Below are 72089 nucleotides of genomic sequence, written 5' to 3'. Positions count from 1 at the left end.
AAGAAGAAACTTTACTTTGAAACTCTCTTCTTTACCTTTTTCACACAATGAAACAGCTTTGTATTCACCTTAAACACTGTTTCAGGGCAATAGATTGTGTTTTAGACCTAAAGATAATGCATTATAAGAAGAATCTTTACTTTGAAACTCTGTTCTTTACCTTTTTCACACTAGGAAACAGCTTTGTAGTCGCCTTAAACACTGTTGCAGGGCAAGAGATTGTGTTTTAGACTAAAACTTAATGCATTATAAGAAGAATCTTTACTTTGAAACTCTGTTCTTTACCTTTTTCACACAATGAAACAGCTTTGTATTCGCCTTAAACACTGTTTCAGGGCAAGAGATTTTGTTTTAGACTAAAACTTAATGCTTTATAAGAAGAATCTTTACTTTGAAACTGTTCTTTACCTTTTTCACACTACGAAACAGCTTTGTATTCACCTTAAACACTGTTTCAGGTCAAGAGATTGTGTTTTAGACTAAAACTTAATGCATTATAAGAAGAATCTTTACTTTGATACTCTGTTCTATACCTTTTTCATACTAGGAAACAGCTTTGTATTCGCCTTAAACACTGTTTCAGGGCAAGAGATTGTGTTTTAGACTAAAATTTAATGCTTTATAAGAAGAATCTTTACTTTGAAACTATTCTTTACCTTTTTCACGCAATGAAACAGCTTTCTATTCACCTTAAACACTGATTCAGGGCAAGAGATTGTGTTTTAGACTAAAAGGTAATGCATTATAATAAGAATCTTTACTTTGAAACTCTGTTCTTTACCTTTTTCACACTAGGAAACAGCTTTGTAGTCGCCTTAAACACTGTTTCAGGGCAAGAGATTGTGTTTTAGACTAAAACTTAACGCATTATAAGAAGAAACTTTACTTTGAAAGTCTGTTCTTTACCTTTTTCACACAATGAAACAGCTTTGTATTCGCCTTAAACACTGTTTCAGGGCAAGAGATTGTGTTTTAGACTAAAACTTAATCCTTTATAAGAAGAATCTTTACTTTGAAACTGTTCTTTACCTTTTTCACACTATGAAACAGCTTTGTAGTCACCTTAAACACTGTTTCAGGGCAAGAGATTGTGTTTTAGACTAAAAGGTAATGCATTATAAGAAGAAACTTTACTTTGAAAGTCTGTTCTTTACCTTTTTCACACAATGAAACAGCTTTGTATTCGCCTTAAACACTGTTTCAGGGCAAGAGATTGTGTTTTAGACTAAAACTTAATCCTTTATAAGAAGAATCTTTACTTTGAAACTGTTCTTTACCTTTTTCACACTATGAAACAGCTTTGTAGTCACCTTAAACACTGTTTCAGGGCAAGAGATTGTGTTTTAGACTAAAAGGTAATGCATTATAATAAGAATCTTTACTTTGAAACTCTGTTCTTTACCTTTTTCACACTAGGAAACAGCTTTGTAGTCGCCTTAAACACTGTTTCAGGGCAAGAGATTGTGTTTTAGACTAAAAGGTAATGCATTATAATAAGAATCTTTACTTTGAAACTCTGTTCTTTACCTTTTTCACACAATGAAACAGCTTTGTATTCACCTTAAACACTGTTTCAGGGCAAGAGATTGTGTTTTAGACTAAAAGTTAATCCTTTATAAGAAGAATCTTTACTTTGAAACTGTTCTTTACCTATTTCACACTATGAAACAGCTTTGTAGTCACCTTAAACACTGTTTCAGGGCAAGAGATTGTGTTTTAGACTAAAAGGTAATGCATTATAAGAAGAATCTTTACTTTGAAACTCTGTTCTTTACCTTTTTCACACAATGAAACAGCTTTGTATTCGCCTTAAACACTGTTTCAGGGCAAGAGATTTTGTTTTAGACTAAAACTTAATGCTTTATAAGAAGAATCTTTACTTTGAAACTGTTCTTTACCTTTTTCACACTACGAAACAGCTTTGTATTCGCCTTAAACACTGTTTCAGGTCAAGAGATTGTGTTTTAGACTAAAACTTAATGCTTTATAAGAAGAATCTTTACTTTGAAACTCTGTTCTTTACCTTTTTCACACAATGAAACAGCTTTCTATTCACCTTAAACACTGTTTCAGGGCAAGAGATTGTGTTTTAGACTTAAAGGTAATGCATTATAAGAAGAATCTTTACTTTGAAACTCTGTTCTTTATCTTTTTCACACTATGAAACAGCTTTATATTTAACTTAAACACTGTTTCAGGGCAAGAGATTGTGTTTTAGACTAAAAGGTAATGCATTATAAGAAGAATCTTTACTTTGAAACTCTGTTCTTTACCTTTTTCACACAATGAAACAGCTTTGTATTCACCTTAAACACTGTTTCAGGGCAAGAGATTGTGTTTTAGACTAAAACTTAATCCTTTAAAAGAAGAAACTTTACTTTGAAACTCTCTTCTTTACCTTTTTCACACAATGAAACAGCTTTGTATTCACCTTAAACACTGTTTCAGGGCAATAGATTGTGTTTTAGACCTAAAGATAATGCATTATAAGAAGAATCTTTACTTTGAAACTCTGTTCTTTACCTTTTTCACACTAGGAAACAGCTTTGTAGTCGCCTTAAACACTGTTTCAGGGCAAGAGATTGTGTTTTAGACTAAAAGGTAATGCATTATAATAAGAATCTTTACTTTGAAACTCTGTTCTTTACCTTTTTCACACTAGGAAACAGCTTTGTAGTCACCTTAAACAGTTTCAGGGCAAGAGATTGTGTTTTAGACTAAAACTTAATGGTTTATAAGAAGAATCTTTACTTTGAAACTCTGTTCTTTACCTTTTTCACACAATGAAACAGCTTTGTATTCGCCTTAAACACTGTTTCAGGGCAAGAGATTTTGTTTTAGACTAAAACTTAATGCTTTATAAGAAGAATCTTTACTTTGAAACTGTTCTTTACCTTTTTCACACTACGAAACAGCTTTGTATTCGCCTTAAACACTGTTTCAGGTCAAGAGATTGTGCTTTAGACTAAAACTTAATGCTTTATAAGAAGAATCTTTACTTTGAAACTCTGTTCTTTACCTTTTTCACACAATGAAACAGCTTTCTATTCACCTTAAACACTGTTTCAGGGCAAGAGATTGTGTTTTAGACTTAAAGGTAATGCATTATAAGAAGAATCTTTACTTTGAAACTCTGTTCTTTACCTTTTTCACACTATGAAACAGCTTTATATTTAACTTAAACACTGTTTCAGGGCAAGAGATTGTGTTTTAGACTAAAAGGTAATGCATTATAAGAAGAATCTTTACTTTGAAACTCTGTTCTTTACCTTTTTCACACAATGAAACAGCTTTGTATTCACCTTAAACACTGTTTCAGGGCAAGAGATTGTGTTTTAGACTAAAACTTAATCCTTTAAAAGAAGAAACTTTACTTTGAAACTCTGTTCTTTACCTTTTTCACACAATGAAACAGCTTTGTAGTCACCTTAAACAGTTTCAGGGCAAGAGATTGTGTTTTAGACTAAAACTTAATGGTTTATAAGAAGAATCTTTACTTTGAAACTCTGTTCTTTACCTTTTTCACACTACGAAACAGCTTTGTATTTGCCTTAAACACTGTTTCAGGGCAAGAGATTGTGTTTTAGACTTAAAGGTATTGCATTATAAGAAGAATCTTTACTTTGAAACTCTGTTCTTTACCTTTTTCACACTAGGAAACAGCTTTGTAGTCGCCTTAAACACTGTTTCAGGGCAAGAGATTGTGTTTTAGACTAAAACTTAACGCATTATAAGAAGAAACTTTACTTTGAAATTCTGTTCTTTACCTTTTTCACACAATGAAACAGCTTTGTATTCGTCTTAAACACTGTTTCAGGGCAAGAGATTGTGTTTTAGACTAAAACTTAATCCTTTAAAAGAAGAAACTTTACTTTGAAACTCTGTTCTTTACCTTTTTCACACAATGAAACAGCTTTGTAGTCACCTTAAACAGTTTCAGGGCAAGAGATTGTGTTTTAGACTTAAAGGTAATGCATTATAAGAAGAATCTTTACTTTGAAACTCTGTTCTTTACCTTTTTCACACTAGGAAACAGCTTTGTAGTCGCCTTAAACACTGTTTCAGGGCAAGAGATTGTGTTTTAGACTAAAACTTAACGCATTATAAGAAGAAACTTTACTTTGAAAGTCTGTTCTTTACCTTTTTCACACAATGAAACAGCTTTGTATTCGTCTTAAACACTGTTTCAGGGCAAGAGATTGTGTTTTAGACTAAAACTTAATCCTTTATAAGAAGAATCTTTACTTTGAAACTGTTCTTTACCTTTTTCACACTAGGAAACAGCTTTGTAGTCACCTTAAACGCTGTTTCAGGGCAAGAGATTGTGTTTTAGACTAAAACTTAATCCTTTATAAGAAGAATCTTTACTTTGAAACTGTTCTTTACCTTTTTCACACTATGAAACAGCTTTGTATTTGCCTTAAACACTGTTTCAGGGCAAGAGATTGTGTTTTAGACTTAAAGGTAATGCATTATAAGAAGAATCTTTACTTTGATACTCTGTTCTATACCTTTTTCATACTAGGAAACAGCTTTGTATTCGCCTTAAACACTGTTTCAGGGCAAGAGATTGTGTTTTAGACTAAAATTTAATGCTTTATAAGAAGAATCTTTACTTTGAAACTATTCTTTACCTTTTTCACGCAATGAAACAGCTTTCTATTCACCTTAAACACTGATTCAGGGCAAGAGATTGTGTTTTAGACTAAAAGGTAATGCATTATAATAAGAATCTTTACTTTGAAACTCTGTTCTTTACCTTTTTCACACTAGGAAACAGCTTTGTAGTCGCCTTAAACACTGTTTCAGGGCAAGAGATTGTGTTTTAGACTAAAACTTAACGCATTATAAGAAGAAACTTTACTTTGAAAGTCTGTTCTTTACCTTTTTCACACAATGAAACAGCTTTGTATTCGCCTTAAACACTGTTTCAGGGCAAGAGATTGTGTTTTAGACTAAAACTTAATCCTTTATAAGAAGAATCTTTACTTTGAAACTCTTCTTTACCTTTTTCACACTAGGAAACAGCTTTGTAGTCGCCTTAAACACTGTTTCAGGGCAAGAGATTGTGTTTTAGACTAAAACTTAACGCATTATAAGAAGAAACTTTACTTTGAAAGTCTGTTCTTTACCTTTTTCACACAATGAAACAGCTTTGTATTCGCCTTAAACACTGTTTCAGGGCAAGAGATTGTGTTTTAGACTAAAACTTAATCCTTTATAAGAAGAATCTTTACTTTGAAACTGTTCTTTACCTTTTTCACACTATGAAACAGCTTTGTAGTCACCTTAAACACTGTTTCAGGGCAAGAGATTGTGTTTTAGACTAAAAGGTAATGCATTATAAGAAGAAACTTTACTTTGAAAGTCTGTTCTTTACCTTTTTCACACAATGAAACAGCTTTGTATTCGCCTTAAACACTGTTTCAGGGCAAGAGATTGTGTTTTAGACTAAAACTTAATCCTTTATAAGAAGAATCTTTACTTTGAAACTGTTCTTTACCTTTTTCACACTATGAAACAGCTTTGTAGTCACCTTAAACACTGTTTCAGGGCAAGAGATTGTGTTTTAGACTAAAAGGTAATGCATTATAATAAGAATCTTTACTTTGAAACTCTGTTCTTTACCTTTTTCACACTAGGAAACAGCTTTGTAGTCGCCTTAAACACTGTTTCAGGGCAAGAGATTGTGTTTTAGACTAAAAGGTAATGCATTATAATAAGAATCTTTACTTTGAAACTCTGTTCTTTACCTTTTTCACACAATGAAACAGCTTTGTATTCACCTTAAACACTGTTTCAGGGCAAGAGATTGTGTTTTAGACTAAAAGTTAATCCTTTATAAGAAGAATCTTTACTTTGAAACTGTTCTTTACCTATTTCACACTATGAAACAGCTTTGTAGTCACCTTAAACACTGTTTCAGGGCAAGAGATTGTGTTTTAGACTAAAAGGTAATGCATTATAAGAAGAATCTTTACTTTGAAACTCTGTTCTTTACCTTTTTCACACAATGAAACAGCTTTGTATTCGCCTTAAACACTGTTTCAGGGCAAGAGATTTTGTTTTAGACTAAAACTTAATGCTTTATAAGAAGAATCTTTACTTTGAAACTGTTCTTTACCTTTTTCACACTACGAAACAGCTTTGTATTCGCCTTAAACACTGTTTCAGGTCAAGAGATTGTGTTTTAGACTAAAACTTAATGCTTTATAAGAAGAATCTTTACTTTGAAACTCTGTTCTTTACCTTTTTCACACAATGAAACAGCTTTCTATTCACCTTAAACACTGTTTCAGGGCAAGAGATTGTGTTTTAGACTTAAAGGTAATGCATTATAAGAAGAATCTTTACTTTGAAACTCTGTTCTTTATCTTTTTCACACTATGAAACAGCTTTATATTTAACTTAAACACTGTTTCAGGGCAAGAGATTGTGTTTTAGACTAAAAGGTAATGCATTATAAGAAGAATCTTTACTTTGAAACTCTGTTCTTTACCTTTTTCACACAATGAAACAGCTTTGTATTCACCTTAAACACTGTTTCAGGGCAAGAGATTGTGTTTTAGACTAAAACTTAATCCTTTAAAAGAAGAAACTTTACTTTGAAACTCTCTTCTTTACCTTTTTCACACAATGAAACAGCTTTGTATTCACCTTAAACACTGTTTCAGGGCAATAGATTGTGTTTTAGACCTAAAGATAATGCATTATAAGAAGAATCTTTACTTTGAAACTCTGTTCTTTACCTTTTTCACACTAGGAAACAGCTTTGTAGTCGCCTTAAACACTGTTTCAGGGCAAGAGATTGTGTTTTAGACTAAAAGGTAATGCATTATAATAAGAATCTTTACTTTGAAACTCTGTTCTTTACCTTTTTCACACTAGGAAACAGCTTTGTAGTCACCTTAAACAGTTTCAGGGCAAGAGATTGTGTTTTAGACTAAAACTTAATGGTTTATAAGAAGAATCTTTACTTTGAAACTCTGTTCTTTACCTTTTTCACACAATGAAACAGCTTTGTATTCGCCTTAAACACTGTTTCAGGGCAAGAGATTTTGTTTTAGACTAAAACTTAATGCTTTATAAGAAGAATCTTTACTTTGAAACTGTTCTTTACCTTTTTCACACTACGAAACAGCTTTGTATTCGCCTTAAACACTGTTTCAGGTCAAGAGATTGTGCTTTAGACTAAAACTTAATGCTTTATAAGAAGAATCTTTACTTTGAAACTCTGTTCTTTACCTTTTTCACACAATGAAACAGCTTTCTATTCACCTTAAACACTGTTTCAGGGCAAGAGATTGTGTTTTAGACTTAAAGGTAATGCATTATAAGAAGAATCTTTACTTTGAAACTCTGTTCTTTACCTTTTTCACACTATGAAACAGCTTTATATTTAACTTAAACACTGTTTCAGGGCAAGAGATTGTGTTTTAGACTAAAAGGTAATGCATTATAAGAAGAATCTTTACTTTGAAACTCTGTTCTTTACCTTTTTCACACAATGAAACAGCTTTGTATTCACCTTAAACACTGTTTCAGGGCAAGAGATTGTGTTTTAGACTAAAACTTAATCCTTTAAAAGAAGAAACTTTACTTTGAAACTCTGTTCTTTACCTTTTTCACACAATGAAACAGCTTTGTAGTCACCTTAAACAGTTTCAGGGCAAGAGATTGTGTTTTAGACTAAAACTTAATGGTTTATAAGAAGAATCTTTACTTTGAAACTCTGTTCTTTACCTTTTTCACACTACGAAACAGCTTTGTATTTGCCTTAAACACTGTTTCAGGGCAAGAGATTGTGTTTTAGACTTAAAGGTATTGCATTATAAGAAGAATCTTTACTTTGAAACTCTGTTCTTTACCTTTTTCACACTAGGAAACAGCTTTGTAGTCGCCTTAAACACTGTTTCAGGGCAAGAGATTGTGTTTTAGACTAAAACTTAACGCATTATAAGAAGAAACTTTACTTTGAAATTCTGTTCTTTACCTTTTTCACACAATGAAACAGCTTTGTATTCGTCTTAAACACTGTTTCAGGGCAAGAGATTGTGTTTTAGACTAAAACTTAATCCTTTAAAAGAAGAAACTTTACTTTGAAACTCTGTTCTTTACCTTTTTCACACAATGAAACAGCTTTGTAGTCACCTTAAACAGTTTCAGGGCAAGAGATTGTGTTTTAGACTTAAAGGTAATGCATTATAAGAAGAATCTTTACTTTGAAACTCTGTTCTTTACCTTTTTCACACTAGGAAACAGCTTTGTAGTCGCCTTAAACACTGTTTCAGGGCAAGAGATTGTGTTTTAGACTAAAACTTAACGCATTATAAGAAGAAACTTTACTTTGAAAGTCTGTTCTTTACCTTTTTCACACAATGAAACAGCTTTGTATTCGTCTTAAACACTGTTTCAGGGCAAGAGATTGTGTTTTAGACTAAAACTTAATCCTTTATAAGAAGAATCTTTACTTTGAAACTGTTCTTTACCTTTTTCACACTAGGAAACAGCTTTGTAGTCACCTTAAACGCTGTTTCAGGGCAAGAGATTGTGTTTTAGACTAAAACTTAATCCTTTATAAGAAGAATCTTTACTTTGAAACTGTTCTTTACCTTTTTCACACTATGAAACAGCTTTGTATTTGCCTTAAACACTGTTTCAGGGCAAGAGATTGTGTTTTAGACTTAAAGGTAATGCATTATAAGAAGAATCTTTACTTTGATACTCTGTTCTATACCTTTTTCATACTAGGAAACAGCTTTGTATTCGCCTTAAACACTGTTTCAGGGCAAGAGATTGTGTTTTAGACTAAAATTTAATGCTTTATAAGAAGAATCTTTACTTTGAAACTATTCTTTACCTTTTTCACGCAATGAAACAGCTTTCTATTCACCTTAAACACTGATTCAGGGCAAGAGATTGTGTTTTAGACTAAAAGGTAATGCATTATAATAAGAATCTTTACTTTGAAACTCTGTTCTTTACCTTTTTCACACTAGGAAACAGCTTTGTAGTCGCCTTAAACACTGTTTCAGGGCAAGAGATTGTGTTTTAGACTAAAACTTAACGCATTATAAGAAGAAACTTTACTTTGAAAGTCTGTTCTTTACCTTTTTCACACAATGAAACAGCTTTGTATTCGCCTTAAACACTGTTTCAGGGCAAGAGATTGTGTTTTAGACTAAAACTTAATCCTTTATAAGAAGAATCTTTACTTTGAAACTGTTCTTTACCTTTTTCACACTATGAAACAGCTTTGTAGTCACCTTAAACACTGTTTCAGGGCAAGAGATTGTGTTTTAGACTAAAAGGTAATGCATTATAATAAGAATCTTTACTTTGAAACTCTGTTCTTTACCTTTTTCACACTAGGAAACAGCTTTGTAGTCGCCTTAAACACTGTTTCAGGGCAAGAGATTGTGTTTTAGACTAAAACTTAATCCTTTATAAAAGAATCTTTACTTTGAAACTGTTCTTTACCTATTTCACACTATGAAACAGCTTTGTAGTCACCTTAAACACTGTTTCAGGGCAAGAGATTGTGTTTTAGACTAAAAGGTAATGCATTATAATAAGAATCTTTACTTTGAAACTCTGTTCTTTACCTTTTTCACACTAGAAAACAGCTTTGTAGTCGCCTTAATCACTGTTTCAGGGAAAGAAATTGTGTTTTAGACTAAAAGGGAATGCATTATAAGAAGAATCTTTACTTTGAAACTCTGTTCTTTACCTTTTTCACAGTAGGACACAGCTTTGTAGTCGCCTTAAACACTGTTGCAGGGCAAGAGATTGTGTTTTAGACTAAAACTTAATGCATTATAAGAAGAATCTTTACTTTGAAACTCTGTTCTTTACCTTTTTCACACAATGAAACAGCTTTGTATTCGCCTTAAACACTGTTTCAGGGCAAGAGATTTTGTTTTAGACTAAAACTTAATGCTTTATAAGAAGAATCTTTACTTTGAAACTGTTCTTTACCTTTTTCACACTACGAAACAGCTTTGTATTCACCTTAAACACTGTTTCAGGTCAAGAGATTGTGTTTTAGACTAAAACTTAATGCTTTATAAGAAGAATCTTTACTTTGAAACTCTGTTCTTTACCTTTTTCACACAATGAAACAGCTTTCTATTCACCTTAAACACTGTTTCAGGGCAAGAGATTGTGTTTTAGACTTAAAGGTAATGCATTATAAGAAGAATCTTTACTTTGAAACTGTTCTTTACCTATTTCACACTATGAAACAGCTTTGTAGTCACCTTAAGCACTGTTTCAGGGCAAGAGATTGTGTTTTAGACTAAAAGGTAATGCATTATAAGAAGAATCTTTACTTTGAAACTCTGTTCTTTACCTTTTTCACACAATGAAACAGCTTTGTATTCACCTTAAACACTGTTTCAGGGCAAGAGATTGTGTTTTAGACTAAAACTTAATCCTTTAAAAGAAGAAACTTTACTTTGAAACTCTGTTCTTTACCTTTTTCACACAATGAAACAGCTTTGTAGTCACCTTAAACAGTTTCAGGGCAAGAGATTGTGTTTTAGACTAAAACTTAATGGTTTATAAGAAGAATCTTTACTTTGAAACTCTGTTCTTTACCTTTTTCACACTACGAAACAGCTTTGTATTTGCCTTAAACACTGTTTCAGGGCAAGAGATTGTGTTTTAGACTTAAAGGTATTGCATTATAAGAAGAATCTTTACTTTGAAACTCTGTTCTTTACCTTTTTCACACTAGGAAACAGCTTTGTAGTCGCCTTAAACACTGTTTCAGGGCAAGAGATTGTGTTTTAGACTAAAACTTAACGCATTATAAGAAGAAACTTTACTTTGAAATTCTGTTCTTTACCTTTTTCACACAATGAAACAGCTTTGTATTCGTCTTAAACACTGTTTCAGGGCAAGAGATTGTGTTTTAGACTAAAACTTAATCCTTTAAAAGAAGAAACTTTACTTTGAAACTCTGTTCTTTACCTTTTTCACACAATGAAACAGCTTTGTAGTCACCTTAAACAGTTTCAGGGCAAGAGATTGTGTTTTAGACTAAAACTTAATGGTTTATAAGAAGAATCTTTACTTTGAAACTCTGTTCTTTACCTTTTTCACACTACGAAACAGCTTTGTATTTGCCTTAAACACTGTTTCAGGGCAAGAGATTGTGTTTTAGACTTAAAGGTAATGCATTATAAGAAGAATCTTTACTTTGAAACTCTGTTCTTTACCTTTTTCACACTAGGAAACAGCTTTGTAGTCGCCTTAAACACTGTTTCAGGGCAAGAGATTGTGTTTTAGACTAAAACTTAACGCATTATAAGAAGAAACTTTACTTTGAAAGTCTGTTCTTTACCTTTTTCACACAATGAAACAGCTTTGTATTCGTCTTAAACACTGTTTCAGGGCAAGAGATTGTGTTTTAGACTAAAACTTAATCCTTTATAAGAAGAATCTTTACTTTGAAACTGTTCTTTACCTTTTTCACACTATGAAACAGCTTTGTAGTCACCTTAAACACTGTTTCAGGGCAAGAGATTGTGTTTTAGACTAAAACTTAATCCTTTATAAGAAGAATCTTTACTTTGAAACTGTTCTTTACCTTTTTCACACTATGAAACAGCTTTGTATTTGCCTTAAACACTGTTTCAGGGCAAGAGATTGTGTTTTAGACTTAAAGGTAATGCATTATAAGAAGAATCTTTACTTTGATACTCTGTTCTATACCTTTTTCATACTAGGAAACAGCTTTGTATTCGCCTTAAACACTGTTTCAGGGCAAGAGATTGTGTTTTAGACTAAAATTTAATGCTTTATAAGAAGAATCTTTACTTTGAAACTATTCTTTACCTTTTTCACGCAATGAAACAGCTTTCTATTCACCTTAAACACTGATTCAGGGCAAGAGATTGTGTTTTAGACTAAAAGGTAATGCATTATAATAAGAATCTTTACTTTGAAACTCTGTTCTTTACCTTTTTCACACTAGGAAACAGCTTTGTAGTCGCCTTAAACACTGTTTCAGGGCAAGAGATTGTGTTTTAGACTAAAACTTAACGCATTAAAAGAAGAAACTTTACTTTGAAAGTCTGTTCTTTACCTTTTTCACACAATGAAACAGCTTTGTATTCGCCTTAAACACTGTTTCAGGGCAAGAGATTGTGTTTTAGACTAAAACTTAATCCTTTATAAGAAGAATCTTTACTTTGAAACTGTTCTTTACCTTTTTCACACTATGAAACAGCTTTGTAGTCACCTTAAACACTGTTTCAGGGCAAGAGATTGTGTTTTAGACTAAAAGGTAATGCATTATAATAAGAATCTTTACTTTGAAACTCTGTTCTTTACCTTTTTCACACTAGGAAACAGCTTTGTAGTCGCCTTAAACACTGTTTCAGGACAAGAGATTGTGTTTTACACTAAAACTTAATCCTTTATAAAAGAATCTTTACTTTGAAACTGTTCTTTACCTATTTCACACTATGAAACAGCTTTGTAGTCACCTTAAACACTGTTTCAGGGCAAGAGATTGTGTTTTAGACTAAAAGGTAATGCATTATAATAAGAATCTTTACTTTGAAACTCTGTTCTTTACCTTTTTCACACTAGAAAACAGCTTTGTAGTCGCCTTAATCACTGTTTCAGGGAAAGAAATTGTGTTTTAGACTAAAAGGGAATGCATTATAAGAAGAATCTTTACTTTGAAACTCTGTTCTTTACCTTTTTCACACTATGAAACAGCTTTGTATTCGCCTTAAACACTGTTTCAGGGCAAGAGATTGTGTTTTAGACTAAAAGGTAATGCATTATAAGAAGAATCTTTACTTTGAAACTCTGTTCTTTACCTTTTTCACAGTAGGACACAGCTTTGTAGTCGCCTTAAACACTGTTGCAGGGCAAGAGATTGTGTTTTAGACTAAAACTTAATGCATTATAAGAAGAATCTTTACTTTGAAACTCTGTTCTTTACCTTTTTCACACAATGAAACAGCTTTGTATTCGCCTTAAACACTGTTTCAGGGCAAGAGATTTTGTTTTAGACTAAAACTTAATGCTTTATAAGAAGAATCTTTACTTTGAAACTGTTCTTTACCTTTTTCACACTACGAAACAGCTTTGTATTCACCTTAAACACTGTTTCAGGTCAAGAGATTGTGTTTTAGACTAAAACTTAATGCTTTATAAGAAGAATCTTTACTTTGAAACTCTGTTCTTTACCTTTTTCACACAATGAAACAGCTTTCTATTCACCTTAAACACTGTTTCAGGGCAAGAGATTGTGTTTTAGACTTAAAGGTAATGCATTATAAGAAGAATCTTTACTTTGAAACTGTTCTTTACCTATTTCACACTATGAAACAGCTTTGTAGTCACCTTAAGCACTGTTTCAGGGCAAGAGATTGTGTTTTAGACTAAAAGGTAATGCATTATAATAAGAATCTTTACTTTGAAACTCTGTTCTTTACCTTTTTCACACTAGAAAACAGCTTTGTAGTCGCCTCAATCACTGTTTCAGGGAAAGAAATTGTGTTTTAGACTAAAACTTAATGCATTATAAGAAGAATCTTTACTTTGAAACTCTGTTCTTTACCTTTTTCACACTATGAAACAGCTTTGTATTCGCCTTAAACACTGTTTCAGGGCAAGAGATTGTGTTTTAGACTAAAAGGTAATGCATTATAAGAAGAATCTTTACTTTGAAACTCTGTTCTTTACCTTTTTCACAGTAGGACACATCTTTGTAGTCGCCTTAAACACTGTTGCAGGGCAAGAGATTGTGTTTTAGACTAAAACTTAATGCATTATAAGAAGAATCTTTACTTTGAAACTGTTCTTTACCTTTTTCACACTACGAAACAGCTTTGTATTCACCTTAAACACTGTTTCAGGTCAAGAGATTGTGTTTTAGACTAAAACTTAATGCTTTATAAGAAGAATCTTTACTTTGAAACTGTTCTTTACCTTTTTCACACTATGAAACAGCTTTGTAGTCACCTTAAACACTGTTTCAGGGCAAGAGATTGTGTTTTAGACTAAAAGGTAATGCATTATAAGAAGAAACTTTACTTTGAAAGTCTGTTCTTTACCTTTTTCACACAATGAAACAGCTTTGTATTCGCCTTAAACACTGTTTCAGGGCAAGAGATTGTGTTTTAGACTAAAACTTAATCCTTTATAAGAAGAATCTTTACTTTGAAACTGTTCTTTACCTTTTTCACACTATGAAACAGCTTTGTAGTCACCTTAAACACTGTTTCAGGGCAAGAGATTGTGTTTTAGACTAAAAGGTAATGCATTATAATAAGAATCTTTACTTTGAAACTCTGTTCTTTACCTTTTTCACACTAGGAAACAGCTTTGTAGTCGCCTTAAAAACTGTTTCAGGGCAAGAGATTGTGTTTTAGACTAAAAGGTAATGCATTATAATAAGAATCTTTACTTTGAAACTCTGTTCTTTACCTTTTTCACACAATGAAACAGCTTTGTATTCACCTTAAACACTGTTTCAGGGCAAGAGATTGTGTTTTAGACTAAAAGTTAATCCTTTATAAGAAGAATCTTTACTTTGAAACTGTTCTTTACCTATTTCACACTATGAAACAGCTTTGTAGTCACCTTAAACACTGTTTCAGGGCAAGAGATTGTGTTTTAGACTAAAAGGTAATGCATTATAAGAAGAATCTTTACTTTGAAACTCTGTTCTTTACCTTTTTCACACAATGAAACAGCTTTGTATTCGCCTTAAACACTGTTTCAGGGCAAGAGATTTTGTTTTAGACTAAAACTTAATGCTTTATAAGAAGAATCTTTACTTTGAAACTGTTCTTTACCTTTTTCACACTACGAAACAGCTTTGTATTCGCCTTAAACACTGTTTCAGGTCAAGAGATTGTGTTTTAGACTAAAACTTAATGCTTTATAAGAAGAATCTTTACTTTGAAACTCTGTTCTTTACCTTTTTCACACAATGAAACAGCTTTCTATTCACCTTAAACACTGTTTCAGGGCAAGAGATTGTGTTTTAGACTTAAAGGTAATGCATTATAAGAAGAATCTTTACTTTGAAACTCTGTTCTTTATCTTTTTCACACTATGAAACAGCTTTATATTTAACTTAAACACTGTTTCAGGGCAAGAGATTGTGTTTTAGACTAAAAGGTAATGCATTATAAGAAGAATCTTTACTTTGAAACTCTGTTCTTTACCTTTTTCACACAATGAAACAGCTTTGTATTCACCTTAAACACTGTTTCAGGGCAAGAGATTGTGTTTTAGACTAAAACTTAATCCTTTAAAAGAAGAAACTTTACTTTGAAACTCTCTTCTTTACCTTTTTCACACAATGAAACAGCTTTGTATTCACCTTAAACACTGTTTCAGGGCAATAGATTGTGTTTTAGACCTAAAGATAATGCATTATAAGAAGAATCTTTACTTTGAAACTCTGTTCTTTACCTTTTTCACACTAGGAAACAGCTTTGTAGTCGCCTTAAACACTGTTTCAGGGCAAGAGATTGTGTTTTAGACTAAAAGGTAATGCATTATAATAAGAATCTTTACTTTGAAACTCTGTTCTTTACCTTTTTCACACTAGGAAACAGCTTTGTAGTCACCTTAAACAGTTTCAGGGCAAGAGATTGTGTTTTAGACTAAAACTTAATGGTTTATAAGAAGAATCTTTACTTTGAAACTCTGTTCTTTACCTTTTCCACACAATGAAACAGCTTTGTATTCGCCTTAAACACTGTTTCAGGGCAAGAGATTTTGTTTTAGACTAAAACTTAATGCTTTATAAGAAGAATCTTTACTTTGAAACTGTTCTTTACCTTTTTCACACTACGAAACAGCTTTGTATTCGCCTTAAACACTGTTTCAGGTCAAGAGATTGTGCTTTAGACTAAAACTTAATGCTTTATAAGAAGAATCTTTACTTTGAAACTCTGTTCTTTACCTTTTTCACACAATGAAACAGCTTTCTATTCACCTTAAACACTGTTTCAGGGCAAGAGATTGTGTTTTAGACTTAAAGGTAATGCATTATAAGAAGAATCTTTACTTTGAAACTCTGTTCTTTACCTTTTTCACACTATGAAACAGCTTTATATTTAACTTAAACACTGTTTCAGGGCAAGAGATTGTGTTTTAGACTAAAAGGTAATGCATTATAAGAAGAATCTTTACTTTGAAACTCTGTTCTTTACCTTTTTCACACAATGAAACAGCTTTGTATTCACCTTAAACACTGTTTCAGGGCAAGAGATTGTGTTTTAGACTTAAAGGTAATGCATTATAAGAAGAATCTTTACTTTGAAACTCTGTTCTTTACCTTTTTCACACTAGGAAACAGCTTTGTAGTCGCCTTAAACACTGTTTCAGGGCAAGAGATTGTGTTTTAGACTAAAACTTAACGCATTATAAGAAGAAACTTTACTTTGAAATTCTGTTCTTTACCTTTTTCACACTAGGAAACAGCTTTGTATTCGTCTTAAACACTGTTTCAGGGCAAGAGATTGTGTTTTAGACTAAAACTTAATCCTTTAAAAGAAGAAACTTTACTTTGAAACTCTGTTCTTTACCTTTTTCACACAATGAAACAGCTTTGTAGTCACCTTAAACAGTTTCAGGGCAAGAGATTGTGTTTTAGACTAAAACTTAATGGTTTATAAGAAGAATCTTTACTTTGAAACTCTGTTCTTTACCTTTTTCACACTACGAAACAGCTTTGTATTTGCCTTAAACACTGTTTCAGGGCAAGAGATTGTGTTTTAGACTTAAAGGTAATGCATTATAAGAAGAATCTTTACTTTGAAACTCTGTTCTTTACCTTTTTCACACTAGGAAACAGCTTTGTAGTCGCCTTAATCACTGTTTCAGGGAAAGAAATTGTGTTTTAGACTAAAAGGGAATGCATTATAAGAAGAATCTTTACTTTGAAACTCTGTTCTTTACCTTTTTCACACTATGAAACAGCTTTGTATTCGCCTTAAACACTGTTTCAGGGCAAGAGATTGTGTTTTAGACTAAAAGGTAATGCATTATAAGAAGAATCTTTACTTTGAAACTCTGTTCTTTACCTTTTTCACAGTAGGACACAGCTTTGTAGTCGCCTTAAACACTGTTGCAGGGCAAGAGATTGTATTTTAGACTAAAACTTAACGCATTATAAGAAGAAACTTTACTTTGAAAGTCTGTTCTTTACCTTTTTCACACAATGAAACAGCTTTGTATTCGTCTTAAACACTGTTTCAGGGCAAGAGATTGTGTTTTAGACTTAAAGGTAATGCATTATAAGAAGAATCTTTACTTTGATACTCTGTTCTATACCTTTTTCATACTAGGAAACAGCTTTGTATTCGCCTTAAACACTGTTTCAGGGCAAGAGATTGTGTTTTAGACTAAAATTTAATGCTTTATAAGAAGAATCTTTACTTTGAAACTATTCTTTACCTTTTTCACGCAATGAAACAGCTTTCTATTCACCTTAAACACTGATTCAGGGCAAGAGATTGTGTTTTAGACTAAAAGGTAATGCATTATAATAAGAATCTTTACTTTGAAACTCTGTTCTTTACCTTTTTCACACTAGGAAACAGCTTTGTAGTCGCCTTAAACACTGTTTCAGGGCAAGAGATTGTGTTTTAGACTAAAACTTAACGCATTATAAGAAGAAACTTTACTTTGAAAGTCTGTTCTTTACCTTTTTCACACAATGAAACAGCTTTGTATTCGCCTTAAACACTGTTTCAGGGCAAGAGATTGTGTTTTAGACTAAAACTTAATGCTTTATAAGAAGAATCTTTACTTTGAAACTCTGTTCTTTACCTTTTTCACACTAGGAAACAGCTTTGTAGTCGCCTTAAACACTGTTTCAGGGCAAGAGATTGTGTTTTAGACTAAAACTTAATCCTTTATAAAAGAATCTTTACTTTGAAACTGTTCTTTACCTATTTCACACTATGAAACAGCTTTGTAGTCACCTTAAACACTGTTTCAGGGCAAGAGATTGTGTTTTAGACTAAAAGGTAATGCATTATAATAAGAATCTTTACTTTGAAACTCTGTTCTTTACCTTTTTCACACTAGAAAACAGCTTTGTAGTCGCCTTAATCACTGTTTCAGGGAAAGAAATTGTGTTTTAGACTAAAAGGGAATGCATTATAAGAAGAATCTTTACTTTGAAACTCTGTTCTTTACCTTTTTCACACTATGAAACAGCTTTGTATTCGCCTTAAACACTGTTTCAGGGCAAGAGATTGTGTTTTAGACTAAAAGGTAATGCATTATAAGAAGAATCTTTACTTTGAAACTCTGTTCTTTACCTTTTTCACAGTAGGACACAGCTTTGTAGTCGCCTTAAACACTGTTGCAGGGCAAGAGATTGTGTTTTAGACTAAAACTTAATGCATTATAAGAAGAATCTTTACTTTGAAACTGTTCTTTACCTTTTTCACACTACGAAACAGCTTTGTATTCACCTTAAACACTGTTTCAGGTCAAGAGATTGTGTTTTAGACTAAAACTTAATGCTTTATAAGAAGAATCTTTACTTTGAAACTGTTCTTTACCTTTTTCACACTATGAAACAGCTTTGTAGTCACCTTAAACACTGTTTCAGGGCAAGAGATTGTGTTTTAGACTAAAAGGTAATGCATTATAAGAAGAAACTTTACTTTGAAAGTCTGTTCTTTACCTTTTTCACACAATGAAACAGCTTTGTATTCGCCTTAAACACTGTTTCAGGGCAAGAGATTGTGTTTTAGACTAAAACTTAATCCTTTATAAGAAGAATCTTTACTTTGAAACTGTTCTTTACCTTTTTCACACTATGAAACAGCTTTGTAGTCACCTTAAACACTGTTTCAGGGCAAGAGATTGTGTTTTAGACTAAAAGGTAATGCATTATAATAAGAATCTTTACTTTGAAACTCTGTTCTTTACCTTTTTCACACTAGGAAACAGCTTTGTAGTCGCCTTAAACACTGTTTCAGGGCAAGAGATTGTGTTTTAGACTAAAAGGTAATGCATTATAATAAGAATCTTTACTTTGAAACTCTGTTCTTTACCTTTTTCACACAATGAAACAGCTTTGTATTCACCTTAAACACTGTTTCAGGGCAAGAGATTGTGTTTTAGACTAAAAGTTAATCCTTTATAAGAAGAATCTTTACTTTGAAACTGTTCTTTACCTATTTCACACTATGAAACAGCTTTGTAGTCACCTTAAACACTGTTTCAGGGCAAGAGATTGTGTTTTAGACTAAAAGGTAATGCATTATAAGAAGAATCTTTACTTTGAAACTCTGTTCTTTACCTTTTTCACACAATGAAACAGCTTTGTATTCGCCTTAAACACTGTTTCAGGGCAAGAGATTTTGTTTTAGACTAAAACTTAATGCTTTATAAGAAGAATCTTTACTTTGAAACTGTTCTTTACCTTTTTCACACTACGAAACAGCTTTGTATTCGCCTTAAACACTGTTTCAGGTCAAGAGATTGTGTTTTAGACTAAAACTTAATGCTTTATAAGAAGAATCTTTACTTTGAAACTCTGTTCTTTACCTTTTTCACACAATGAAACAGCTTTCTATTCACCTTAAACACTGTTTCAGGGCAAGAGATTGTGTTTTAGACTTAAAGGTAATGCATTATAAGAAGAATCTTTACTTTGAAACTCTGTTCTTTATCTTTTTCACACTATGAAACAGCTTTATATTTAACTTAAACACTGTTTCAGGGCAAGAGATTGTGTTTTAGACTAAAAGGTAATGCATTATAAGAAGAATCTTTACTTTGAAACTCTGTTCTTTACCTTTTTCACACAATGAAACAGCTTTGTATTCACCTTAAACACTGTTTCAGGGCAAGAGATTGTGTTTTAGACTAAAACTTAATCCTTTAAAAGAAGAAACTTTACTTTGAAACTCTCTTCTTTACCTTTTTCACACAATGAAACAGCTTTGTATTCACCTTAAACACTGTTTCAGGGCAATAGATTGTGTTTTAGACCTAAAGATAATGCATTATAAGAAGAATCTTTACTTTGAAACTCTGTTCTTTACCTTTTTCACACTAGGAAACAGCTTTGTAGTCGCCTTAAACACTGTTTCAGGGCAAGAGATTGTGTTTTAGACTAAAAGGTAATGCATTATAATAAGAATCTTTACTTTGAAACTCTGTTCTTTACCTTTTTCACACTAGGAAACAGCTTTGTAGTCACCTTAAACAGTTTCAGGGCAAGAGATTGTGTTTTAGACTAAAACTTAATGGTTTATAAGAAGAATCTTTACTTTGAAACTCTGTTCTTTACCTTTTCCACACAATGAAACAGCTTTGTATTCGCCTTAAACACTGTTTCAGGGCAAGAGATTTTGTTTTAGACTAAAACTTAATGCTTTATAAGAAGAATCTTTACTTTGAAACTGTTCTTTACCTTTTTCACACTACGAAACAGCTTTGTATTCGCCTTAAACACTGTTTCAGGTCAAGAGATTGTGCTTTAGACTAAAACTTAATGCTTTATAAGAAGAATCTTTACTTTGAAACTCTGTTCTTTACCTTTTTCACACAATGAAACAGCTTTCTATTCACCTTAAACACTGTTTCAGGGCAAGAGATTGTGTTTTAGACTTAAAGGTAATGCATTATAAGAAGAATCTTTACTTTGAAACTCTGTTCTTTACCTTTTTCACACTATGAAACAGCTTTATATTTAACTTAAACACTGTTTCAGGGCAAGAGATTGTGTTTTAGACTAAAAGGTAATGCATTATAAGAAGAATCTTTACTTTGAAACTCTGTTCTTTACCTTTTTCACACAATGAAACAGCTTTGTATTCACCTTAAACACTGTTTCAGGGCAAGAGATTGTGTTTTAGACTTAAAGGTAATGCATTATAAGAAGAATCTTTACTTTGAAACTCTGTTCTTTACCTTTTTCACACTAGGAAACAGCTTTGTAGTCGCCTTAAACACTGTTTCAGGGCAAGAGATTGTGTTTTAGACTAAAACTTAACGCATTATAAGAAGAAACTTTACTTTGAAATTCTGTTCTTTACCTTTTTCACACTAGGAAACAGCTTTGTATTCGTCTTAAACACTGTTTCAGGGCAAGAGATTGTGTTTTAGACTAAAACTTAATCCTTTAAAAGAAGAAACTTTACTTTGAAACTCTGTTCTTTACCTTTTTCACACAATGAAACAGCTTTGTAGTCACCTTAAACAGTTTCAGGGCAAGAGATTGTGTTTTAGACTAAAACTTAATGGTTTATAAGAAGAATCTTTACTTTGAAACTCTGTTCTTTACCTTTTTCACACTACGAAACAGCTTTGTATTTGCCTTAAACACTGTTTCAGGGCAAGAGATTGTGTTTTAGACTTAAAGGTAATGCATTATAAGAAGAATCTTTACTTTGAAACTCTGTTCTTTACCTTTTTCACACTAGGAAACAGCTTTGTAGTCGCCTTAAACACTGTTTCAGGGCAAGAGATTGTGTTTTAGACTAAAACTTAACGCATTATAAGAAGAAACTTTACTTTGAAAGTCTGTTCTTTACCTTTTTCACACAATGAAACAGCTTTGTATTCGTCTTAAACACTGTTTCAGGGCAAGAGATTGTGTTTTAGACTTAAAGGTAATGCATTATAAGAAGAATCTTTACTTTGATACTCTGTTCTATACCTTTTTCATACTAGGAAACAGCTTTGTATTCGCCTTAAACACTGTTTCAGGGCAAGAGATTGTGTTTTAGACTAAAATTTAATGCTTTATAAGAAGAATCTTTACTTTGAAACTATTCTTTACCTTTTTCACGCAATGAAACAGCTTTCTATTCACCTTAAACACTGATTCAGGGCAAGAGATTGTGTTTTAGACTAAAAGGTAATGCATTATAATAAGAATCTTTACTTTGAAACTCTGTTCTTTACCTTTTTCACACTAGGAAACAGCTTTGTAGTCGCCTTAAACACTGTTTCAGGGCAAGAGATTGTGTTTTAGACCTAAAGATAATGCATTATAAGAAGAATCTTTACTTTGAAACTCTGTTCTTTACCTTTTTCACACTAGGAAACAGCTTTGTAGTCGCCTTAAACACTGTTTCAGGGCAAGAGATTGTGTTTTAGACTAAAAGGTAATGCATTATAATAAGAATCTTTACTTTGAAACTCTGTTCTTTACCTTTTTCACACTAGGAAACAGCTTTGTAGTCACCTTAAACAGTTTCAGGGCAAGAGATTGTGTTTTAGACTAAAACTTAATGGTTTATAAGAAGAATCTTTACTTTGAAACTCTGTTCTTTACCTTTTCCACACAATGAAACAGCTTTGTATTCGCCTTAAACACTGTTTCAGGGCAAGAGATTTTGTTTTAGACTAAAACTTAATGCTTTATAAGAAGAATCTTTACTTTGAAACTGTTCTTTACCTTTTTCACACTACGAAACAGCTTTGTATTCGCCTTAAACACTGTTTCAGGTCAAGAGATTGTGCTTTAGACTAAAACTTAATGCTTTATAAGAAGAATCTTTACTTTGAAACTCTGTTCTTTACCTTTTTCACACAATGAAACAGCTTTCTATTCACCTTAAACACTGTTTCAGGGCAAGAGATTGTGTTTTAGACTTAAAGGTAATGCATTATAAGAAGAATCTTTACTTTGAAACTCTGTTCTTTACCTTTTTCACACTATGAAACAGCTTTATATTTAACTTAAACACTGTTTCAGGGCAAGAGATTGTGTTTTAGACTAAAAGGTAATGCATTATAAGAAGAATCTTTACTTTGAAACTCTGTTCTTTACCTTTTTCACACTATGAAACAGCTTTATATTTAACTTAAACACTGTTTCAGGGCAAGAGATTGTGTTTTAGACTAAAAGGTAATGCATTATAAGAAGAATCTTTACTTTGAAACTCTGTTCTTTACCTTTTTCACACAATGAAACAGCTTTGTATTCACCTTAAACACTGTTTCAGGGCAAGAGATTGTGTTTTAGACTTAAAGGTAATGCATTATAAGAAGAATCTTTACTTTGAAACTCTGTTCTTTACCTTTTTCACACTAGGAAACAGCTTTGTAGTCGCCTTAAACACTGTTTCAGGGCAAGAGATTGTGTTTTAGACTAAAACTTAACGCATTATAAGAAGAAACTTTACTTTGAAATTCTGTTCTTTACCTTTTTCACACTAGGAAACAGCTTTGTATTCGTCTTAAACACTGTTTCAGGGCAAGAGATTGTGTTTTAGACTAAAACTTAATCCTTTAAAAGAAGAAACTTTACTTTGAAACTCTGTTCTTTACCTTTTTCACACAATGAAACAGCTTTGTAGTCACCTTAAACAGTTTCAGGGCAAGAGATTGTGTTTTAGACTAAAACTTAATGGTTTATAAGAAGAATCTTTACTTTGAAACTCTGTTCTTTACCTTTTTCACACTACGAAACAGCTTTGTATTTGCCTTAAACACTGTTTCAGGGCAAGAGATTGTGTTTTAGACTTAAAGGTAATGCATTATAAGAAGAATCTTTACTTTGAAACTCTGTTCTTTACCTTTTTCACACTAGGAAACAGCTTTGTAGTCGCCTTAAACACTGTTTCAGGGCAAGAGATTGTGTTTTAGACTAAAACTTAACGCATTATAAGAAGAAACTTTACTTTGAAAGTCTGTTCTTTACCTTTTTCACACAATGAAACAGCTTTGTATTCGTCTTAAACACTGTTTCAGGGCAAGAGATTGTGTTTTAGACTTAAAGGTAATGCATTATAAGAAGAATCTTTACTTTGATACTCTGTTCTATACCTTTTTCATACTAGGAAACAGCTTTGTATTCGCCTTAAACACTGTTTCAGGGCAAGAGATTGTGTTTTAGACTAAAATTTAATGCTTTATAAGAAGAATCTTTACTTTGAAACTATTCTTTACCTTTTTCACGCAATGAAACAGCTTTCTATTCACCTTAAACACTGATTCAGGGCAAGAGATTGTGTTTTAGACTAAAAGGTAATGCATTATAATAAGAATCTTTACTTTGAAACTCTGTTCTTTACCTTTTTCACACTAGGAAACAGCTTTGTAGTCGCCTTAAACACTGTTTCAGGGCAAGAGATTGTGTTTTAGACCTAAAGATAATGCATTATAAGAAGAATCTTTACTTTGAAACTCTGTTCTTTACCTTTTTCACACTAGGAAACAGCTTTGTAGTCGCCTTAAACACTGTTTCAGGGCAAGAGATTGTGTTTTAGACTAAAAGGTAATGCATTATAATAAGAATCTTTACTTTGAAACTCTGTTCTTTACCTTTTTCACACTAGGAAACAGCTTTGTAGTCACCTTAAACAGTTTCAGGGCAAGAGATTGTGTTTTAGACTAAAACTTAATGGTTTATAAGAAGAATCTTTACTTTGAAACTCTGTTCTTTACCTTTTCCACACAATGAAACAGCTTTGTATTCGCCTTAAACACTGTTTCAGGGCAAGAGATTTTGTTTTAGACTAAAACTTAATGCTTTATAAGAAGAATCTTTACTTTGAAACTGTTCTTTACCTTTTTCACACTACGAAACAGCTTTGTATTCGCCTTAAACACTGTTTCAGGTCAAGAGATTGTGCTTTAGACTAAAACTTAATGCTTTATAAGAAGAATCTTTACTTTGAAACTCTGTTCTTTACCTTTTTCACACAATGAAACAGCTTTCTATTCACCTTAAACACTGTTTCAGGGCAAGAGATTGTGTTTTAGACTTAAAGGTAATGCATTATAAGAAGAATCTTTACTTTGAAACTCTGTTCTTTACCTTTTTCACACTATGAAACAGCTTTATATTTAACTTAAACACTGTTTCAGGGCAAGAGATTGTGTTTTAGACTAAAAGGTAATGCATTATAAGAAGAATCTTTACTTTGAAACTCTGTTCTTTACCTTTTTCACACAATGAAACAGCTTTGTATTCACCTTAAACACTGTTTCAGGGCAAGAGATTGTGTTTTAGACTTAAAGGTAATGCATTATAAGAAGAATCTTTACTTTGAAACTCTGTTCTTTACCTTTTTCACACTAGGAAACAGCTTTGTAGTCGCCTTAAACACTGTTTCAGGGCAAGAGATTGTGTTTTAGACTAAAACTTAACGCATTATAAGAAGAAACTTTACTTTGAAATTCTGTTCTTTACCTTTTTCACACTAGGAAACAGCTTTGTATTCGTCTTAAACACTGTTTCAGGGCAAGAGATTGTGTTTTAGACTAAAACTTAATCCTTTAAAAGAAGAAACTTTACTTTGAAACTCTGTTCTTTACCTTTTTCACACAATGAAACAGCTTTGTAGTCACCTTAAACAGTTTCAGGGCAAGAGATTGTGTTTTAGACTAAAACTTAATGGTTTATAAGAAGAATCTTTACTTTGAAACTCTGTTCTTTACCTTTTTCACACTACGAAACAGCTTTGTATTTGCCTTAAACACTGTTTCAGGGCAAGAGATTGTGTTTTAGACTTAAAGGTAATGCATTATAAGAAGAATCTTTACTTTGAAACTCTGTTCTTTACCTTTTTCACACTAGGAAACAGCTTTGTAGTCGCCTTAAACACTGTTTCAGGGCAAGAGATTGTGTTTTAGACTAAAACTTAACGCATTATAAGAAGAAACTTTACTTTGAAAGTCTGTTCTTTACCTTTTTCACACAATGAAACAGCTTTGTATTCGTCTTAAACACTGTTTCAGGGCAAGAGATTGTGTTTTAGACTTAAAGGTAATGCATTATAAGAAGAATCTTTACTTTGATACTCTGTTCTATACCTTTTTCATACTAGGAAACAGCTTTGTATTCGCCTTAAACACTGTTTCAGGGCAAGAGATTGTGTTTTAGACTAAAATTTAATGCTTTATAAGAAGAATCTTTACTTTGAAACTATTCTTTACCTTTTTCACGCAATGAAACAGCTTTCTATTCACCTTAAACACTGATTCAGGGCAAGAGATTGTGTTTTAGACTAAAAGGTAATGCATTATAATAAGAATCTTTACTTTGAAACTCTGTTCTTTACCTTTTTCACACTAGGAAACAGCTTTGTAGTCGCCTTAAACACTGTTTCAGGGCAAGAGATTGTGTTTTAGACTAAAACTTAACGCATTATAAGAAGAAACTTTACTTTGAAAGTCTGTTCTTTACCTTTTTCACACAATGAAACAGCTTTGTATTCGCCTTAAACACTGTTTCAGGGCAAGAGATTGTGTTTTAGACTAAAACTTAATGCTTTATAAGAAGAATCTTTACTTTGAAACTCTGTTCTTTACCTTTTTCACACTAGGAAACAGCTTTGTAGTCGCCTTAAACACTGTTTCAGGGCAAGAGATTGTGTTTTAGACTAAAACTTAATCCTTTATAAAAGAATCTTTACTTTGAAACTGTTCTTTACCTATTTCACACTATGAAACAGCTTTGTAGTCACCTTAAACACTGTTTCAGGGCAAGAGATTGTGTTTTAGACTAAAAGGTAATGCATTATAATAAGAATCTTTACTTTGAAACTCTGTTCTTTACCTTTTTCACACTAGAAAACAGCTTTGTAGTCGCCTTAATCACTGTTTCAGGGAAAGAAATTGTGTTTTAGACTAAAAGGGAATGCATTATAAGAAGAATCTTTACTTTGAAACTCTGTTCTTTACCTTTTTCACACTATGAAACAGCTTTGTATTCGCCTTAAACACTGTTTCAGGGCAAGAGATTGTGTTTTAGACTAAAAGGTAATGCATTATAAGAAGAATCTTTACTTTGAAACTCTGTTCTTTACCTTTTTCACAGTAGGACACAGCTTTGTAGTCGCCTTAAACACTGTTGCAGGGCAAGAGATTGTATTTTAGACTAAAACTTAACGCATTATAAGAAGAAACTTTACTTTGAAAGTCTGTTCTTTACCTTTTTCACACAATGAAACAGCTTTGTATTCGTCTTAAACACTGTTTCAGGGCAAGAGATTGTGTTTTAGACTTAAAGGTAATGCATTATAAGAAGAATCTTTACTTTGATACTCTGTTCTATACCTTTTTCATACTAGGAAACAGCTTTGTATTCGCCTTAAACACTGTTTCAGGGCAAGAGATTGTGTTTTAGACTAAAATTTAATGCTTTATAAGAAGAATCTTTACTTTGAAACTATTCTTTACCTTTTTCACGCAATGAAACAGCTTTCTATTCACCTTAAACACTGATTCAGGGCAAGAGATTGTGTTTTAGACTAAAAGGTAATGCATTATAATAAGAATCTTTACTTTGAAACTCTGTTCTTTACCTTTTTCACACTAGGAAACAGCTTTGTAGTCGCCTTAAACACTGTTTCAGGGCAAGAGATTGTGTTTTAGACTAAAACTTAACGCATTATAAGAAGAAACTTTACTTTGAAAGTCTGTTCTTTACCTTTTTCACACAATGAAACAGCTTTGTATTCGCCTTAAACACTGTTTCAGGGCAAGAGATTGTGTTTTAGACTAAAACTTAATGCTTTATAAGAAGAATCTTTACTTTGAAACTCTGTTCTTTACCTTTTTCACACTAGGAAACAGCTTTGTAGTCGCCTTAAACACTGTTTCAGGGCAAGAGATTGTGTTTTAGACTAAAACTTAATCCTTTATAAAAGAATCTTTACTTTGAAACTGTTCTTTACCTATTTCACACTATGAAACAGCTTTGTAGTCACCTTAAACACTGTTTCAGGGCAAGAGATTGTGTTTTAGACTAAAAGGTAATGCATTATAATAAGAATCTTTACTTTGAAACTCTGTTCTTTACCTTTTTCACACTAGAAAACAGCTTTGTAGTCGCCTTAATCACTGTTTCAGGGAAAGAAATTGTGTTTTAGACTAAAAGGGAATGCATTATAAGAAGAATCTTTACTTTGAAACTCTGTTCTTTACCTTTTTCACACTATGAAACAGCTTTGTATTCGCCTTAAACACTGTTTCAGGGCAAGAGATTGTGTTTTAGACTAAAAGGTAATGCATTATAAGAAGAATCTTTACTTTGAAACTCTGTTCTTTACCTTTTTCACAGTAGGACACAGCTTTGTAGTCGCCTTAAACACTGTTGCAGGGCAAGAGATTGTGTTTTAGAATAAAACTTAATGCATTATAAGAAGAATCTTTACTTTGAAACTCTGTTCTTTACCTTTTTCACACAATGAAACAGCTTTGTATTCGCCTTAAACACTGTTTCAGGGCAAGAGATTTTGTTTTAGACTAAAACTTAATGCTTTATAAGAAGAATCTTTACTTTGAAACTGTTCTTTACCTTTTTCACACTACGAAACAGCTTTGTATTCACCTTAAACACTGTTTCAGGTCAAGAGATTGTGTTTTAGACTAAAACTTAATGCTTTATAAGAAGAATCTTTACTTTGAAACTCTGTTCTTTACCTTTTTCACACAATGAAACAGCTTTCTATTCACCTTAAACACTGTTTCAGGGCAAGAGATTGTGTTTTAGACTTAAAGGTAATGCATTATAAGAAGAATCTTTACTTTGAAACTGTTCTTTACCTATTTCACACTATGAAACAGCTTTGTAGTCACCTTAAGCACTGTTTCAGGGCAAGAGATTGTGTTTTAGACTAAAAGGTAATGCATTATAATAAGAATCTTTACTTTGAAACTCTGTTCTTTACCTTTTTCACACTAGAAAACAGCTTTGTAGTCGCCTCAATCACTGTTTCAGGGAAAGAAATTGTGTTTTAGACTAAAACTTAATGCATTATAAGAAGAATCTTTACTTTGAAACTCTGTTCTTTACCTTTTTCACACTATGAAACAGCTTTGTATTCGCCTTAAACACTGTTTCAGGGCAAGAGATTGTGTTTTAGACTAAAAGGTAATGCATTATAAGAAGAATCTTTACTTTGAAACTCTGTTCTTTACCTTTTTCACAGTAGGACACATCTTTGTAGTCGCCTTAAACACTGTTGCAGGGCAAGAGATTGTGTTTTAGACGAAAACTTAATGCATTATAAGAAGAATCTTTACTTTGAAACTGTTCTTTACCTTTTTCACACTACGAAACAGCTTTGTATTCACCTTAAACACTGTTTCAGGTCAAGAGATTGTGTTTTAGACTAAAACTTAATGCTTTATAAGAAGAATCTTTACTTTGAAACTCTGTTCTTTACCTTTTTCACACAATGAAACAGCTTTCTATTCACCTTAAACACTGTTTCAGGGCAAGAGATTGTGTTTTAGACTTAAAGGTAATGCATTATAAGAAGAATCTTTACTTTGAAACTCTGTTCTTTACCTTTTTCACACTATGAAACAGCTTTATATTTAACATAAACACTGTTTCAGGGCAAGAGATTGTGTTTTAGACTAAAAGGTAATGCATTATAAGAAGAATCTTTACTTTGAAACTCTGTTCTTTACCTTTTTCACACAATGAAACAGCTTTGTATTCACCTTAAACACTGTTTCAGGGCAAGAGATTGTGTTTTAGACTAAAAGGTAATGCATTATAATAAGAATCTTTACTTTGAAACTCTGTTCTTTACCTTTTTCACACTAGGAAACAGCTTTGTATTCACCTTAAACACTGTTTCAGGGCAAGAGATTGTGTTTTAGACTAAAACTTAATCCTTTATAAGAAGAATCTTTACTTTGAAACTGTTCTTTACCTATTTCACACTATAAAACAGCTTTGTAGTCACCTTAAACACTGTTTCAGGGCAAGAGATTGTGTTTTAGACTAAAAGGTAATGCATTATAATAAGAATCTTTACTTTGAAACTCTGTTCTTTACCTTTTTCACACTAGGAAACAGCTTTGTAGTCGCCTTAATCACTGTTTCAGGGAAAGAAATTGTGTTTTAGACTAAAACGGAATGCATTATAAGAAGAATCTTTACTTTGAAACTCTGTTCTTTACCTTTTTCACACAATGAAACAGCTTTGTATTCGCCTTAAACAGTGTTTCAGGGCAAGAGATTGTGTTTTAGACTAAAAGGTAATGCATTATAAGAAGAATCTTTTCTTTGAAACTCTGTTCTTTACCTTTTTCACACAATGAAACAGCTTTGTATTCGTCTTAAACACTGTTTCAGGGCAAGAGATTGTGTTTTAGACTAAAACTTAATCCTTTATAAGAAGAATCTTTACTTTGAAACTGTTCTTTACCTTTTTCACACTATGAAACAGCTTTGTAGTCACCTTAAACACTGTTTCAGGGCAAGAGATTGTGTTTTAGACTAAAACTTAATCCTTTATAAGAAGAATCTTTACTTTGAAACTGTTCTTTACCTTTTTCACACTATGAAACAGCTTTGTATTTGCCTTAAACACTGTTTCAGGGCAAGAGATTGTGTTTTAGACTTAAAGGTAATGCATTATAAGAAGAATCTTTACTTTGATACTCTGTTCTATACCTTTTTCATACTAGGAAACAGCTTTGTATTCGCCTTAAACACTGTTTCAGGGCAAGAGATTGTGTTTTAGACTAAAATTTAATGCTTTATAAGAAGAATCTTTACTTTGAAACTATTCTTTACCTTTTTCACGCAATGAAACAGCTTTCTATTCACCTTAAACACTGATTCAGGGCAAGAGATTGTGTTTTAGACTAAAAGGTAATGCATTATAATAAGAATCTTTACTTTGAAACTCTGTTCTTTACCTTTTTCACACTAGGAAACAGCTTTGTAGTCGCCTTAAACACTGTTTCAGGGCAAGAGATTGTGTTTTAGACTAAAACTTAACGCATTATAAGAAGAAACTTTACTTTGAAAGTCTGTTCTTTACCTTTTTCACACAATGAAACAGCTTTGTATTCGCCTTAAACACTGTTTCAGGGCAAGAGATTGTGTTTTAGACTAAAACTTAATCCTTTATAAGAAGAATCTTTACTTTGAAACTGTTCTTTACCTTTTTCATACTATGAAACAGCTTTGTAGTCACCTTAAACACTGTTTCAGGGCAAGAGATTGTGTTTTAGACTAAAAGGTAATGCATTATAATAAGAATCTTTACTTTGAAACTCTGTTCTTTACCTTTTTCACACTAGGAAACAGCTTTGTAGTCGCCTTAAACACTGTTTCAGGGCAAGAGATTGTGTTTTAGACTAAAACTTAATCCTTTATAAGAAGAATCTTTACTTTGAAACTGTTCTTTACCTATTTCACACTATGAAACAGCTTTGTAGTCACCTTAAACACTGTTTCAGGGCAAGAGATTGTGTTTTAGACTAAAAGGTAATGCATTATAATAAGAATCTTTACTTTGAAACTCTGTTCTTTACCTTTTTCACACTAGAAAACAGCATTGTAGTCGCCTTAATCACTGTTTCAGGGAAAGAAATTGTGTTTTAGACTAAAAGGGAATGCATTATAAGAAGAATCTTTACTTTGAAACTCTGTTCTTTACCTTTTTCACACTATGAAACAGCTTTGTATTCGCCTTAAACACTGTTTCAGGGCAAGAGATTGTGTTTTAGACTAAAAGGTAATGCATTATAAGAAGAATCTTTACTTTGAAACTCTGTTCTTTACCTTTTTCACAGTAGGACACAGCTTTTTAGTCGCCTTAAACACTGTTGCAGGGCAAGAGATTGTGTTTTAGACTAAAACTTAATGCATTATAAGAAGAATCTTTACTTTGAAACTCTGTTCTTTACCTTTTTCACACAATGAAACAGCTTTGTATTCGCCTTAAACACTGTTTCAGGGCAAGAGATTTAATTTTAGACTAAAACTTAATGCTTTATAAGAAGAATCTTTACTTTGAAACTGTTCTTTACCTTTTTCACACTACGAAACAGCTTTGTATTCACCTTAAGCACTGTTTCAGGTCAAGAGATTGTGTTTTAGACTAAAACTTAATGCTTTATAAGAAGAATCTTTACTTTGAAACTCTGTTCTTTACCTTTTTCACACAATGAAACAGCTTTCTATTCACCTTAAACACTGTTTCAGGGCAAGAGATTGTGTTTTAGACTTAAAGGTAATGCATTATAAGAAGAATCTTTACTTTGAAACTGTTCTTTACCTATTTCACACTATGAAACAGCTTTGTAGTCACCTTAAACACTGTTTCAGGGCAAGAGATTGTGTTTTAGACTAAAAGGTAATGCATTATAATAAGAATCTTTACTTTGAAACTCTGTTCTTTACCTTTTTCACACTAGAAAACAGCTTTGTAGTCGCCTCAATCACTGTTTCAGGGAAAGAAATTGTGTTTTAGACTAAAACTTAATGCATTATAAGAAGAATCTTTACTTTGAAACTCTGTTCTTTACCTTTTTCACACTATGAAACAGCTTTGTATTCGCCTTAAACACTGTTTCAGGGCAAGAGATTGTGTTTTAGACTAAAAGGTAATGCATTATAAGAAGAATCTTTACTTTGAAACTCTGTTCTTTACCTTTTTCACAGTAGGACACATCTTTGTAGTCGCCTTAAACACTGTTGCAGGGCAAGAGATTGTGTTTTAGACTAAAACTTAATGCATTATAAGAAGAATCTTTACTTTGAAACTCTGTTCTTTACCTTTTTCACACAATGAAACAGCTTTGTATTCGCCTTAAACACTGTTTCAGGGCAAGAGATTTTGTTTTAGACTAAAACTTAATGCTTTATAAGAAGAATCTTTACTTTGAAACTGTTCTTTACCTTTTTCACACTACGAAACAGCTTTGTATTCACCTTAAACACTGTTTCAGTTCAAGAGATTGTGTTTTAGACTAAAACTTAATGCTTTATAAGAAGAATCTTTACTTTGAAACTCTGTTCTTTACCTTTTTCACACAATGAAACAGCTTTCTATTCACCTTAAACACTGTTTCAGGGCAAGAGATTGTGTTTTAGACTTAAAGGTAATGCATTATAAGAAGAATCTTTACTTTGAAACTCTTTTCTTTACCTTTTTCACACTATGAAACAGCTTTATATTTAACATAAACACTGTTTCAGGGCAAGAGATTGTGTTTTAGACTAAAACTTAATCCTTTATAAGAAGAATCTTTACTTTGAAACTGTTCTTTACCTTTTTCACACTATGAAACAGCTTTGTATTTGCCTTAAACACTGTTTCAGGGCAAGAGATTGTGTTTTAGACTTAAAGGTAATGCATTATAAGAAGAATCTTTACTTTGATACTCTGTTCTATACCTTTTTCATACTAGGAAACAGCTTTGTATTCGCCTTAAACACTGTTTCAGGGCAAGAGATTGTGTTTTAGACTAAAATTTAATGCTTTATAAGAAGAATCTTTACTTTGAAACTATTCTTTACCTTTTTCACGCAATGAAACAGCTTTCTATTCACCTTAAACACTGATTCAGGGCAAGAGATTGTGTTTTAGACTAAAAGGTAATGCATTATAATAAGAATCTTTACTTTGAAACTCTGTTCTTTACCTTTTTCACACTAGGAAACAGCTTTGTAGTCGCCTTAAACACTGTTTCAGGGCAAGAGATTGTGTTTTAGACTAAAACTTAACGCATTATAAGAAGAAACTTTACTTTGAAAGTCTGTTCTTTACCTTTTTCACACAATGAAACAGCTTTGTATTCGCCTTAAACACTGTTTCAGGGCAAGAGATTGTGTTTTAGACTAAAACTTAATCCTTTATAAGAAGAATCTTTACTTTGAAACTGTTCTTTACCTTTTTCACACTATGAAACAGCTTTGTAGTCACCTTAAACACTGTTTCAGGGCAAGAGATTGTGTTTTAGACTAAAAGGTAATGCATTATAATAAGAATCTTTACTTTGAAACTCTGTTCTTTACCTTTTTCACACTAGGAAACAGCTTTGTAGTCGCCTTAAACACTGTTTCAGGGCAAGAGATTGTGTTTTAGACTAAAACTTAATCCTTTATAAGAAGAATCTTTACTTTGAAACTGTTCTTTACCTATTTCACACTATGAAACAGCTTTGTAGTCACCTTAAACACTGTTTCAGGGCAAGAGATTGTGTTTTAGACTAAAAGGTAATGCATTATAATAAGAATCTTTACTTTGAAACTCTGTTCTTTACCTTTTTCACACTAGAAAACAGCTTTGTAGTCGCCTTAATCACTGTTTCAGGGAAAGAAATTGTGTTTTAGACTAAAAGGGAATGCATTATAAGAAGAATCTTTACTTTGAAACTCTGTTCTTTACCTTTTTCACACTATGAAACAGCTTTGTATTCGCCTTAAACACTGTTTCAGGGCAAGAGATTGTGTTTTAGACTAAAAGGTAATGCATTATAAGAAGAATCTTTACTTTGAAACTCTGTTCTTTACCTTTTTCACAGTAGGACACAGCTTTGTAGTCGCCTTAAACACTGTTGCAGGGCAAGAGATTGTGTTTTAGAATAAAACTTAATGCATTATAAGAAGAATCTTTACTTTGAAACTCTGTTCTTTACCTTTTTCACACAATGAAACAGCTTTGTATTCGCCTTAAACACTGTTTCAGGGCAAGAGATTTTGTTTTAGACTAAAACTTAATGCTTTATAAGAAGAATCTTTACTTTGAAACTGTTCTTTACCTTTTTCACACTACGAAACAGCTTTGTATTCACCTTAAACACTGTTTCAGGTCAAGAGATTGTGTTTTAGACTAAAACTTAATGCTTTATAAGAAGAATCTTTACTTTGAAACTCTGTTCTTTACCTTTTTCACACAATGAAACAGCTTTCTATTCACCTTAAACACTGTTTCAGGGCAAGAGATTGTGTTTTAGACTTAAAGGTAATGCATTATAAGAAGAATCTTTACTTTGAAACTGTTCTTTACCTATTTCACACTATGAAACAGCTTTGTAGTCACCTTAAGCACTGTTTCAGGGCAAGAGATTGTGTTTTAGACTAAAAGGTAATGCATTATAATAAGAATCTTTACTTTGAAACTCTGTTCTTTACCTTTTTCACACTAGAAAACAGCTTTGTAGTCGCCTCAATCACTGTTTCAGGGAAAGAAATTGTGTTTTAGACTAAAACTTAATGCATTATAAGAAGAATCTTTACTTTGAAACTCTGTTCTTTACCTTTTTCACACTATGAAACAGCTTTGTATTCGCCTTAAACACTGTTTCAGGGCAAGAGATTGTGTTTTAGACTAAAAGGTAATGCATTATAAGAAGAATCTTTACTTTGAAACTCTGTTCTTTACCTTTTTCACAGTAGGACACATCTTTGTAGTCGCCTTAAACACTGTTGCAGGGCAAGAGATTGTGTTTTAGACGAAAACTTAATGCATTATAAGAAGAATCTTTACTTTGAAACTGTTCTTTACCTTTTTCACACTACGAAACAGCTTTGTATTCACCTTAAACACTGTTTCAGGTCAAGAGATTGTGTTTTAGACTAAAACTTAATGCTTTATAAGAAGAATCTTTACTTTGAAACTCTGTTCTTTACCTTTTTCACACAATGAAACAGCTTTCTATTCACCTTAAACACTGTTTCAGGGCAAGAGATTGTGTTTTAGACTTAAAGGTAATGCATTATAAGAAGAATCTTTACTTTGAAACTCTGTTCTTTACCTTTTTCACACTATGAAACAGCTTTATATTTAACATAAACACTGTTTCAGGGCAAGAGATTGTGTTTTAGACTAAAAGGTAATGCATTATAAGAAGAATCTTTACTTTGAAACTCTGTTCTTTACCTTTTTCACACAATGAAACAGCTTTGTATTCACCTTAAACACTGTTTCAGGGCAAGAGATTGTGTTTTAGACTAAAAGGTAATGCATTATAATAAGAATCTTTACTTTGAAACTCTGTTCTTTACCTTTTTCACACTAGGAAACAGCTTTGTATTCACCTTAAACACTGTTTCAGGGCAAGAGATTGTGTTTTAGACTAAAACTTAATCCTTTATAAGAAGAATCTTTACTTTGAAACTGTTCTTTACCTATTTCACACTATAAAACAGCTTTGTAGTCACCTTAAACACTGTTTCAGGGCAAGAGATTGTGTTTTAGACTAAAAGGTAATGCATTATAATAAGAATCTTTACTTTGAAACTCTGTTCTTTACCTTTTTCACACTAGGAAACAGCTTTGTAGTCGCCTTAATCACTGTTTCAGGGAAAGAAATTGTGTTTTAGACTAAAACGGAATGCATTATAAGAAGAATCTTTACTTTGAAACTCTGTTCTTTACCTTTTTCACACAATGAAACAGCTTTGTATTCGCCTTAAACAGTGTTTCAGGGCAAGAGATTGTGTTTTAGACTAAAAGGTAATGCATTATAAGAAGAATCTTTTCTTTGAAACTCTGTTCTTTACCTTTTTCACACAATGAAACAGCTTTGTATTCGTCTTAAACACTGTTTCAGGGCAAGAGATTGTGTTTTAGACTAAAACTTAATCCTTTATAAGAAGAATCTTTACTTTGAAACTGTTCTTTACCTTTTTCACACTATGAAACAGCTTTGTAGTCACCTTAAACACTGTTTCAGGGCAAGAGATTGTGTTTTAGACTAAAACTTAATCCTTTATAAGAAGAATCTTTACTTTGAAACTGTTCTTTACCTTTTTCACACTATGAAACAGCTTTGTATTTGCCTTAAACACTGTTTCAGGGCAAGAGATTGTGTTTTAGACTTAAAGGTAATGCATTATAAGAAGAATCTTTACTTTGATACTCTGTTCTATACCTTTTTCATACTAGGAAACAGCTTTGTATTCGCCTTAAACACTGTTTCAGGGCAAGAGATTGTGTTTTAGACTAAAATTTAATGCTTTATAAGAAGAATCTTTACTTTGAAACTATTCTTTACCTTTTTCACGCAATGAAACAGCTTTCTATTCACCTTAAACACTGATTCAGGGCAAGAGATTGTGTTTTAGACTAAAAGGTAATGCATTATAATAAGAATCTTTACTTTGAAACTCTGTTCTTTACCTTTTTCACACTAGGAAACAGCTTTGTAGTCGCCTTAAACACTGTTTCAGGGCAAGAGATTGTGTTTTAGACTAAAACTTAACGCATTATAAGAAGAAACTTTACTTTGAAAGTCTGTTCTTTACCTTTTTCACACAATGAAACAGCTTTGTATTCGCCTTAAACACTGTTTCAGGGCAAGAGATTGTGTTTTAGACTAAAACTTAATCCTTTATAAGAAGAATCTTTACTTTGAAACTGTTCTTTACCTTTTTCATACTATGAAACAGCTTTGTAGTCACCTTAAACACTGTTTCAGGGCAAGAGATTGTGTTTTAGACTAAAAGGTAATGCATTATAATAAGAATCTTTACTTTGAAACTCTGTTCTTTACCTTTTTCACACTAGGAAACAGCTTTGTAGTCGCCTTAAACACTGTTTCAGGGCAAGAGATTGTGTTTTAGACTAAAACTTAATCCTTTATAAGAAGAATCTTTACTTTGAAACTGTTCTTTACCTATTTCACACTATGAAACAGCTTTGTAGTCACCTTAAACACTGTTTCAGGGCAAGAGATTGTGTTTTAGACTAAAAGGTAATGCATTATAATAAGAATCTTTACTTTGAAACTCTGTTCTTTACCTTTTTCACACTAGAAAACAGCATTGTAGTCGCCTTAATCACTGTTTCAGGGAAAGAAATTGTGTTTTAGACTAAAAGGGAATGCATTATAAGAAGAATCTTTACTTTGAAACTCTGTTCTTTACCTTTTTCACACTATGAAACAGCTTTGTATTCGCCTTAAACACTGTTTCAGGGCAAGAGATTGTGTTTTAGACTAAAAGGTAATGCATTATAAGAAGAATCTTTACTTTGAAACTCTGTTCTTTACCTTTTTCACAGTAGGACACAGCTTTTTAGTCGCCTTAAACACTGTTGCAGGGCAAGAGATTGTGTTTTAGACTAAAACTTAATGCATTATAAGAAGAATCTTTACTTTGAAACTCTGTTCTTTACCTTTTTCACACAATGAAACAGCTTTGTATTCGCCTTAAACACTGTTTCAGGGCAAGAGATTTAATTTTAGACTAAAACTTAATGCTTTATAAGAAGAATCTTTACTTTGAAACTGTTCTTTACCTTTTTCACACTACGAAACAGCTTTGTATTCACCTTAAACACTGTTTCAGGTCAAGAGATTGTGTTTTAGACTAAAACTTAATGCTTTATAAGAAGAATCTTTACTTTGAAACTCTGTTCTTTACCTTTTTCACACAATGAAACAGCTTTCTATTCACCTTAAACACTGTTTCAGGGCAAGAGATTGTGTTTTAGACTTAAAGGTAATGCATTATAAGAAGAATCTTTACTTTGAAACTGTTCTTTACCTATTTCACACTATGAAACAGCTTTGTAGTCACCTTAAACACTGTTTCAGGGCAAGAGATTGTGTTTTAGACTAAAAGGTAATGCATTATAATAAGAATCTTTACTTTGAAACTCTGTTCTTTACCTTTTTCACACTAGAAAACAGCTTTGTAGTCGCCTCAATCACTGTTTCAGGGAAAGAAATTGTGTTTTAGACTAAAACTTAATGCATTATAAGAAGAATCTTTACTTTGAAACTCTGTTCTTTACCTTTTTCACACTATGAAACAGCTTTGTATTCGCCTTAAACACTGTTTCAGGGCAAGAGATTGTGTTTTAGACTAAAAGGTAATGCATTATAAGAAGAATCTTTACTTTGAAACTCTGTTCTTTACCTTTTTCACAGTAGGACACATCTTTGTAGTCGCCTTAAACACTGTTGCAGGGCAAGAGATTGTGTTTTAGACTAAAACTTAATGCATTATAAGAAGAATCTTTACTTTGAAACTCTGTTCTTTACCTTTTTCACACAATGAAACAGCTTTGTATTCGCCTTAAACACTGTTTCAGGGCAAGAGATTTTGTTTTAGACTAAAACTTAATGCTTTATAAGAAGAATCTTTACTTTGAAACTGTTCTTTACCTTTTTCACACTACGAAACAGCTTTGTATTCACCTTAAACACTGTTTCAGGTCAAGAGATTGTGTTTTAGACTAAAACTTAATGCTTTATAAGAAGAATCTTTACTTTGAAACTCTGTTCTTTACCTTTTTCACACAATGAAACAGCTTTCTATTCACCTTAAACACTGTTTCAGGGCAAGAGATTGTGTTTTAGACTTAAAGGTAATGCATTATAAGAAGAATCTTTACTTTGAAACTCTTTTCTTTACCTTTTTCACACTATGAAACAGCTTTATATTTAACATAAACACTGTTTCAGGGCAAGAGATTGTGTTTTAGACTAAAACTTAATCCTTTATAAGAAGAATCTTTACTTTGAAACTGTTCTTTACCTTTTTCACACTATGAAACAGCTTTGTATTTGCCTTAAACACTGTTTCAGGGCAAGAGATTGTGTTTTAGACTTAAAGGTAATGCATTATAAGAAGAATCTTTACTTTGATACTCTGTTCTATACCTTTTTCATACTAGGAAACAGCTTTGTATTCGCCTTAAACACTGTTTCAGGGCAAGAGATTGTGTTTTAGACTAAAATTTAATGCTTTATAAGAAGAATCTTTACTTTGAAACTATTCTTTACCTTTTTCACGCAATGAAACAGCTTTCTATTCACCTTAAACACTGATTCAGGGCAAGAGATTGTGTTTTAGACTAAAAGGTAATGCATTATAATAAGAATCTTTACTTTGAAACTCTGTTCTTTACCTTTTTCACACTAGGAAACAGCTTTGTAGTCGCCTTAAACACTGTTTCAGGGCAAGAGATTGTGTTTTAGACTAAAACTTAACGCATTATAAGAAGAAACTTTACTTTGAAAGTCTGTTCTTTACCTTTTTCACACAATGAAACAGCTTTGTATTCGCCTTAAACACTGTTTCAGGGCAAGAGATTGTGTTTTAGACTAAAACTTAATCCTTTATAAGAAGAATCTTTACTTTGAAACTGTTCTTTACCTTTTTCACACTATGAAACAGCTTTGTAGTCACCTTAAACACTGTTTCAGGGCAAGAGATTGTGTTTTAGACTAAAAGGTAATGCATTATAATAAGAATCTTTACTTTGAAACTCTGTTCTTTACCTTTTTCACACTAGGAAACAGCTTTGTAGTCGCCTTAAACACTGTTTCAGGGCAAGAGATTGTGTTTTAGACTAAAACTTAATCCTTTATAAGAAGAATCTTTACTTTGAAACTGTTCTTTACCTATTTCACACTATGAAACAGCTTTGTAGTCACCTTAAACACTGTTTCAGGGCAAGAGATTGTGTTTTAGACTAAAAGGTAATGCATTATAATAAGAATCTTTACTTTGAAACTCTGTTCTTTACCTTTTTCACACTAGAAAACAGCTTTGTAGTCGCCTTAATCACTGTTTCAGGGAAAGAAATTGTGTTTTAGACTAAAAGGGAATGCATTATAAGAAGAATCTTTACTTTGAAACTCTGTTCTTTACCTTTTTCACACTATGAAACAGCTTTGTATTCGCCTTAAACACTGTTTCAGGGCAAGAGATTGTGTTTTAGACTAAAAGGTAATGCATTATAAGAAGAATCTTTACTTTGAAACTCTGTTCTTTACCTTTTTCACAGTAGGACACAGCTTTGTAGTCGCCTTAAACACTGTTGCAGGGCAAGAGATTGTGTTTTAGACTAAAACTTAATGCATTATAAGAAGAATCTTTACTTTGAAACTCTGTTCTTTACCTTTTTCACACAATGAAACAGCTTTGTATTCGCCTTAAACACTGTTTCAGGGCAAGAGATTTAGTTTTAGACTAAAACTTAATGCTTTATAAGAAGAATCTTTACTTTGAAACTGTTCTTTACCTTTTTCACACTACGAAACAGCTTTGTATTCACCTTAAACACTGTTTCAGGTCAAGAGATTGTGTTTTAGTCTAAAACTTAATGCTTTATAAGAAGAATCTTTACTTTGAAACTCTGTTCTTTACCTTTTTCACACAATGAAACAGCTTTCTATTCACCTTAAACACTGTTTCAGGGCAAGAGATTGTGTTTTAGACTTAAAGGTAATGCATTATAAGAAGAATCTTTACTTTGAAACTGTTCTTTACCTATTTCACACTATGAAACAGCTTTGTAGTCACCTTAAACACTGTTTCAGGGCAAGAGATTGTGTTTTAGACTAAAAGGTAATGCATTATAATAAGAATCTTTACTTTGAAACTCTGTTCTTTACCTTTTTCACACTAGAAAACAGCTTTGTAGTCGCCTCAATCACTGTTTCAGGGAAAGAAATTGTGTTTTAGACTAAAACTTAATGCATTATAAGAAGAATCTTTACTTTGAAACTCTGTTCTTTACCTTTTTCACACTATGAAACAGCTTTGTATTCGCCTTAAACACTGTTTCAGGGCAAGAGATTGTGTTTTAGACTAAAAGGTAATGCATTATAAGAAGAATCTTTACTTTGAAACTCTGTTCTTTACCTTTTTCACAGTAGGACACATCTTTGTAGTCGCCTTAAACACTGTTGCAGGGCAAGAGATTGTGTTTTAGACTAAAACTTAATGCATTATAAGAAGAATCTTTACTTTGAAACTCTGTTCTTTACCTTTTTCACACAATGAAACAGCTTTGTATTCGCCTTAAACACTGTTTCAGGGCAAGAGATTTTGTTTTAGACTAAAACTTAATGCTTTATAAGAAGAATCTTTACTTTGAAACTGTTCTTTACCTTTTTCACACTACGAAACAGCTTTGTATTCACCTTAAACACTGTTTCAGGTCAAGAGATTGTGTTTTAGACTAAAACTTAATGCTTTATAAGAAGAATCTTTACTTTGAAACTCTGTTCTTTACCTTTTTCACACAATGAAACAGCTTTCTATTCACCTTAAACACTGTTTCAGGGCAAGAGATTGTGTTTTAGACTTAAAGGTAATGCATTATAAGAAGAATCTTTACTTTGAAACTCTGTTCTTTACCTTTTTCACACTATGAAACAGCTTTATATTTAACATAAACACTGTTTCAGGGCAAGAGATTGTGTTTTAGACTAAAAGGTAATGCATTATAAGAAGAATCTTTACTTTGAAACTCTGTTCTTTACCTTTTTCACTCAATGAAACAGCTTTGTATTCACCTTAAACACTGTTTCAGGGCAAGAGATTGTGTTTTAGACTAAAAGGTAATGCATTATAATAAGAATCTTTACTTTGAAACTCTGTTCTTTACCTTTTTCACACTAGGAAACAGCTTTGTATTCACCTTAAACACTGTTTCAGGGCAAGAGATTGTGTTTTAGACTAAAACTTAATCCTTTATAAGAAGAATCTTTACTTTGAAACTGTTCTTTACCTATTTCACACTATAAAACAGCTTTGTAGTCACCTTAAACACTGTTTCAGGGCAAGAGATTATGTTTTAGACTAAAAGGTAATGCATTATAATAAGAATCTTTACTTTGAAACTCTGTTCTTTACCTTTTTCACACTAGGAAACAGCTTTGTAGTCGCCTTAATCACTGTTTCAGGGAAAGAAATTGTGTTTTAGACTAAAACGGAATGCATTATAAGAAGAATCTTTACTTTGAAACTCTGTTCTTTACCTTTTTCACACAATGAAACAGCTTTGTATTCGCCTTAAACAGTGTTTCAGGGCAAGAGATTGTGTTTTAGACTAAAAGGTAATGCATTATAAGAAGAATCTTTACTTTGAAACTCTGTTCTTTACCTTTTTCACAGTAGGACACAGCTTTGTAGTCGCCTTAAACACTGTTTCAGGGCAAGAGATTGTGTTTTAGACTAAAACTTAATGCATTATAAGAAGAATCTTTACTTTGAAACTCTGTTCTTTACCTTTTTCACACAATGAAACAGCTTAGTATTCACCTTAAACACTGTTTCAGGGCAAGAGATTGTGTTTTAGACTTAAAGGTAATGCATTATAAGAAGAATCTTTACTTTGATACTCTGTTCTTTACCTTTTTCCAACTAGGAAACAGCTTTGTATTCACCTTAAACACTGTTTCAGGGCAAGAGATTGTGTTTTAGACTAAAACTTAATGCTTTATAAGAAGAATCTTTACTTTGAAACTATTCTTTACCTTTTTCACACTAGGAAACAGCTTTGTAGTCGCCTTAAACACTGTTTCAGGGCAAGAGATTGTGTTTTAGACCTAAAGGTAATGCATTATAAGAAGAATCTTTACTTTGAAACTCTGTTCTTTACCTTTGTGACACTATGAAACAGCTTTGTATTCAACTTAAACACTGTTTCAGGGCAAGAGATTGTGTTTTAGACTAAAACTTAATGCTTTATAAGAAGAATCTTTACTTTGAAACTCTGTTCTTTACCTTTTTCACACTACGAAACAGCTTTGTATTTGCCTTAAACACTGTTTCAGGGCAAGAGATTGTGTTTTAGACTTAAAGGTAATGCATTATAAGAAGAATCTTTACTTTGATACTCTGTTCTATACCTTTTTCATACTAGGAAACAGCTTTGTATTCGCCTTAAACACTGTTTCAGGGCAAGAGATTGTGTTTTAGACTAAAACTTAATGCTTTATAAGAAGAATCTTTACTTTGAAACTATTCTTTACCTTTTTCACACAATGAAACAGCTTTCTATTCACCTTAAACACTGATTCAGGGCAAGAGATTGTGTTTTAGACTTAAAGGTAATGCATTATAAGAAGAATCTTTACTTTGATACTCTGTTCTTTACCTTTTTCATACTAGGAAACAGCTTTGTATTCGCCTTAAACACTGTTTCAGGGCAAGAGATTGTGTTTTAGACTAAAACTTAATGCTTTATAAGAAGAATCTTTACTTTGAAACTATTATTTACCTTTTTCACAATATGAAACAGCTTTGTAGTCACCTTAAACACTGTTTCAGGGGAAGAGATTGTGTTTTAGACTAAAAGGTAATGCATTATAATAAGAATCTTTACTTTGAAACTCTGTTCTTTACCTTTTTCACACTAGGAAACAGCTTTGTAGTCGCCTTAAACACTGTTTCAGGGCAAGAGATTGTGTTTTAGACTAAAACTTAACGCATTATAAGAAGAAACTTTACTTTGAAAGTCTGTTCTTTACCTTTTTCACACAATGAAACAGCTTTGTATTCGCCTTAAACACTGTTTCAGGGCAAGAGATTGTGTTTTAGACTAAAACTTAATCCTTTATAAGAAGAATCTTTACTTTGAAACTGTTCTTTACCTTTTTCACACTATGAAACAGCTTTGTAGTCACCTTAAACACTGTTTCAGGGCAAGAGATTGTGTTTTAGACTAAAAGGTAATGCATTATAATAAGAATCTTTACTTTGAAACTCTGTTCTTTACCTTTTTCACACTAGGAAACAGCTTTGTAGTCGCCTTAAACACTGTTTCAGGGCAAAAGATTGTGTTTTAGACTAAAACTTAATCCTTTATAAGAAGAATCTTTACTTTGAAACTGTTCTTTACCTTTTTCACACTATGAAACAGCTTTGTATTTGCCTTAAACACTGTTTCAGGGCAAGAGATTGTGTTTTAGACTTAAAGGTAATGCATTATAAGAAGAATCTTTACTTTGATACTCTGTTCTATACCTTTTTCATACTAGGAAACAGCTTTGTTTTCGCCTTAAACAGTGTTTCAGGGCAAGAGATTGTGTTTTAGACTAAAACTTAATGCTTTATAAGAAGAATCTTTACTTTGAAACTATTCTTTACCTTTTTCACGCAATGAAACAGCTTTCTATTCACCTTAAACACTGATTCAGGGCAAGAGATTGTGTTTTAGACTAAAAGGTAATGCATTATAAGAAGAATCTTTACTTTGAAACTCTGTTCTTTACCTTTTTGACACTATGAAACAGCTTTTTATTCACCTTAAACACTGTTTCAGGACAAGAGATTGTGTTTTAGACTAAAACTTAATGCTTTATAAGAAGAATCTTTACTTTGAAACTGTTCTTTACCTTTTTCACACTATGAAACAGCTTTGTAGTCACCTTAAACACTGTTTCAGGGCAAGAGATTGTGTTTTAGACTAAAAGGTAATGCATTAAAATAAGAATTTTTACTTTGAAACTCTGTTCTTTACCTTTTTCATACTAGGAAACAGCTTTGTATTCACCTTAAACACTGTTTCAGGGCAAGAGATTGTGTTTTAGACTAAAACTTAATGCTTTATAAGAAGAATCTTTACTTTGAAACTATTCTTTACCTTTTTCACACTAGGAAACAGCTTTGTAGTCGCCTTAATCACTGTTTCAGGGCAAGAGATTGTGTTTTAGACCTAAAGGTAATGCATTATAAGAAGAATCTTTACTTTGAAACTCTGTTCTTTACCTTTGTGACACTATGAAACAGCTTTGTATTCAACTTAAACACTGTTTCAGGGCAAGAGATTGTGTTTTAGACTAAAACTTAATGCTTTATAAGAAGAATCTTTACTTTGAAACTGTTCTTTACCTTTTTCACACTAGGAAACAGCTTTGTAGTCGCCTTAAACACTGTTGCAGGGCAAGAGATTGTGTTTTAGACTAAAACTTAATGCATTATAAGAAGAATCTTTACTTTGAAACTCTGTTCTTTACCTTTTTCACACAATGAAACAGCTTTGTATTGGCCTTAAACACTGTTTCAGGGCAAGAGATTTTGTTTTAGACTAAAACTTAATGCTTTATAAGAAGAATCTTTACTTTGAAACTGTTCTTTACCTTTTTCACACTACGAAACAGCTTTGTAGTCACCTTAAACACTGTTTCAGGGCAAGAGATTGTGTTTTAGACTAAAAGGTAATGCATTATAATAAGAATCTTTACTTTGAAACTCTGTTCTTTACCTTTTTCACACTAGGAAACAGCTTTGTAGTCGCCTTAAACACTGTTTCAGGGCAAGAGATTGTGTTTTAGACTAAAACTTAATCCTTTATAAGAAGAATCTTTACTTTGAAACTGTTCTTTACCTATTTCACACTATGAAACAGCTTTGTAGTCACCTTAAACACTGTTTCAGGGCAAGAGATTGTGTTTTAGACTAAAAGGTAATGCATTATAATAAGAATCTTTACTTTGAAACTCTGTTCTTTACCTTTTTCACACTAGAAAACAGCTTTGTAGTCGCCTTAATCACTGTTTCAGGGAAAGAAATTGTGTTTTAGACTAAAAGGGAATGCATTATAAGAAGAATCTTTACTTTGAAACTCTGTTCTTTACCTTTTTCACACTATGAAACAGCTTTGTATTCGCCTTAAACACTGTTTCAGGGCAAGAGATTGTGTTTTAGACTAAAAGGTAATGCATTATAAGAAGAATCTTTACTTTGAAACTCTGTTCTTTACCTTTTTCACAGTAGGACACAGCTTTGTAGTCGCCTTAAACACTGTTGCAGGGCAAGAGATTGTGTTTTAGACTAAAACTTAATGCATTATAAGAAGAATCTTTACTTTGAAACTCTGTTCTTTACCTTTTTCACACAATGAAACAGCTTTGTATTCGCCTTAAACACTGTTTCAGGGCAAGAGATTTAGTTTTAGACTAAAACTTAATGCTTTATAAGAAGAATCTTTACTTTGAAACTGTTCTTTACCTTTTTCACACTACGAAACAGCTTTGTATTCACCTTAAACACTGTTTCAGGTCAAGAGATTGTGTTTTAGACTAAAACTTAATGCTTTATAAGAAGAATCTTTACTTTGAAACTCTGTTCTTTACCTTTTTCACACAATGAAACAGCTTTCTATTCACCTTAAACACTGTTTCAGGGCAAGAGATTGTGTTTTAGACTTAAAGGTAATGCATTATAAGAAGAATCTTTACTTTGAAACTGTTCTTTACCTATTTCACACTATGAAACAGCTTTGTAGTCACCTTAAACACTGTTTCAGGGCAAGAGATTGTGTTTTAGACTAAAAGGTAATGCATTATAATAAGAATCTTTACTTTGAAACTCTGTTCTTTACCTTTTTCACACTAGAAAACAGCTTTGTAGTCGCCTCAATCACTGTTTCAGGGAAAGAAATTATGTTTTAGACTAAAACTTAATGCATTATAAGAAGAATCTTTACTTTGAAACTCTGTTCTTTACCTTTTTCACACAATGAAACAGCTTTGTATTCGCCTTAAACACTGTTTCAGGGCAAGAGATTTTGTTTTAGACTAAAACTTAATGCTTTATAAGAAGAATCTTTACTTTGAAACTGTTCTTTACCTTTTTCACACTACGAAACAGCTTTGTATTCACCTTAAACACTGTTTCAGGTCAAGAGATTGTGTTTTAGACTAAAACTTAATGCTTTATAAGAAGAATCTTTACTTTGAAACTCTGTTCTTTACCTTTTTCACACAATGAAACAGCTTTCTATTCACCTTAAACACTGTTTCAGGGCAAGAGATTGTGTTTTAGACTTAAAGGTAATGCATTATAAGAAGAATCTTTACTTTGAAACTCTGTTCTTTACCTTTTTCACACTATGAAACAGCTTTATATTTAACATAAACACTGTTTCAGGGCAAGAGATTGTGTTTTAGACTAAAAGGTAATGCATTATAAGAAGAATCTTTACTTTGAAACTGTTCTTTACCTTTTTCACACTATGAAACAGCTTTGTAGTCACCTTAAACACTGTTTCAGGGCAAGAGATTGTGTTTTAGACTAAAAGGTAATGCATTAAAATAAGAATTTTTACTTTGAAACTCTGTTCTTTACCTTTTTCATACTAGGAAACAGCTTTGTATTCACCTTAAACACTGTTTCAGGGCAAGAGATTGTGTTTTAGACTAAAACTTAATGCTTTATAAGAAGAATCTTTACTTTGAAACTATTCTTTACCTTTTTCACACTAGGAAACAGCTTTGTAGTCGCCTTAATCACTGTTTCAGGGCAAGAGATTGTGTTTTAGACCTAAAGGTAATGCATTATAAGAAGAATCTTTACTTTGAAACTCTGTTCTTTACCTTTGTGACACTATGAAACAGCTTTGTATTCAACTTAAACACTGTTTCAGGGCAAGAGATTGTGTTTTAGACTAAAACTTAATGCTTTATAAGAAGAATCTTTACTTTGAAACTGTTCTTTACCTTTTTCACACTAGGAAACAGCTTTGTAGTCGCCTTAAACACTGTTGCAGGGCAAGAGATTGTGTTTTAGACTAAAACTTAATGCATTATAAGAAGAATCTTTACTTTGAAACTCTGTTCTTTACCTTTTTCACACAATGAAACAGCTTTGTATTGGCCTTAAACACTGTTTCAGGGCAAGAGATTTTGTTTTAGACTAAAACTTAATGCTTTATAAGAAGAATCTTTACTTTGAAACTGTTCTTTACCTTTTTCACACTACGAAACAGCTTTGTAGTCACCTTAAACACTGTTTCAGGGCAAGAGATTGTGTTTTAGACTAAAAGGTAATGCATTATAATAAGAATCTTTACTTTGAAACTCTGTTCTTTACCTTTTTCACACTAGGAAACAGCTTTGTAGTCGCCTTAAACACTGTTTCAGGGCAAGAGATTGTGTTTTAGACTAAAACTTAATCCTTTATAAGAAGAATCTTTACTTTGAAACTGTTCTTTACCTATTTCACACTATGAAACAGCTTTGTAGTCACCTTAAACACTGTTTCAGGGCAAGAGATTGTGTTTTAGACTAAAAGGTAATGCATTATAATAAGAATCTTTACTTTGAAACTCTGTTCTTTACCTTTTTCACACTAGAAAACAGCTTTGTAGTCGCCGTAATCACTGTTTCAGGGAAAGAAATTGTGTTTTAGACTAAAAGGGAATGCATTATAAGAAGAATCTTTACTTTGAAACTCTGTTCTTTACCTTTTTCACACTATGAAACAGCTTTGTATTCGCCTTAAACACTGTTTCAGGGCAAGAGATTGTGTTTTAGACTAAAAGGTAATGCATTATAAGAAGAATCTTTACTTTGAAACTCTGTTCTTTACCTTTTTCACAGTAGGACACAGCTTTGTAGTCGCCTTAAACACTGTTGCAGGGCAAGAGATTGTGTTTTAGACTAAAACTTAATGCATTATAAGAAGAATCTTTACTTTGAAACTCTGTTCTTTACCTTTTTCACACAATGAAACAGCTTTGTATTCGCCTTAAACACTGTTTCAGGGCAAGAGATTTAGTTTTAGACTAAAACTTAATGCTTTATAAGAAGAATCTTTACTTTGAAACTGTTCTTTACCTTTTTCACACTACGAAACAGCTTTGTATTCACCTTAAACACTGTTTCAGGTCAAGAGATTGTGTTTTAGACTAAAACTTAATGCTTTATAAGAAGAATCTTTACTTTGAAACTCTGTTCTTTACCTTTTTCACACAATGAAACAGCTTTCTATTCACCTTAAACACTGTTTCAGGGCAAGAGATTGTGTTTTAGACTTAAAGGTAATGCATTATAAGAAGAATCTTTACTTTGAAACTGTTCTTTACCTATTTCACACTATGAAACAGCTTTGTAGTCACCTTAAACACTGTTTCAGGGCAAGAGATTGTGTTTTAGACTAAAAGGTAATGCATTATAATAAGAATCTTTACTTTGAAACTCTGTTCTTTACCTTTTTCACACTAGAAAACAGCTTTGTAGTCGCCTCAATCACTGTTTCAGGGAAAGAAATTATGTTTTAGACTAAAACTTAATGCATTATAAGAAGAATCTTTACTTTGAAACTCTGTTCTTTACCTTTTTCACACTATGAAACAGCTTTGTATTCGCCTTAAACACTGTTTCAGGGCAAGAGATTGTGTTTTAGACTAAAAGGTAATGCATTATAAGAAGAATCTTTACTTTGAAACTCTGTTCTTTACCTTTTTCACAGTAGGACACATCTTTGTAGTCGCCTTAAACACTGTTGCAGGGCAAGAGATTGTGTTTTAGACTAAAACTTAATGCATTATAAGAAGAATCTTTACTTTGAAACTCTGTTCTTTACCTTTTTCACACAATGAAACAGCTTTGTATTCGCCTTAAACACTGTTTCAGGGCAAGAGATTTTGTTTTAGACTAAAACTTAATGCTTTATAAGAAGAATCTTTACTTTGAAACTGTTCTTTACCTTTTTCACACTACGAAACAGCTTTGTATTCACCTTAAACACTGTTTCAGGTCAAGAGATTGTGTTTTAGACTAAAACTTAATGCTTTATAAGAAGAATCTTTACTTTGAAACTCTGTTCTTTACCTTTTTCACACAATGAAACAGCTTTCTATTCACCTTAAACACTGTTTCAGGGCAAGAGATTGTGTTTTAGACTTAAAGGTAATGCATTATAAGAAGAATCTTTACTTTGAAACTCTGTTCTTTACCTTTTTCACACTATGAAACAGCTTTATATTTAACATAAACACTGTTTCAGGGCAAGAGATTGTGTTTTAGACTAAAAGGTAATGCATTATAAGAAGAATCTTTACTTTGAAACTCTGTTCTTTACCTTTTTCACAGTAGGACACATCTTTGTAGTCGCCTTAAACACTGTTGCAGGGCAAGAGATTGTGTTTTAGACTAAAACTTAATGCATTATAAGAAGAATCTTTACTTTGAAACTGTTCTTTACCTTTTTCACACTACGAAACAGCTTTGTATTCACCTTAAACACTGTTTCAGGTCAAGAGATTGTGTTTTAGACTAAAACTTAATGCTTTATAAGAAGAATCTTTACTTTGAAACTGTTCTTTACCTTTTTCACACTATGAAACAGCTTTGTAGTCACCTTAAACACTGTTTCAGGGCAAGAGATTGTGTTTTAGACTAAAAGGTAATGCATTATAAGAAGAAACTTTACTTTGAAAGTCTGTTCTTTACCTTTTTCACACAATGAAACAGCTTTGTATTCGCCTTAAACACTGTTTCAGGGCAAGAGATTGTGTTTTAGACTAAAACTTAATCCTTTATAAGAAGAATCTTTACTTTGAAACTGTTCTTTACCTTTTTCACACTATGAAACAGCTTTGTAGTCACCTTAAACACTGTTTCAGGGCAAGAGATTGTGTTTTAGACTAAAAGGTAATGCATTATAAGAAGAATCTTTACTTTGAAACTCTGTTCTTTACCTTTTTCACTCAATGAAACAGCTTTGTATTCACCTTAAACACTGTTTCAGGGCAAGAGATTGTGTTTTAGACTAAAAGGTAATGCATTATAATAAGAATCTTTACTTTGAAACTCTGTTCTTTACCTTTTTCACACTAGGAAACAGCTTTGTATTCACCTTAAACACTGTTTCAGGGCAAGAGATTGTGTTTTAGACTAAAACTTAATCCTTTATAAGAAGAATCTTTACTTTGAAACTGTTCTTTACCTATTTCACACTATAAAACAGCTTTGTAGTCACCTTAAACACTGTTTCAGGGCAAGAGATTATGTTTTAGACTAAAAGGTAATGCATTATAATAAGAATCTTTACTTTGAAACTCTGTTCTTTACCTTTTTCACACTAGGAAACAGCTTTGTAGTCGCCTTAATCACTGTTTCAGGGAAAGAAATTGTGTTTTAGACTAAAACGGAATGCATTATAAGAAGAATCTTTACTTTGAAACTCTGTTCTTTACCTTTTTCACACAATGAAACAGCTTTGTATTCGCCTTAAACAGTGTTTCAGGGCAAGAGATTGTGTTTTAGACTAAAAGGTAATGCATTATAAGAAGAATCTTTACTTTGAAACTCTGTTCTTTACCTTTTTCACAGTAGGACACAGCTTTGTAGTCGCCTTAAACACTGTTTCAGGGCAAGAGATTGTGTTTTAGACTAAAACTTAATGCATTATAAGAAGAATCTTTACTTTGAAACTATTCTTTACCTTTTTCACACAATGAAACAGCTTTCTATTCACCTTAAACACTGATTCAGGGCAAGAGATTGTGTTTTAGACTTAAAGGTAATGCATTATAAGAAGAATCTTTACTTTGATACTCTGTTCTTTACCTTTTTCATACTAGGAAACAGCTTTGTATTCACCTTAAACACTGTTTCAGGGCAAGAGATTGTGTTTTAGACTAAAACTTAATGCTTTATAAGAAGAATCTTTACTTTGAAACTATTATTTACCTTTTTCACAATATGAATCAGCTTTGTAGTCACCTTAAACACTGTTTCAGGGGAAGAGATTGTGTTTTAGACTAAAAGGTAATGCATTATAATAAGAATCTTTACTTTGAAACTCTGTTCTTTACCTTTTTCACACTAGGAAACAGCTTTGTAGTCGCCTTAAACACTGTTTCAGGGCAAGAGATTGTGTTTTAGACTAAAACTTAACGCATTATAAGAAGAAACTTTACTTTGAAAGTCTGTTCTTTACCTTTTTCACACAATGAAACAGCTTTGTATTCGCCTTAAACACTGTTTCAGGGCAAGAGATTGTGTTTTAGACTAAAACTTAATCCTTTATAAGAAGAATCTTTACTTTGAAACTGTTCTTTACCTTTTTCACACTATGAAACAGCTTTGTAGTCACCTTAAACACTGTTTCAGGGCAAGAGATTGTGTTTTAGACTAAAAGGTAATGCATTATAATAAGAATCTTTACTTTGAAACTCTGTTCTTTACCTTTTTCACACTAGGAAACAGCTTTGTAGTCGCCTTAAACACTGTTTCAGGGCAAAAGATTGTGTTTTAGACTAAAACTTAATCCTTTATAAGAAGAATCTTTACTTTGAAACTGTTCTTTACCTTTTTCACACTATGAAACAGCTTTGTATTTGCCTTAAACACTGTTTCAGGGCAAGAGATTGTGTTTTAGACTTAAAGGTAATGCATTATAAGAAGAATCTTTACTTTGATACTCTGTTCTATACCTTTTTCATACTAGGAAACAGCTTTGTTTTCGCCTTAAACAGTGTTTCAGGGCAAGAGATTGTGTTTTAGACTAAAACTTAATGCTTTATAAGAAGAATCTTTACTTTGAAACTATTCTTTACCTTTTTCACGCAATGAAACAGCTTTCTATTCACCTTAAACACTGATTCAGGGCAAGAGATTGTGTTTTAGACTAAAAGGTAATGCATTATAAGAAGAATCTTTACTTTGAAACTCTGTTCTTTACCTTTTTGACACTATGAAACAGCTTTTTATTCACCTTAAACACTGTTTCAGGACAAGAGATTGTGTTTTAGACTAAAACTTAATGCTTTATAAGAAGAATCTTTACTTTGAAACTGTTCTTTACCTTTTTCACACTATGAAACAGCTTTGTAGTCACCTTAAACACTGTTTCAGGGCAAGAGATTGTGTTTTAGACTAAAAGGTAATGCATTAAAATAAGAATTTTTACTTTGAAACTCTGTTCTTTACCTTTTTCATACTAGGAAACAGCTTTGTATTCACCTTAAACACTGTTTCAGGGCAAGAGATTGTGTTTTAGACTAAAACTTAATGCTTTATAAGAAGAATCTTTACTTTGAAACTATTCTTTACCTTTTTCACACTAGGAAACAGCTTTGTAGTCGCCTTAATCACTGTTTCAGGGCAAGAGATTGTGTTTTAGACCTAAAGGTAATGCATTATAAGAAGAATCTTTACTTTGAAACTCTGTTCTTTACCTTTGTGACACTATGAAACAGCTTTGTATTCAACTTAAACACTGTTTCAGGGCAAGAGATTGTGTTTTAGACTAAAACTTAATGCTTTATAAGAAGAATCTTTACTTTGAAACTGTTCTTTACCTTTTTCACACTAGGAAACAGCTTTGTAGTCGCCTTAAACACTGTTGCAGGGCAAGAGATTGTGTTTTAGACTAAAACTTAATGCATTATAAGAAGAATCTTTACTTTGAAACTCTGTTCTTTACCTTTTTCACACAATGAAACAGCTTTGTATTGGCCTTAAACACTGTTTCAGGGCAAGAGATTTTGTTTTAGACTAAAACTTAATGCTTTATAAGAAGAATCTTTACTTTGAAACTGTTCTTTACCTTTTTCACACTACGAAACAGCTTTGTATTCGCCTTAAACACTGTTTCAGGTCAAGAGATTGTGTTTTAGACTAAAACTTAATGCTTTATAAGAAGAATCTTTACTTTGAAACTCTGTTCTTTACCTTTTTCACACAATGAAACAGCTTTCTATTCACCTTAAACACTGTTTCAGGGCAAGAGATTGTGTTTTAGACTAAAAGGTAATGCATTATAAGAAGAAACTTTACTTTGAAACTCTCTTCTTTACCTTTTTCACACAATGAAACAGCTTTCTATTCACCTTAAACACTGTTTCAGGGCAAGAGATTGTGTTTTAGACCTAAAGATAATGCATTACAATAAGAATCTTTACTTTGAAACTCTGTTCTTTACCTTTTTCACACTAGGAAACAGCTTTGTAGTCACCTTAAACACTGTTTCAGGGCAAGAGATTGTGTTTTAGACTAAAACTTAATGGTTTATAAGAAGAATCTTTACTTTGAAACTCTGTTCTTTACCTTTTTCACACTACGAAACAGCTTTGTATTTGCCTTAAACACTGTTTCAGGGCAAGAGATTGTGTTTTAGACTTAAAGGTAATGCATTATAAGAAGAATCTTTACTTTGATACTCTGTTCTATACCTTTTTCATACTAGGAAACAGCTTTGTATTCGCCTTAAACACTGTTTCAGGGCAAGAGATTGTGTTTTAGACTAAAACTTAATGCTTTATAAGAAGAATCTTTACTTTGAAACTATTCTTTACCTTTTTCACACAATGAAACAGCTTTCTATTCACCTTAAACACTGATTCAGGGCAAGAGATTGTGTTTTAGACTTAAAGGTAATGCATTATAAGAAGAATCTTTACTTTGAAACTCTGTTCTTTACCTTTTTCACACTAGGACACAGCTTTGTAGTCGCCTTAAACACTGTTTCAGGGCAAGAGATTGTGTTTTAGACTAAAACTTAATGCATTATAAGAAGAATCTTTACTTTGAAACTGTTCTTTACCTTTTTCACACAATGAAACAGCTTTGTATTCACCTTAAACACTGTTTCAGGGCAAGAGATTGTGTTTTAGACTTAAAGGTTATGCATTATAAGAAGAATCTTTACTTTGATACTCTGTTCTTTACCTTTTTCATACTAGGAAACAGCTTTGTATTCACCTTAAACACTGTTTCAGGGCAAGAGATTGTGTTTTAGACTAAAACTTAATGCTTTATAAGAAGAATCTTTACTTTGAAACTCTGTTCTTTACCTTTTTCACACAATGAAACAGCTTTCTATTCACCTTAAACACTGTTTCAGGGCAAGAGATTGTTTTAGACTAAAAGGTAATGCATTATAAGAAGAATCTTTACTTTGAAACTGTTCTTTACCTTTTTCACACTACGAAACAGCTTTGTATTCGCCTTAAACACTGTTTCAGGTCAAGAGATTGTGTTTTAGACTAAAACTTAATGCTTTATAAGAAGAATCTTTACTTTGAAACTCTGTTCTTTACCTTTTTCACACAATGAAACAGCTTTCTATTCACCTTAAACACTGTTTCAGGGCAAGAGATTGTGTTTTAGACTAAAAGGTAATGCATTATAAGAAGAAACTTTACTTTGAAACTCTCTTCTTTACCTTTTTCACACAATGAAACAGCTTTCTATTCACCTTAAACACTGTTTCAGGGCAAGAGATTGTGTTTTAGACCTAAAGATAATGCATTACAATAAGAATCTTTACTTTGAAACTCTGTTCTTTACCTTTTTCACACTAGGAAACAGCTTTGTAGTCACCTTAAACACTGTTTCAGGGCAAGAGATTGTGTTTTAGACTAAAACTTAATGGTTTATAAGAAGAATCTTTACTTTGAAACTCTGTTCTTTACCTTTTTCACACTACGAAACAGCTTTGTATTTGCCTTAAACACTGTTTCAGGGCAAGAGATTGTGTTTTAGACTTAAAGGTAATGCATTATAAGAAGAATCTTTACTTTGATACTCTGTTCTATACCTTTTTCATACTAGGAAACAGCTTTGTATTCGCCTTAAACACTGTTTCAGGGCAAGAGATTGTGTTTTAGACTAAAACTTAATGCTTTATAAGAAGAATCTTTACTTTGAAACTATTCTTTACCTTTTTCACACAATGAAACAGCTTTCTATTCACCTTAAACACTGATTCAGGGCAAGAGATTGTGTTTTAGACTTAAAGGTAATGCATTATAAGAAGAATCTTTACTTTGAAACTCTGTTCTTTACCTTTTTCACACTAGGACACAGCTTTGTAGTCGCCTTAAACACTGTTTCAGGGCAAGAGATTGTGTTTTAGACTAAAACTTAATGCATTATAAGAAGAATCTTTACTTTGAAACTGTTCTTTACCTTTTTCACACAATGAAACAGCTTTGTATTCACCTTAAACACTGTTTCAGGGCAAGAGATTGTGTTTTAGACTTAAAGGTTATGCATTATAAGAAGAATCTTTACTTTGATACTCTGTTCTTTACCTTTTTCATACTAGGAAACAGCTTTGTATTCACCTTAAACACTGTTTCAGGGCAAGAGATTGTGTTTTAGACTAAAACTTAATGCTTTATAAGAAGAATCTTTACTTTGAAACTCTGTTCTTTACCTTTTTCACACAATGAAACAGCTTTCTATTCACCTTAAACACTGTTTCAGGGCAAGAGATTGTTTTAGACTAAAAGGTAATGCATTATAAGAAGAAACTTTACTTTGAAACTCTCTTCTTTACCTTTTTCACACAATGAAACAGCTTGCTATTCACCTTAAACACTGTTTCAGGGCAAGAGATTGTGTTTTAGACCTAAAGATAATGCATTATAATAAGAATCTTTACTTTGAAACTCTGTTCTTTACCTTTTTCACACTAGGAAACAGCTTTGTAGTCACCTTAAACACTGTTTCAGGGCAAGAGATTGTGTTTTAGACTTAAAGGTAATGCATTATAAGAAGAATCTTTACTTTGATACTCTGTTCTATACCTTTTTCATACTAGGAAACAGCTTTGTATTCGCCTTAAACACTGTTTCAGGGCAAGAGATTGTGTTTTAGACTAAAACTTAATGCTTTATAAGAAGAATCTTTACTTTGAAACTATTCTTTACCTTTTTCACACAATGAAACAGCTTTCTATTCACCTTAAACACTGATTCAGGGCAAGAGATTGTGTTTTAGACTTAAAGGTAATGCATTATAAGAAGAATCTTTACTTTGAAACTCTGTTCTTTACCTTTTTCACACTAGGACACAGCTTTGTAGTCGCCTTAAACACTGTTTCAGGGCAAGAGATTGTGTTTTAGACTAAAACTTAATGCATTATAAGAAGAATCTTTACTTTGAAACTGTTCTTTACCTTTTTCACACAATGAAACAGCTTTGTATTCACCTTAAACACTGTTTCAGGGCAAGAGATTGTGTTTTAGACTTAAAGGTTATGCATTATAAGAAGAATCTTTACTTTGATACTCTGTTCTTTACCTTTTTCATACTAGGAAACAGCTTTGTATTCACCTTAAACACTGTTTCAGGGCAAGAGATTGTGTTTTAGACTAAAACTTAATACTTTATAAGAAGAATCTTTACTTTGAAACTATTATTTACCTTTTTCACAATATGAAACAGCTTTGTAGTCACCTTAAACACTGTTTCAGGGGAAGAGATTGTGTTTTAGACTAAAAGGTAATGCAGTATAATAAGAATCTTTACTTTGAAAGTCTGTTCTTTACCTTTTTCACACAATGAAACAGCTTTGTATTCGCCTTAAACACTGTTTCAGGGCAAGAGATTGTGTTTTAGACTAAAACTTAACGCATTATAAGAAGAAACTTTACTTTGAAAGTCTGTTCTTTACCTTTTTCACACAATGAAACAGCTTTGTATTCGCCTTAAACACTGTTTCAGGGCAAGAGATTGTGTTTTAGACTAAAACTTAATCCTTTATAAGAAGAATCTTTACTTTGAAACTGTTCTTTACCTTTTTCACACTATGAAACAGCTTTGTAGTCACCTTAAACACTGTTTCAGGGCAAGAGATTGTGTTTTAGACTAAAAGGTAATGCATTATAATAAGAATCTTTACTTTGAAACTCTGTTCTTTACCTTTTTCACACTAGGAAACAGCTTTGTAGTCGCCTTAAACACTGTTTCAGGGCAAAAGATTGTGTTTTAGACTAAAACTTAATCCTTTATAAGAAGAATCTTTACTTTGAAACTGTTCTTTACCTTTTTCACACTATGAAACAGCTTTGTATTTGCCTTAAACACTGTTTCAGGGCAAGAGATTGTGTTTTAGACTTAAAGGTAATGCATTATAAGAAGAATCTTTACTTTGATACTCTGTTCTATACCTTTTTCATACTAGGAAACAGCTTTGTATTCGCCTTAAACACTGTTTCAGGGCAAGAGATTGTGTTTTAGACTAAAACTTAATGCTTTATAAGAAGAATCTTTACTTTGAAACTATTCTTTACCTTTTTCACACAATGAAACAGCTTTCTATTCACCTTAAACACTGATTCAGGGCAAGAGATTGTGTTTTAGACTAAAAGGTAATGCATTATAAGAAGAATCTTTACTTTGAAACTCTGTTCTTTACCTTTTTGACACTATGAAACAGCTTTTTATTCACCTTAAACACTGTTTCAGGGCAAGAGATTGTGTTTTAGACTAAAAGGTAATGCATTATAAGAAGAATCTTTACTTTGAAACTCTGTTCTTTACCTTTTTCACACTAGGAAACAGCTTTGTAGTCGCCTTAATCACTGTTTCAGGGCAAGAAATTGTGTTTTAGACTAAAACTTAATGCATTATAAGAAGAATCTTTACTTTGAAACTCTGTTCTTTACCTTTTTCACACAATGAAACAGCTTTGTATTCGCCTTAAACACTGTTTCAGGGCAAGAGATTGTGTTTTAGACTAAAACTTAATGCTTTTAAGAAGAATCTTTACTTTGAAACTCTGTTCTTTAACTTTTTCACACTATGAAACAGCTTTGTATTCGCCTTAAACACTGTTTCAGGGCAAGAGATAGTGTTTTAGACTAAAAGGTAATGCATTATAATAAGAATCTTTACTTTGAAACTCTGTTCTTTACCTTTTTCACACTAGGAAACAGCTTTGTAGTCGCCTTAAACACTGTTTCAGGGCAAGAGATTGTGTTTTAGACTAAAACTTAACGCATTATAAGAAGAAACTTTACTTTGAAAGTCTGTTCTTTACCTTTTTCACACAATGAAACAGCTTTGTATTCGCCTTAAACACTGTTTCAGGGCAAGAGATTGTGTTTTAGACTAAAACTTAATCCTTTATAAGAAGAATCTTTACTTTGAAACTGTTCTTTACCTTTTTCACACTATGAAACAGCTTTGTAGTCACCTTAAACACTGTTTCAGGGCAAGAGATTGTGTTTTAGACTAAAAGGTAATGCATTATAATAAGAATCTTTACTTTGAAACTCTGTTCTTTACCTTTTTCACACTAGGAAACAGCTTTGTAGTCGCCTTAAACACTGTTTCAGGGCAAAAGATTGTGTTTTAGACTAAAACTTAATCCTTTATAAGAAGAATCTTTACTTTGAAACTGTTCTTTACCTTTTTCACACTATGAAACAGCTTTGTATTTGCCTTAAACACTGTTTCAGGGCAAGAGATTGTGTTTTAGACTTAAAGGTAATGCATTATAAGAAGAATCTTTACTTTGATACTCTGTTCTATACCTTTTTCATACTAGGAAACAGCTTTGTATTCGCCTTAAACACTGTTTCAGGGCAAGAGATTGTGTTTTAGACTAAAACTTAATGCTTTATAAGAAGAATCTTTACTTTGAAACTATTCTTTACCTTTTTCACACAATGAAACAGCTTTCTATTCACCTTAAACACTGTTTCAGGGGAAGAGATTGTGTTTTAGACTAAAAGGTAATGCAGTATAATAAGAATCTTTACTTTGAAAGTCTGTTCTTTACCTTTTTCACACAATGAAACAGCTTTGTATTCGCCTTAAACACTGTTTCAGGGCAAGAGATTGTGTTTTAGACTAAAACTTAACGCATTATAAGAAGAAACTTTACTTTGAAAGTCTGTTCTTTACCTTTTTCACACAATGAAACAGCTTTGTATTCGCCTTAAACACTGTTTCAGGGCAAGAGATTGTGTTTTAGACTAAAACTTAATCCTTTATAAGAAGAATCTTTACTTTGAAACTGTTCTTTACCTTTTTCACACTATGAAACAGCTTTGTAGTCACCTTAAACACTGTTTCAGGGCAAGAGATTGTGTTTTAGACTAAAAGGTAATGCATTATAATAAGAATCTTTACTTTGAAACTCTGTTCTTTACCTTTTTCACACTAGGAAACAGCTTTGTAGTCGCCTTAAACACTGTTTCAGGGCAAAAGATTGTGTTTTAGACTAAAACTTAATCCTTTATAAGAAGAATCTTTACTTTGAAACTGTTCTTTACCTTTTTCACACTATGAAACAGCTTTGTATTTGCCTTAAACACTGTTTCAGGGCAAGAGATTGTGTTTTAGACTTAAAGGTAATGCATTATAAGAAGAATCTTTACTTTGATACTCTGTTCTATACCTTTTTCATACTAGGAAACAGCTTTGTATTCGCCTTAAACACTGTTTCAGGGCAAGAGATTGTGTTTTAGACTAAAACTTAATGCTTTATAAGAAGAATCTTTACTTTGAAACTATTCTTTACCTTTTTCACACAATGAAACAGCTTTCTATTCACCTTAAACACTGATTCAGGGCAAGAGATTGTGTTTTAGACTAAAAGGTAATGCATTATAAGAAGAATCTTTACTTTGAAACTCTGTTCTTTCCTTTTTTGACACTATGAAACAGCTTTTTATTCACCTTAAACACTGTTTCAGGGCAAGAGATTGTGTTTTAGACTAAAAGGTAATGCATTATAAGAAGAATCTTTACTTTGAAACTCTGTTCTTTACCTTTTTCACACTAGGAAACAGCTTTGTAGTCGCCTTAATCACTGTTTCAGGGCAAGAAATTGTGTTTTAGACTAAAACTTAATGCATTATAAGAAGAATCTTTACTTTGAAACTCTGTTCTTTACCTTTTTCACACAATGAAACAGCTTTGTATTCGCCTTAAACACTGTTTCAGGGCAAGAGATTGTGTTTTAGACTAAAACTTAATGCTTTTAAGAAGAATCTTTACTTTGAAACTCTGTTCTTTAACTTTTTCACACTATGAAACAGCTTTGTATTCGCCTTAAACACTGTTTCAGGGCAAGAGATAGTGTTTTAGACTAAAAGGTAATGCATTATAATAAGAATCTTTACTTTGAAACTCTGTTCTTTACCTTTTTCACACTAGGAAACAGCTTTGTAGTCGCCTTAAACACTGTTTCAGGGCAAGAGATTGTGTTTTAGACTAAAACTTAACGCATTATAAGAAGAAACTTTACTTTGAAAGTCTGTTCTTTACCTTTTTCACACAATGAAACAGCTTTGTATTCGCCTTAAACACTGTTTCAGGGCAAGAGATTGTGTTTTAGACTAAAACTTAATCCTTTATAAGAAGAATCTTTACTTTGAAACTGTTCTTTACCTTTTTCACACTATGAAACAGCTTTGTAGTCACCTTAAACACTGTTTCAGGGCAAGAGATTGTGTTTTAGACTAAAAGGTAATGCATTATAATAAGAATCTTTACTTTGAAACTCTGTTCTTTACCTTTTTCACACTAGGAAACAGCTTTGTAGTCGCCTTAAACACTGTTTCAGGGCAAAAGATTGTGTTTTAGACTAAAACTTAATCCTTTATAAGAAGAATCTTTACTTTGAAACTGTTCTTTACCTTTTTCACACTATGAAACAGCTTTGTATTTGCCTTAAACACTGTTTCAGGGCAAGAGATTGTGTTTTAGACTTAAAGGTAATGCATTATAAGAAGAATCTTTACTTTGATACTCTGTTCTATACCTTTTTCATACTAGGAAACAGCTTTGTATTCGCCTTAAACACTGTTTCAGGGCAAGAGATTGTGTTTTAGACTAAAACTTAATGCTTTATAAGAAGAATCTTTACTTTGAAACTATTCTTTACCTTTTTCACACAATGAAACAGCTTTCTATTCACCTTAAACACTGATTCAGGGCAAGAGATTGTGTTTTAGACTAAAAGGTAATGCATTAAAATAAGAATTTTTACTTTGAAACTCTGTTCTTTACCTTTTTCACACTAGGAAACAGCTTTGTAGTCGCCTTAATCACTGTTTCAGGGCAAGAAATTGTGTTTTAGACTAAAACTTAATGCATTATAAGAAGAATCTTTACTTTGAAACTCTGTTCTTTACCTTTTTCACACAATGAAACAGCTTAGTATTCACCTTAAACACTGTTTCAGGGCAAGAGATTGTGTTTTAGACTTAAAGGTAATGCATTATAAGAAGAATCTTTACTTTGATACTCTGTTCTTTACCTTTTTCCAACTAGGAAACAGCTTTGTATTCACCTTAAACACTGTTTCAGGGCAAGAGATTGTGTTTTAGACTAAAACTTAATGCTTTATAAGAAGAATCTTTACTTTGAAACTATTCTTTACCTTTTTCACACTAGGAAACAGCTTTGTAGTCGCCTTAAACACTGTTTCAGGGCAAGAGATTGTGTTTTAGACCTAAAGGTAATGCATTATAAGAAGAATCTTTACTTTGAAACTCTGTTCTTTACCTTTGTGACACTATGAAACAGCTTTGTATTCAACTTAAACACTGTTTCAGGGCAAGAGATTGTGTTTTAGACTAAAACTTAATGCTTTATAAGAAGAATCTTTACTTTGAAACTCTGTTCTTTACCTTTTTCACACTACGAAACAGCTTTGTATTTGCCTTAAACACTGTTTCAGGGCAAGAGATTGTGTTTTAGACTTAAAGGTAATGCATTATAAGAAGAATCTTTACTTTGATACTCTGTTCTATACCTTTTTCATACTAGGAAACAGCTTTGTATTCGCCTTAAACACTGTTTCAGGGCAAGAGATTGTGTTTTAGACTAAAACTTAATGCTTTATAAGAAGAATCTTTACTTTGAAACTATTCTTTACCTTTTTCACACAATGAAACAGCTTTCTATTCACCTTAAACACTGATTCAGGGCAAGAGATTGTGTTTTAGACTTAAAGGTAATGCATTATAAGAAGAATCTTTACTTTGATACTCTGTTCTTTACCTTTTTCATACTAGGAAACAGCTTTGTATTCGCCTTAAACACTGTTTCAGGGCAAGAGATTGTGTTTTAGACTAAAACTTAATGCTTTATAAGAAGAATCTTTACTTTGAAACTATTATTTACCTTTTTCACAATATGAAACAGCTTTGTAGTCACCTTAAACACTGTTTCAGGGGAAGAGATTGTGTTTTAGACTAAAAGGTAATGCATTATAATAAGAATCTTTACTTTGAAACTCTGTTCTTTACCTTTTTCACACTAGGAAACAGCTTTGTAGTCGCCTTAAACACTGTTTCAGGGCAAGAGATTGTGTTTTAGACTAAAACTTAACGCATTATAAGAAGAAACTTTACTTTGAAAGTCTGTTCTTTACCTTTTTCACACAATGAAACAGCTTTGTATTCGCCTTAAACACTGTTTCAGGGCAAGAGATTGTGTTTTAGACTAAAACTTAATCCTTTATAAGAAGAATCTTTACTTTGAAACTGTTCTTTACCTTTTTCACACTATGAAACAGCTTTGTAGTCACCTTAAACACTGTTTCAGGGCAAGAGATTGTGTTTTAGACTAAAAGGTAATGCATTATAATAAGAATCTTTACTTTGAAACTCTGTTCTTTACCTTTTTCACACTAGGAAACAGCTTTGTAGTCGCCTTAAACACTGTTTCAGGGCAAAAGATTGTGTTTTAGACTAAAACTTAATCCTTTATAAGAAGAATCTTTACTTTGAAACTGTTCTTTACCTTTTTCACACTATGAAACAGCTTTGTATTTGCCTTAAACACTGTTTCAGGGCAAGAGATTGTGTTTTAGACTTAAAGGTAATGCATTATAAGAAGAATCTTTACTTTGATACTCTGTTCTATACCTTTTTCATACTAGGAAACAGCTTTGTTTTCGCCTTAAACAGTGTTTCAGGGCAAGAGATTGTGTTTTAGACTAAAACTTAATGCTTTATAAGAAGAATCTTTACTTTGAAACTATTCTTTACCTTTTTCACGCAATGAAACAGCTTTCTATTCACCTTAAACACTGATTCAGGGCAAGAGATTGTGTTTTAGACTAAAAGGTAATGCATTATAAGAAGAATCTTTACTTTGAAACTCTGTTCTTTACCTTTTTGACACTATGAAACAGCTTTTTATTCACCTTAAACACTGTTTCAGGACAAGAGATTGTGTTTTAGACTAAAACTTAATGCTTTATAAGAAGAATCTTTACTTTGAAACTGTTCTTTACCTTTTTCACACTATGAAACAGCTTTGTAGTCACCTTAAACACTGTTTCAGGGCAAGAGATTGTGTTTTAGACTAAAAGGTAATGCATTAAAATAAGAATTTTTACTTTGAAACTCTGTTCTTTACCTTTTTCATACTAGGAAACAGCTTTGTATTCACCTTAAACACTGTTTCAGGGCAAGAGATTGTGTTTTAGACTAAAACTTAATGCTTTATAAGAAGAATCTTTACTTTGAAACTATTCTTTACCTTTTTCACACTAGGAAACAGCTTTGTAGTCGCCTTAATCACTGTTTCAGGGCAAGAGATTGTGTTTTAGACCTAAAGGTAATGCATTATAAGAAGAATCTTTACTTTGAAACTCTGTTCTTTACCTTTGTGACACTATGAAACAGCTTTGTATTCAACTTAAACACTGTTTCAGGGCAAGAGATTGTGTTTTAGACTAAAACTTAATGCTTTATAAGAAGAATCTTTACTTTGAAACTGTTCTTTACCTTTTTCACACTAGGAAACAGCTTTGTAGTCGCCTTAAACACTGTTGCAGGGCAAGAGATTGTGTTTTAGACTAAAACTTAATGCATTATGAGAAGAATCTTTACTTTGAAACTCTGTTCTTTACCTTTTTCACACAATGAAACAGCTTTGTATTGGCCTTAAACACTGTTTCAGGGCAAGAGATTTTGTTTTAGACTAAAACTTAATGCTTTATAAGAAGAATCTTTACTTTGAAACTGTTCTTTACCTTTTTCACACTACGAAACAGCTTTGTATTCGCCTTAAACACTGTTTCAGGTCAAGAGATTGTGTTTTAGACTAAAACTTAATGCTTTATAAGAAGAATCTTTACTTTGAAACTCTGTTCTTTACCTTTTTCACACAATGAAACAGCTTTCTATTCACCTTAAACACTGTTTCAGGGCAAGAGATTGTGTTTTAGACTAAAAGGTAATGCATTATAAGAAGAAACTTTACTTTGAAACTCTCTTCTTTACCTTTTTCACACAATGAAACAGCTTTCTATTCACCTTAAACACTGTTTCAGGGCAAGAGATTGTGTTTTAGACCTAAAGATAATGCATTACAATAAGAATCTTTACTTTGAAACTCTGTTCTTTACCTTTTTCACACTAGGAAACAGCTTTGTAGTCACCTTAAACACTGTTTCAGGGCAAGAGATTGTGTTTTAGACTAAAACTTAATGGTTTATAAGAAGAATCTTTACTTTGAAACTCTGTTCTTTACCTTTTTCACACTACGAAACAGCTTTGTATTTGCCTTAAACACTGTTTCAGGGCAAGAGATTGTGTTTTAGACTTAAAGGTAATGCATTATAAGAAGAATCTTTACTTTGATACTCTGTTCTATACCTTTTTCATACTAGGAAACAGCTTTGTATTCGCCTTAAACACTGTTTCAGGGCAAGAGATTGTGTTTTAGACTAAAACTTAATGCTTTATAAGAAGAATCTTTACTTTGAAACTATTCTTTACCTTTTTCACACAATGAAACAGCTTTGTATTCACCTTAAACACTGATTCAGGGCAAGAGATTGTGTTTTAGACTAAAAGGTAATGCATTATAAGAAGAAACTTTACTTTGAAACTCTCTTCTTTACCTTTTTCACACAATGAAACAGCTTGCTATTCACCTTAAACACTGTTTCAGGGCAAGAGATTGTGTTTTAGACCTAAAGATAATGCATTATAATAAGAATCTTTACTTTGAAACTCTGTTCTTTACCTTTTTCACACTAGGAAACAGCTTTGTAGTCACCTTAAACACTGTTTCAGGGCAAGAGATTGTGTTTTAGACTTAAAGGTAATGCATTATAAGAAGAATCTTTACTTTGATACTCTGTTCTATACCTTTTTCATACTAGGAAACAGCTTTGTATTCACCTTAAACACTGTTTCAGGGCAAGAGATTGTGTTTTAGACTAAAACTTAATACTTTATAAGAAGAATCTTTACTTTGAAACTATTATTTACCTTTTTCACAATATGAAACAGCTTTGTAGTCACCTTAAACACTGTTTCAGGGGAAGAGATTGTGTTTTAGACTAAAAGGTAATGCAGTATAATAAGAATCTTTACTTTGAAAGTCTGTTCTTTACCTTTTTCACACAATGAAACAGCTTTGTATTCGCCTTAAACACTGTTTCAGGGCAAGAGATTGTGTTTTAGACTAAAACTTAACGCATTATAAGAAGAAACTTTACTTTGAAAGTCTGTTCTTTACCTTTTTCACACAATGAAACAGCTTTGTATTCGCCTTAAACACTGTTTCAGGGCAAGAGATTGTGTTTTAGACTAAAACTTAATCCTTTATAAGAAGAATCTTTACTTTGAAACTGTTCTTTACCTTTTTCACACTATGAAACAGCTTTGTAGTCACCTTAAACACTGTTTCAGGGCAAGAGATTGTGTTTTAGACTAAAAGGTAATGCATTATAATAAGAATCTTTACTTTGAAACTCTGTTCTTTACCTTTTTCACACTAGGAAACAGCTTTGTAGTCGCCTTAAACACTGTTTCAGGGCAAAAGATTGTGTTTTAGACTAAAACTTAATCCTTTATAAGAAGAATCTTTACTTTGAAACTGTTCTTTACCTTTTTCACACTATGAAACAGCTTTGTATTTGCCTTAAACACTGTTTCAGGGCAAGAGATTGTGTTTTAGACTTAAAGGTAATGCATTATAAGAAGAATCTTTACTTTGATACTCTGTTCTATACCTTTTTCATACTAGGAAACAGCTTTGTATTCGCCTTAAACACTGTTTCAGGGCAAGAGATTGTGTTTTAGACTAAAACTTAATGCTTTATAAGAAGAATCTTTACTTTGAAACTATTCTTTACCTTTTTCACACAATGAAACAGCTTTCTATTCACCTTAAACACTGATTCAGGGCAAGAGATTGTGTTTTAGACTAAAAGGTAATGCATTATAAGAAGAATCTTTACTTTGAAACTCTGTTCTTTACCTTTTTGACACTATGAAACAGCTTTTTATTCACCTTAAACACTGTTTCAGGGCAAGAGATTGTGTTTTAGACTAAAAGGTAATGCATTATAAGAAGAATCTTTACTTTGAAACTCTGTTCTTTACCTTTTTCACACTAGGAAACAGCTTTGTAGTCGCCTTAATCACTGTTTCAGGGCAAGAAATTGTGTTTTAGACTAAAACTTAATGCATTATAAGAAGAATCTTTACTTTGAAACTCTGTTCTTTACCTTTTTCACACAATGAAACAGCTTTGTATTCGCCTTAAACACTGTTTCAGGGCAAGAGATTGTGTTTTAGACTAAAACTTAATGCTTTTAAGAAGAATCTTTACTTTGAAACTCTGTTCTTTAACTTTTTCACACTATGAAACAGCTTTGTATTCGCCTTAAACACTGTTTCAGGGCAAGAGATAGTGTTTTAGACTAAAAGGTAATGCATTATAATAAGAATCTTTACTTTGAAACTCTGTTCTTTACCTTTTTCACACTAGGAAACAGCTTTGTAGTCGCCTTAAACACTGTTTCAGGGCAAGAGATTGTGTTTTAGACTAAAACTTAACGCATTATAAGAAGAAACTTTACTTTGAAAGTCTGTTCTTTACCTTTTTCACACAATGAAACAGCTTTGTATTCACCTTAAACACTGTTTCAGGGCAAGAGATTGTGTTTTAGACTAAAACTTAATCCTTTATAAGAAGAATCTTTACTTTGAAACTGTTCTTTACCTTTTTCACACTATGAAACAGCTTTGTAGTCACCTTAAACACTGTTTCAGGGCAAGAGATTGTGTTTTAGACTAAAAGGTAATGCATTATAATAAGAATCTTTACTTTGAAACTCTGTTCTTTACCTTTTTCACACTAGGAAACAGCTTTGTAGTCGCCTTAAACACTGTTTCAGGGCAAAAGATTGTGTTTTAGACTAAAACTTAATCCTTTATAAGAAGAATCTTTACTTTGAAACTGTTCTTTACCTTTTTCACACTATGAAACAGCTTTGTATTTGCCTTAAACACTGTTTCAGGGCAAGAGATTGTGTTTTAGACTTAAAGGTAATGCATTATAAGAAGAATCTTTACTTTGATACTCTGTTCTATACCTTTTTCATACTAGGAAACAGCTTTGTATTCGCCTTAAACACTGTTTCAGGGCAAGAGATTGTGTTTTAGACTAAAACTTAATGCTTTATAAGAAGAATCTTTACTTTGAAACTATTCTTTACCTTTTTCACACAATGAAACAGCTTTCTATTCACCTTAAACACTGATTCAGGGCAAGAGATTGTGTTTTAGACTAAAAGGTAATGCATTAAAATAAGAATTTTTACTTTGAAACTCTGTTCTTTACCTTTTTCACACTAGGAAACAGCTTTGTAGTCGCCTTAATCACTGTTTCAGGGCAAGAAATTGTGTTTTAGACTAAAACTTAATGCATTATAAGAAGAATCTTTACTTTGAAACTCTGTTCTTTACCTTTTTCACACAATGAAACAGCTTTGTATTCGCCTTAAACACTGTTTCAGGGCAAGAGATTGTGTTTTAGACTAAAACTTAATGCTTTTAAGAAGAATCTTTACTTTGAAACTCTGTTCTTTAACTTTTTCACACTATGAAACAGCTTTGTATTCGCCTTAAACACTGTTTCAGGGCAAGAGATAGTGTTTTAGACTAAAAGGTAATGCATTATAAGAAGAATCTTTACTTTGAAACTCTGTTCTTTACCTTTTTCACAGTAGGACACAGCTTTGTAGTCGCCTTAAACACTGTTTCAGGGCAAGAGATTGTGTTTTAGACTAAAACTTAATGCATTATAAGAAGAATCTTTACTTTGAAACTCTGTTCTTTACCTTTTTCACACAATGAAACAGCTTTGTATTCACCTTAAACACTTTCAGGGCAAGAGATTGTGTTTTAGTCTTAAAGGTAATGCATTATAAGAAGAATCTTTACTTTGATACTCTGTTCTTTACCTTTTTCCAACTAGGAAACAGCTTTGTATTCACCTTAAACACTGTTTCAGGGCAAGAGATTGTGTTTTAAACTAAAAGGTAATGCATTATAAGAAGAATCTTTACTTTGAAACTCTGTTCTTTACCTTTTTCACACTAGGAAACAGCTTTGTAGTCGTCTTAATCACTGTTTCAGGGCAAGAAATTGTGTTTTAGACTAAAACTTAATGCATTATAAGAAGAATCTTTACTTTGAAACTCTGTTCTTTACCTTTTTCACACAATGAAACAGCTTTGTATTCGCCTTAAACACTGTTTCAGGGCAAGAGATTGTGTTTTAGACTAAAACTTAATGCTTTTAAGAAGAATCTTTACTTTGAAACTCTGTTCTTTAACTTTTTCACACTATGAAACAGCTTTGTATTCGCCTTAAACACTGTTTCAGGGCAAGAGATAGTGTTTTAGACTAAAAGGTAATGCATTATAATAAGAATCTTTACTTTGAAACTCTGTTCTTTACCTTTTTCACACTAGGAAACAGCTTTGTAGTCGCCTTAAACACTGTTTCAGGGCAAGAGATTGTGTTTTAGACTAAAACTTAACGCATTATAAGAAGAAACTTTACTTTGAAAGTCTGTTCTTTACCTTTTTCACACAATGAAACAGCTTTGTATTCGCCTTAAACACTGTTTCAGGGCAAGAGATTGTGTTTTAGACTAAAACTTAATCCTTTATAAGAAGAATCTTTACTTTGAAACTCTGTTCTTTACCTTTTTCACACAATGAAACAGCTTTGTATTCGCCTTAAACACTGTTTCAGGGCAAGAGATTGTGTTTTAGACTAAAACTTAATGCTTTTAAGAAGAATCTTTACTTTGAAACTCTGTTCTTTAACTTTTTCACACTATGAAACAGCTTTGTATTCGCCTTAAACACTGTTTCAGGGCAAGAGATAGTGTTTTAGACTAAAAGGTAATGCATTATAATAAGAATCTTTACTTTGAAACTCTGTTCTTTACCTTTTTCACACTAGGAAACAGCTTTGTAGTCGCCTTAAACACTGTTTCAGGGCAAGAGATTGTGTTTTAGACTAAAACTTAACGCATTATAAGAAGAAACTTTACTTTGAAAGTCTGTTCTTTACCTTTTTCACACAATGAAACAGCTTTGTATTCGCCTTAAACACTGTTTCAGGGCAAGAGATTGTGTTTTAGACTAAAACTTAATCCTTTATAAGAAGAATCTTTACTTTGAAACTGTTCTTTACCTTTTTCACACTATGAAACAGCTTTGTAGTCACCTTAAACACTGTTTCAGGGCAAGAGATTGTGTTTTAGACTAAAAGGTAATGCATTATAATAAGAATCTTTACTTTGAAACTCTGTTCTTTACCTTTTTCACACTAGGAAACAGCTTTGTAGTCGCCTTAAACACTGTTTCAGGGCAAAAGATTGTGTTTTAGACTAAAACTTAATCCTTTATAAGAAGAATCTTTACTTTGAAACTGTTCTTTACCTTTTTCACACTATGAAACAGCTTTGTATTTGCCTTAAACACTGTTTCAGGGCAAGAGATTGTGTTTTAGACTTAAAGGTAATGCATTATAAGAAGAATCTTTACTTTGATACTCTGTTCTATACCTTTTTCATACTAGGAAACAGCTTTGTATTCGCCTTAAACACTGTTTCAGGGCAAGAGATTGTGTTTTAGACTAAAACTTAATGCTTTATAAGAAGAATCTTTACTTTGAAACTATTCTTTACCTTTTTCACACAATGAAACAGCTTTCTATTCACCTTAAACACTGATTCAGGGCAAGAGATTGTGTTTTAGACTAAAAGGTAATGCATTAAAATAAGAATTTTTACTTTGAAACTCTGTTCTTTACCTTTTTCACACTAGGAAACAGCTTTGTAGTCGCCTTAATCACTGTTTCAGGGCAAGAAATTGTGTTTTAGACTAAAACTTAATGCATTATAAGAAGAATCTTTACTTTGAAACTCTGTTCTTTACCTTTTTCACACAATGAAACAGCTTTGTATTCGCCTTAAACACTGTTTCAGGGCAAGAGATTGTGTTTTAGACTAAAACTTAATGCTTTTAAGAAGAATCTTTACTTTGAAACTCTGTTCTTTAACTTTTTCACACTATGAAACAGCTTTGTATTCGCCTTAAACACTGTTTCAGGGCAAGAGATAGTGTTTTAGACTAAAAGGTAATGCATTATAAGAAGAATCTTTACTTTGAAACTCTGTTCTTTACCTTTTTCACAGTAGGACACAGCTTTGTAGTCGCCTTAAACACTGTTTCAGGGCAAGAGATTGTGTTTTAGACTAAAACTTAATGCATTATAAGAGGAATCTTTACTTTGAAACTCTGTTCTTTACCTTTTTCACACAATGAAACAGCTTTGTATTCACCTTAAACACTGTTTCAGGGCAAGAGATTGTGTTTTAGTCTTAAAGGTAATGCATTATAAGAAGAATCTTTACTTTGATACTCTGTTCTTTACCTTTTTCCAACTAGGAAACAGCTTTGTATTCACCTTAAACACTGTTTCAGGGCAAGAGATTGTGTTTTAGACTAAAACTTAATGCTTTATAAGAAGAATCTTTACTTTGAAACTATTCTTTACCTTTTTCACACTAGGAAACAGCTTTGTAGTCGCCTTAAACACTGTTTCAGGGCAAGAGATTGTGTTTTAGACCTAAAGGTAATGCATTATAAGAAGAATCTTTACTTTGAAACTCTGTTCTTTACCTTTGTGACACTATGAAACAGCTTTGTATTCAACTTAAACACTGTTTCAGGGCAAGAGATTGTGTTTTAGACTAAACCTTAATGCTTTATAAGAAGAATCTTTACTTTGAAACTATTCTTTACCTTTTTCACACAATGAAACAGCTTTCTATTCACCTTAAACACTGATTCAGGGCAAGAGATT

This window comes from Electrophorus electricus, chromosome 18, assembly GCF_041902795.1.
Source record: "Electrophorus electricus isolate QZ-2024a chromosome 18, ASM4190279v1, whole genome shotgun sequence".
Classification (NCBI taxonomy): domain Eukaryota; kingdom Metazoa; phylum Chordata; class Actinopteri; order Gymnotiformes; family Gymnotidae; genus Electrophorus; species Electrophorus electricus.
The sequence above is the reverse complement of the archived record's forward strand: the minus strand, read 5'-3'. Positions refer to the sequence as shown.